We start from the raw sequence: 72,089 nt of genomic DNA, 5'->3' as shown, positions 1-72,089 counted from the left end.
GCTAAAAGAGGAGCCAGGAGTTCTCTCTGAGTTATAACTACAAGCTGTGTGGCTTTGGACAAATTGCTTACCTATTCTGAACGTATTTCCTCATCTGAAAATGGGGATAATCTCTGCTTTTTTCAGAATTGTTCTGAGGAAAAAATTCAATAAGGACGCTAAAAATGCCCTGTAATGCCCGACGTGCAGAGTGATCCTACCACTCTATTACATATAGAATCTAGAACCATGTCCCTTAACATGGAACACCTGTGACTCAGGCAGTGTCTTCTAATCTATGGCACGTCACAGTTTGATTGGCAGCACTTTTTTTCTTTCCTATTGGTACTGAAAATAATAGTGGCACCTTAGATTTGATGAAATATTGTGGCTAAGTGGTCTTGGTCAATGACTTAAACCCTTGAAACCCCATCTTTTTCCTCTGTTTTGGGGATAAAAGTATTTTCAATGGTTGTTACGATTAAATAAGATTATGCAAAGCACTTAGTTGGTGTTTAATAAATGGCAGTGAAGGGGCGCCTGGGTGGCTCAGTCACTTGAGTGGCCAACTTCGGCTCAGGTCATGATCTCACAGTTTTGTGAGTTCGAGCCCCACATCGGGCACTGTGCTGACAGCTCAGAGCCTGGAGTCTGCTTCAGATTCTGTGTCTCCCTCTCTCTCTGCCCCTCTGCCACTCTCACACTGTCTTTCTCTCTCTCTCAAAAATAAACATTAAAAAATATTTTAAAAAATAAAATAAAAAGCAGTACAAAATAGTATTATTGTACAAATATGTTATTATTACTTACTATAGAACTTACACAATCTCTGAAGATCCTGCCCATAGATTCTGTCTTTGCCATTCCACTCTTAAAGGAGAAAATAAATACAATCTCATCAAGTTTACTTTGGAAAAAGTGACCCTGAACTAAATCAAGGCGATTGCTTTAAGCGTTGGAGCTGAAGAAATAGATCTGAATGCCGAGTGTCAGGGCAGTGAACTCTTTTTGTACTTTTGGTTCCTACTGTCTGGATGCCGGAGCTATGTTCACAGGCACACTTCTGGGGACTGTCTTAGACTCTCTTCGGCAGGGGCCTGGGGTAGCGCAGTCTCTGTGCACGCAGGTGTGAGAATATTGAGGCCAGCCCTACCTGGGGCGAGCTGTGCCACCGGCTTCGTTCAGTAAACCTCCTGGGGGCTTCTGCGCACTGCTGTAGCCGAGCTCTGAGGCCTCTGGGGTCCAGGAACCCCAGGCTAGTAAACACATTACCTGCAGTCGAGGCTTTTATTTTTGTTGACCTCCAGGGACAGGATTTAATTTGCATGATCCCTCCTGCGGTGGGAAGTGTGTGAACCCTGCCAGGCCGTGTTAAGTGCTCGCAACCAGAAGGCCCAAATCAAATCCTGCCGCAAACACTCCAGCCTTACCTTCTCAGCCAGCGCCCCTGCACACCATGTGGGGGGCAGAGAGACAGAGGAAGAGCCTCTGGCAGGAAAGCAAAGCTTGTAGAGGGTTGTCTCGGGCAGCTGTCAAGAACCATTCACCTGTCGGAGTGGTGTCTTCCTTTCTTTGTGAACATCCAGGAAGATGGCCATGGAACCCTTGGAAAGGAATCTAGGGCAACAGATTTTCTTCTTAATTAGTCCTTCCCTGGCCCTGTCTGCCACTTGACTTTCTACTACCCTCTTCTTCCTATTTCCTCTCTCAGCAGCTACTTGTTTCCGATTCATGCTAGTTTTTAGGTCTTTCTATTTGTTACCCTTCTAGCACTCTCTCTAAGATTGTAAAACTCTTCCTTTTGAAATAATTTGACTTACAAAAAAGTTGCAAAAAAAATACAAAAAGATTCTCATATGGCCTTTGCGTAGATCCTCCAAAATCTTTTTATTTATTTTTAAATTTTTTAATGTTTATTATTTTTGAGAGAGAAAGAGAGAGACAGACAGACAGAATGTGAGTGGGGGAGGGACAGAGAGAGAGGGAGACACAGGATCTGAAGCAGGCTCCAGGCTCTGAACGGTCAGCACAGAGCCTGATGCGGGGCTCAAACTCAGGGACCACGAGATCATGACCTGAGCCGAAGTCAGACGCCTAATCAATTGAGCCACCCAAACACCCCAGTAACGTCTTTAAAAGAATTTTTTAAAATGTTTATTTATGTTTGAGAGAGACAAATGGAATGCAAATGTGGGAGGGGCAGAGAGGGAGACACAGAATCTGAAGGAGACTCCAGGCTTTGAGCTGTCAGCACAGAGCCTGATGTGGCGCTTGAACTCGTGAACCAGGAGGTCATGACCTGAGCCGAAGTCAGACACTTAACCAACTGAGCCACCCAGGGGCCCCAAAGAGTAATATGTTAATAACCGAATGTTTTAAAAGATAAAAGAAAAAAAAAAGAAAAAAAAACCTGATAGGCAAGCATTCATCAGGACGAAAATGAAAATAATCTAAGATCACACATTTCCACTCTGTCGTTATCCATACTGTGTTCATCATCACTTCTTTGGCAGGCAGCTATAAATGCTGCTTTGGTAGTCATTCAGTGTTTGTAAGGCAAATATTAGCAAATGTGTACCTTTCCCCTTGCTTCCACAAACGGCAACACTGTGTACAGCTGGCTTCTCTTACCTAACATTATGTCCCAGAGATGTTTCCCTCTCGGCATTTAGCACCCTCATTCTGCAATTTTCCAGTATGTGGATGTCTTGGTTTGTTCAGGCTGCTATAACAAAATATCACAGACTGAATAGCTTATAAACAACAGACATTTATTTCTCACAGCTCTGGAAGCTGAGGGCCTGAGATCAGGGTGCTGGTACCATCAGGTGAGGGCCTACATCCAGGTTATAGGCTTCTGTTTGTATCCCACAGGGTGACAGGGGAAGGGAGGTCTGTGAAGATCTGTGAGATCATGACCTGAGCTGACGTCAGATGCTCAACCGACTGAACCCCAATTAAACTGACTAAACCCAATTAAATTTCTGGGTTTAATTGCTGTGGGTGGATGTGAGCTGAAGCAAGGCACCAGAAGCAGGAGAGGAAACCAGGCTTCATTGTTGATCCTTATTGTTAGAATCTGATTACAGAGGAATGAGCTAACATGTTGCTCTCTAACAGACACTTGAACATTTTCTCATCAAGAAGAGTTCTAGGGCGCTGAGGTGGCTCAGTGGATTAATCTTCTGACCTCTGCTCAGGTCATGATCTCACCGTTCATGAGTTTGAGTCCCAAATCTGGTGAGTCCCATCTCTGTCTCTCTCTCTGCCCTTCATGGGATTCTGTCTCTCTCTCTGTCTCTCTCTCTGCCTCTTGCTCACTTGTGCCTTCTCTCTCTCTCTCAAAAAAAGGAAAAAAAGAGTTCTAAATTCCTATAAAGGACACCCAGTTATAGAATGAGGGGAGTGGGATCTGATGAGGGGAGTGTGATCTAACTCTGTAGAGCCACAGATTACTCAGAGAAAAGTGCTGTGGCCCTCTCCTGTTTCAGGATCAGACCCCCGAAGTTACAAGATACTGAGTGGGGCTCTTCCTTGGCCTGGGAATTGGTGGCCAAGGCCAAAGCTGAAGACGAAAGAGCCTCTTTTTCTCTTCTGCAGAGAAAGATGCCAAGGAACCTCGAAAAACCAGCTAACCCCAGCCGTCACTCCCGTGCTCCTGCCCATTGGCCATAGACAGATGGCGCCATGGGAAGGGGACGAGGGGAGGGAGCAGTGGAGAGAGCCAAGTGTTGGCATTGTGAGCCATCAGTGTGTGGGGGCGGAAGGGTGACGTAGCTGTTCCTGCTAAATTGTACTGTCACGTGAGTGACCTTGGGGTCACTTGTAAAGATGGAGATCCTGAAGGAAGGGCGGATGGTCGTTGTATTAGTTTTTTATTACTGCCGTAACAAATTACGACACACTTAGTAGCTTACAACAACACAAGCATCTTGTTACAGCTTTGAAGGTCTGAAGTCATATCAAAGCTAAGCTCCAGGTGTTGGCACGGGTACATTTCTTCTCACCTTGGTTCCTCTGGTTCCATCATCACATGGCCTTCTCCTCACTTTGACCTTTTCACTGGGACCAGTGATCACGTTGGGTTTACCTGGCTAATCTAGGATCATCCATCTCAAGATGCTTAGTTTAACGACATCTGCAAAGTCTCCTTCACTGTGTAAAGTAACATATTCACAGCTTCCATAGGTGAGGACACGGACATCTGCGAAGTCACTATTCAGCCAGTCACTGTCCGAGGTCCTTGATTAGACATCGGCTTTGGCAGTGGACTTGAGGAGCTGCCCTCTGCCTGCCTGATCAGAGCAAGAAAATTGGAGAGGGTTGGTGGCACTGTGGGGGTGGGGCGGGGGATGGGCAGATGTCACTGACTGATTAGAGGAGGATGTGAGAGTCCCCAGGGTGTCCAGAGAGCTGCCCACAGGATGAGGGGGACACCAGAAGCAAAGAGGCTCTGGGCAGGGCTGCCAGGGGCAGAAGCTGAGGGATCGGATGAAGTGAGTCAGGAGCCAGATCTCCCACCAGGGGAAACCTGTGTGGGTGCAGGAGCCAGGGCAGGCCACCAGCTCTCCCCATGCCAGACCCTGCAGTCACAGCCTGGTTAGCTGGGAAGGGAAAGGGTTAGTTCTTTGGAAGGGAACAACTTTGCCTCAAACACAAGATGGGGAGGTATATGCCACATGGGCTTTTTAATAACCTCAGATAACTAGAAAGCCAGCTCCGCCCATTGGTGGAAACGTCACAACGATTTCATGTTTGTGTCACTAGCAACGGCGGGCTCCTCAGTACGCTGGTTAGGTTTCTTCATGGTGGGGCCGGGACTCCACTGAGGGAACAAAGGATGGTAAAAATACTAACTCACGGCAACTATTGTTGCTTGACTGCCACCTGCAGCACCCCCCAGAGGTTCTGCTGTCCATCTAGGCCCACATTCCCCACAGTTCAGTGTGGTTTTCCACGTGGTTCAAGAGTGTGGGGCTCAGTTCTGGCACCAGTGGAGAAAAGGGTTTCCAATCTAATGGTGATCAGTTAACACTTCTTAAATAGCTGTCTTTCTGGAGGGAACCCCAACTGAGCCTCAAACTTGCCTGGAAGGAGGCATTTGATTATTGCCCAGCTTACTCCCTCACCCCCTATTCCATTGCTGCAACTCTGATTCTTGCCCTCCCTGAATTCCCCAGGAGGCCGTGGAGCAGCACAGTGGGGGGCGGGCGGGGGGGGGGAGACATTCAACCCCAGGTTCCAATCCTAGTGTGTCACTACCAGGTGTGTGAGTTTGAACAGGTTTCTTAACCTTTTATGCCAATATTCCAAATCCAGGTGGGCAAAGCACAAACTTCTCCTGGTAAATGTGGGGTCCTCTTTTTTTTTTTTTTTTAAATATTTTTATTTATTTCTAGGAGAGAGAGAGAGAGAGAGACAGCGTGAGCAGGGGAGGGTCAGAGAGAGAGGGAGTCACAGACTGAAACAGGCTCCAGGCTCTGAGCTGGCAGTCAGCACAGAGCCCGATGCGGGGCTCGAACCCACGAACCGCGAGATCATGACCTAAGCGAAAGTCGGACGCTCAACCTACTAAGCCACCCAGGCGCCCCATGTGGGGTCCTCTTTGATATTTGGAGGGATGGAGACCACATTACATGAACCGCTGCCACCTCACTGCTGAGTGGCAGGGAAGGAAAAGAGATGCCAGGCTGACTTCTGCTACAGGTGGACGTCCACCAGCAGGTAGGTAAGGAGCACGCACACTCCCTGCCCAGTGAGCTTGATGGAATCCTGGTGCCTGATTCCTTCTAATGGGCTCCTTGGGTGAAAAGTTACCTCAGAGACAAATGCAGCTATGTTCTAGTGGCAGGATTCTGTGAACCATTTTGTGGGAATCAGGTAGCCAGGACTTTTCTGGAATCAGCAGGTGGACATAGGACCTTTCACAAGGCTTTATTAACCTTAGGGGTCATTGATATGGCCTCAGTTTCTCATGTGCCATTCAGGCAACTGGATTCTTTTAGTTGTCCATATATGTTGAGCAAACTGTTAAATTTACTAATGGAAACTCATTTTTAATGTCCATTATGCTAATGAAAAAACTTCAAGTGCTGGTTAGAGATAAAAATAGCTGAGTTTACAGTACCCCCGCCCCACTGGAGTGGGGCCTCTTGATTAAATGCCAGCAAACCACCCCTGGAGTGTATATTCCTGATTAGGGCATGACTGTCACAAAGGTATAGCTTAAACTAATACACACATTTATACCACACTTCATGTTGACCTATTTTAGAGCACACTGCAGAAGACACAATACCTCTCACACCTTAGTTTCCTCTTCTACAAACTGAGAATAATAATACTTACTTCACAAGGTTGTCACCAAGCTGTACAATTATACTGAATTATACTGAAAGCTTAGTATAATGTCTAGTAAGTAGTAATGGCTCAGAAGGTGTTAACCGATATTATCATTGTCATATTTTGCTTGAATATGCCCAAGCAAACTTCTTTAAAAAAACTTTCTACCCATTGAACACTTTGAAGTTGCCTTCTAAATTTTTTTCGTTAGAGATCTGAGTAATAGCAAAGGAGATCATTTGTGGCATGTAGTAATTATTCCTTGTAGTTAAAACTGATGTATTGATCTTTTAAATCTATCCAATGGAATCTAAATAACACAATGATTTGATGCACTGTCCTTATTTTTAAAACACACAAGCAAGCTTCTCTTTCTTATAGAAGCTCTTCTGTGACATTTAAAACAGGGCATTTTATTTCTTTACTTTTTCTCCTTGACCTTGTATTTCCATTCCACTCACCTTACAAAATTTTATTCTAACATAATTTTATGCTTAAAAGACTTTTATTGATTGCTCTGTTGTATTTTCTACAAAAATTTATGTATGTAAATAAAAGTTTCATCTTTCATTTTATTTCCTGTTACCTTAAGGCTCTGAATGTTAAAATCATTATTTAGATTGGGTTACCTTTACACTCATTTTTTTAGTGTAGAGTTGATCAAGATAATATAAATGTATTACAGATTTTGACAAATACACACTAAAGAAAAATTAAACTTATCTCGGAAATCAGCAATATGACTTTACAAATTAATCCACTGTCTGGATAAATATTGTTTATATCTAGAATGAGACCAGGTTTATCATCAGTTATTTCCCAATTTTATCTTTATTGATATAAGAAACGAACACATTTATTCACGTGTATAGGTAAATGGGAGAGGAAGGAGTCTTTCTATAGCAAGAGCATTCAATTCTTTGAACTCTGCACATTTCAAGAGGTATTAATGACAACCTTTGAGCAAGAAGTTGTAAGCTAGATAATGAAAGCAGAGAGGTTATTGTCTGTATCACGTGGACCTGACAGAAGTGGCTTATCCACCCCACTTGGCAAGGAACCATGATTGGCTGAGGTGTTAGCTGAAGGCAATGGGAACACAACACGAAAGGTAGGAAGGATAAGCTGATGCCCCGTTGCAAAAATGTAATACTTATTTGGATACCTCATCAACCAGATATTTTTGTTTTTCTTCCCTTATCCCTTTATCATCTAACATAAAGTGTGTCAATAGTATTTAACCTTATAGCTCAGTATGTCAGTTACAGGATGGCAAAAGGGGAGTGAGAGTCAGCTGGGAGGAGAGCAAACATCACCCAAGGACAAGGAGAGGGGCTGGAATTGAACGAAAAGGTGCAGGAAGGGCAAACTCTCACTTCCTTCCAGCTGGAGCGTTCATCTTCTGCCCTTGGAATTTAGTGCTCCTGGTTCTCAGGCTTTTGGACCTAGATGAGGACTTAGTCCATTAGCCCCGGATCCTCAGGGCTTCAGACTCAGACTGAATCATACCGCTAAGCTTTCCTGGTTCGCCAGCTTGCCGATGGTAGTCATGGACTAATTTCTTGGCATCTGTAACTGTAGAAGTCAACCTATAATGCCCCCCACCACTTCCTGCCTCTCTCTCTCTGTATGTGTTTGTGTGTTTATATCTATGGGTGCTATATACATGTATATATATACACATATACATATATAACTCCTATTAGTTCTGATCCTTTAGGCACCTCTAATACACTTACAAAGACGACTTAACCAGCTCCCACAATTCCATGAGGTACAATTACTATAAAAAAAAAACCCATCTTAGTGATTCTGCTTCTTTGAGAGAACGCTGACTGGTATGGTATGTTACAAACATAAATTAAAACCAGTATGCTATGTTTAAAAGTTTGTAATAACGCAATGGGATTTGTGGTGTACGTTATAAGTTATTTTACTGCTGAAGGCAATTGTTTGATGAAGTCTTGGTACTCCTGAAATTGAATGTGGGACCCTGGTGTTCTGCATGGGAATCCTGGTGTTCTGTCTTGGAGGATAATTATATAGAATTTAGCATAATAATCAAATAATTTTAATAAGTTTTGGACACTGTGGTCAAACTTTTCCAGTTCACTTTATAAGACAAAGTTAAATATCACTAAAAACTAATTGGCCTAATGGCTAGCATACCATTTTATTATTTAACAGGAAATTAAAAATATTAAACCTTTTTAAAAAATGAAATAAGTGAAACTTTATTATATCACTTCATGATATAATAAAATGTTTTAACTTAGACTATTAACAATATACACTGAATCTAGGAAAATGTTATCTAAAGGTTAACTCCAAAGTATCTTAAAAACCTGACTAACCTAGAAAATATTCTTGTTACATATAAAAGAAGCACCATCACTAACTCTCACCCTTTCGGCTGCTCAAAGTTGCTTCTCTTTCCAGATAATGACACGTTCTAAGGATGGGTATTAAGAATAGCAGAAAATATTTGCTTGTGTTTAACTACATGAAGAAAAGTTATTTTTGATGATCTCTTTGCTTTGCTTTCATGAAATTCTCTCTTAGATGATTCATCCTTTGAAAATAGGCTCATGCAAAGGGGGAGATGAGGGAAGGACAAGAGATATGAACAAAGAGTCCACAGGAAAAAAATTGAAAATTGCTTATAACCTTAAGAAAAAAAATATTTCACTTCATTCACAATAAGGGAGATGCAAATAAAACTGCCCCAAGGGACATGAAAGTCCCAGAGAAGTGACAGGCTGGGGCCCAGGGTGTGTGATGGGTCAACAGGTGATGAAAATGGGTAATGGGACTCAGAGCTGGGGAGTCAGGGAAGAGAGAGGGACCCTGGCTTCGCAGTGGCAGTGATGAATGAAGCGGGCGCACACTCCAACCGTTAGTGATATGGGAGAGCAGCTGAAAACAAAAGTCAAGACCAGGAAAGAATGGTAATAGCCACCCTCATGAGGTGTAAAACTGGCCAAAAATCAGATGTTGGACAACTCTGTTGCAGGTGTCTGGAGAAACATACTCTTTTTCATTGCTGGAGGGAATGTAAAATGGTACAACCCCAACGGAAGGGATTTGACGACATCTAGTAATATTACATATATGTTTACATACTCTCTAGAAATCCATTTTTAAAGATTCACTGGCAAATTAAGAAATTATACACACACACACCCACACACACACACACAGGTTCTTCATTGTGGTACTAAACTATACGTGTGAATAGAAAGAAAGCACATGCCGATGACTGAAGGCCTTGTGGAGTAACTCTGGTGCACACCCACAACAGAATACCATGTAGTTATAAAAATGAAAGAAATCCCGTAGGACAAATGATGAATTTCCTTCAATAAAGGGCAGGAATAAAAAACAGGAAAGGGAGGGGCGCCTGGGTGGCTTAGTCGGTTAAGCGTCTGACTTTCGCTTGGGTCATGATCTCGCAGTTCGTGGGTTCGAGCCCCGCGTCGGGCTCTGTGCTGACTGCCCGCTCAGAGCCTGGAGCCTATTTCAGAGTCTGTATCTCCCTCTCTCTCTCTGGCCCTCCCCTGCTCACGCTGTCTCTCTCTTTCCTAGAAATAAAAATTTAAAAAAAGAAATAAATAAAAATATTAAAAAAAAAAACAGGAAAGGGAAATTGTTATTAATGCAGTCAGATACAGTGCATGGACTTTGTTTGGATCCTAATTCCAACAAACCAACTAGAAAAAAAGAGATTTGGGGGACAATTGGGAAAATTTAAATATGACCTAGGTATGTGATGATATTAGGAATCATCATTTTTTTTAAGTGCCATAATGACATTGTGACTAGATTTATAGAAAGTTATAGAAAGATCTATCTGTTGAGCTGTGTACAGAAATAGTTATAGGTAAGATGATATAGAAGGTATGGTATTTGCTTCAAAATACTTCTCCCACATTAACAAAGTGTGTGTGCATGTCTATGTGTGTGCGTGCACAAGGAAATAGGTGAAACAAGGTTGGCAAAATGGTGATTTGTTTTAATTTTATTGACTTATTTTGAGAGAGAGAGAGAGAGAGAGAGAGCAAGCAAGAGCAGGGGAGGGGCAGAGAGAGAGTTAGAGAGAGAATCCCAAGCAGACTCTGTGCAGTCAGCATGGAGTCTGCCATGGGGCTCGGTCCCACAAACTGTGAGATTAATGACCTGAGGTAAAAATCAAGAGTTGGATGTTTAACTGACTGAGCCGCCTAGGCTCCCAAACATGCTAATTACTGTTGAAGCTGCATGATGGGTGCCTGAGGGCTTATGCCACTGTGCTATTTTTGTATGTGTTTGTATGAGAAATGAAATGTTTTAAAACGAAAACAAAAGAGGTAGAGGCTGGCTAAGCAAAAAGTACTATTTCCCCCTCTACCGTATATAGATCTCCCCCTACTCACATCTGAAAGCAGATCATTCCTGAAATGAAGCTGAAATGGCATGCATTGAAGAAGCAATTACCATTAATTTATATGGAAAAACTTTTGAGTCTTCCCCAACCCCCCTCCCCCAAAATAATCACTTTTAGGCTTTTCTGATACCTCAGGACACACTCTGTTAAGGGATGCACAAAATCAATGCTGATTCAGTACACATGCTCACAGGCAGTTCAGAGCTATGGCGGCTCGATGCTGAGATGCTGAGTGTAGGTCCCAGGGAAGGAACTCGATGGGGTCGCTCTCGCTGCTTGGGTGTGCACTGTCTCTAGGACAGCTTCTACGGAACAAACCCTGAATGCTATTTTTGCTTTTTGCCTCTTTTTTGTAAAACTGAAAACCTTCTTCGAATTTCTTTTGGCTAGCCAACACAGGTGCTAAGGTGGGCCTTTCATAAAAGCAAAATGGTGTGACTCAAGCTTTTGAAAAGTGTAGGATGCCTGTATTTGAATTCCTAACATCTCCACGGGAGCCAAAATAGCCAGTTACAGTTATATTGAACAGACTCCTCAAACTGTTGGCTTTCTCTGCTCTGAATTTAGAGCACCAATGGCAGCTGGCCCGTTATAAGGCAGAACATCACCTTTAGTAGAAGGAAGAACAAGACAGAGAAAGATGGGATGGGTTATAGGCTCCTAATGGATACATTAAACAGACATCCCTTTTATATCTTCAGAGGTGTTTGCACCTTGGGGCAACGCAACCATTACATTTGGGATGAGTGAGGGGCAGTGTGGGAGAAAGCTACTGTGAGTACAGCCCCCTTTCCTAGATGGAGAGATTTTAGCAGAGCACGTAAGCCAGCATAGGGTCTGGAAATCAGGTGTCTTAAAACAATCCACACCTGCTCTAGTGCTTCCGGGGAGGTCTTTGTCCATCTGCAAAGGCTCACACAGCAGTAAAGACTGCTAATCTACGGCTTGGTGTAGGTTCTCAGCGTTGCTGAGTGTCTTGCTCCTTTGGCCACTGCCAGGGCGATCTCTGGCCAGGTCTCAGCATCAGGTGGCCATTTGTGCCCTGTACAGAGGTGCCAGCGTGCAACAGTGGGCATTAAGTCCAGCCCCCAGTCTCACCAAGCCTGTAGCCTGGCAAGGAAGGTGTCTTCAGGCAACTCATCTGCTGGGGAGTTTTCTATCATTTACAGGGGCTCTAGAAGAGCTTGTGCAGGCTTTGGCCCTGGGTGTCCTTAGCTTACATTCTTCTTCCAGTCTCATCACCTGACTAGTAGCATCTGCTGGTAGGAACCTAGACTCATCTGCAGTTTGAGGTTTTTGTAGCTTTGTGCTGATTGTGGGAGTAGGGTCTTCTTCATATAGTCTATCCAGTCATAGTAAGAGGGCAGCAACATTCGGAGTCTCAGGGAAACAGAACGTAATATATCTTCATCTTCATCTCCTTTCTCCTTTAAACTCCTTTTCTTAAGTTTATTTATTTATTTTTGAGAGAGAGAGAGAGGGAGGGAGGGAGGGAAGGCTGGCGAGCGTGGACAAGCAGGGGAGGGGTGGAGAGACATGGAGACACAGAATCTGAAGCAGGCTCCATACTCTGAGCTGTCAGCACAGAGCCCCATGCGGGGCACAAACCCATGAACCTCAAGATCATGACCTGAGCTGAAGTCAGATGCTTAACTAACTGAATCACCCGGGCTCTCCTCTCCTTTAAACTCTTATGCCCTTGTTGCAAACCTAGATGCTTTAACACTTTAGATATACAATGCTAGTTACAGAAATATTTTTAGAATGAGATTTTTTCTGATTATAAATATAATACATATTTTTCAAACACACAAAAAAAACCCACAACACCTTGGACATTTTGTGAATAAGGACAAAAAATTCTTCCACTCAGTATTGTTAACACTTTGGTGCTTTCTAACTATCTCCTTTTTATGCATAGATCTTTACAAAGCCATATTTGATAATAGGAATAACCTGTACTGACAATTTTATATCTTATTTTTGTCAAGTCTTTGAGCTCATTTTTTAAAATTTGTTTTTAATTTTTTTATGTTTACTTATTTTTGAGAGAGAGAGAGAGACAGAGCATGAGTGGGAGAGGGACAGAAAGAGAGGGAGACACAGAATCTGAAACAGGCTCCAGGCTCTGAGCTGTCAGCACAGAGCCTGATGTGGGGCTCGAACCTGGAAGAGCGAGATCATGACCTAGGCCGAAGTTGGACACCCAACTGACTGAGCCACCCAGGCGCCCCTCATTTTGTTTTTGGTTTTTAATAGTTAAAGAGTGTAATAGGAAAGACACTGTGCTAGGCTGTGAGGTACATAGTGTACATGTGCTTGTGCATTTGTGTATGTGTGTGTGTGAATTTGTGTATGCATAATTATATATTTCAGCTTGTTTCCAAAAGAAAAGGAACAATAGATGTTATCTCTGCCTTCCCAGACTTTGCTGCAATCTAGTAGAAGAAATAATACATGTACATAATTAACTTCAATACGGTGGCAGCATATAATAAATCATGAATTCCTCAGAGATAACGTGGAGATGGGATGAATCTACATATGCATATTCTGGGCATTTTCCTGTTCTAGTAGCTGACTTTGAAGAACTATAACAATAATCTTGAAGCTTACCCCAGTCTATGAATGAACAATTTCTGCTTTCAGATGCAGAAATCATTGAAAGGTTTGGTAAGCTCATGACAAAGGGATGGTGGGATCAACCGAATTTGTGGCATTTTCATTGTCCGCCACCTCGGAAAGGTCATGCTGCCAATGCTTTGTTTTGTCAAAGGCAATTAGAGGCCTGGGTAGCTATGCCACCTGTGTCTGGAGTGTTTTGAAGGTGAGGGGTAGGGGAGACATTCAAAGAGCGAGAAGAGTTTTTGCCCCTCCTTTCTTGGTGTGCCCTGGGAAAACACTAATTTAGAATAATTAAAGCTAAGTAATGGAGCAGCCATAATGGGACATTAGCCATGCATGTGACACAACAGGAGATTGCCCCTGCTAATGAGGAGACAAGACCCAGTCTCCAGTAACTCAGAGACAAACTGTGAATTCTTGTATAAAAAGTTAGAATTTCAGATAAGAGAGGGCTGGGAAATCAGAAGAGAATCAATTCCACGTGCATGTTTTGCATGCATCTCTGCATCCAGAGGCAGAGACTTCCCGGGTTGTATGTGTTTCCTGGTGAATTTCATGTCATTTTCCTCTTCTTTAGTGCCTAATCACCATTATTTATAAAACGTATATATTGCAAAGACCAAAGGGATGCTTTGAGAGCTGAGGCTCTGCAGACCTGAATGGTTCCCCTTCCAGAAAATGGAAGTGGTATCCTAGTGCTTTTCACTGTCTTTCCTGGGAAGCTTTCAGGACTTTGGTGAATTTGCCTGTACTCACTACCCAAGGGGAAATCCCATTAAATCTTGGCTCCTGGGGATTTTATCTGGGGAAGAAATCACTTCCCCCACCTTCCAGCAAGGAGTTGCATGTGCTATTTGTTCTCCCTTAGTGCAGATACACAGATATGTTACAGGAAAGTGTGCAGATCCTTATTTGGCATCCTTGACGTAGGGAATTGAGTCAGTTTTATTGGTATTCGCCCTTTCTCAGGGAAGGAAAATCATTACATGATAGGGCATGGGTGATCCAACACCAGGTAGGCAGAGATACTTCAGAGAATCCCCCAACAGGAGCACTCAGCTCCCGGGGCTCCGCTCAGTACCCTTGGGTCTTCTGAAGGATGTAAACAAATGGGCAAAGTCCTGAGTATTTTTCTCATGTGCTTTCGTGGAAAAATCTGACTAATGAGAAAGTCAGGTTTCATCTTGAGAAGAGCTTCAGTGAATTTACACCTGCCTGTGAAGGAGCCTTGGAAAACGACATTCCTGGACATCTGACCGTGGATATGTTTCTTAGTGAGACAGGAAGTGGGAATTTAGGCTGTTGTAGAATAATCATGGCAAAAGCAATAATAAGCTTTCCTTTTAAGCAGATACAAGGCAGTGAGCCCCCCGTCAGAGTTATGAATTGTCATTACTGGGTAAGTAATCTGTTTCTACAACTCAGGCCACCCACTTTCAACCATCTACATTTCACAAAAAAAATATTTGTCTAGGGGGTGCAATGTGTAGAATAACGCTTTCCTTTGTGCAAAGCTGAGATTCACTTAGAAAAAAGGACTGACCCCTTCGGACCCATGTACCACTCTACTGTCAGACTGAGCCCTCAAAATCTATCTGACCATGTCAGCTTCCAGCTTAAAATCCCCTAGGCTTCAGAATGAAATCCAAATTCTTTGATGATCTGGTCACATACTACACCTCTACACTCATCTCTGATCATTCTTCATTTTGCTTTCTGGATTCCAGTCATATCCAAATACATTTTTCTTTTCTTTTCTTTTTAATGTTTATTCATTGTCACGAGAGAGACAGAACATGAGTGGGGGAGGGGCAGAGACCAAGAGGGAGACACAGAATCTGAAACAGGCTCCAGGCTCTGAGCTGTCCGAACAGAGCCTGACACGGGGCTCGAACTCGGGAATGGTGAGATCATGACCTGAGCTGAAGTCGGACACTTAACGGACTGAACCACCCAGGTGCCCCTACATTTTTCTTTGTTTAAGCAAATATTTACTGAGCCCCTGTTCTGTACCCATGAGTCAAGTACTGTGCTAAGGATTTTTACATGCGTTATCTCATTTAGTCCTGATGGCAACTCCAGGAGGTAGACACACAGAGGTTAAGGAATTCACCTAAGGTCTTAGAGCTAATGAGGGCTAAACTAGGACTTGAACCCATGTAGTCTGACCACAGACCCCATGGCCTTAACTGCTTGGTTCCAGTGTCTTCTTACCTGACGGCCTTGGTGACTTTGTTTATGCCGTTTCTTTCATCCTTCATACTGTATTAATCCCGTTACATTGTTTAGAGGTCCATATAGACATCACCTCCTTCAGGAAGCCCTGCGCATATATTCCCATAGCACCTTCAGTTAATTCTCTCTTAGCGCTTGTCACACGTGTGTGTGTAATTTATTTTTAATAGTATCACTCTTCACTAGACTAACAGCTTCCTTTAGATTGGAACTACATCTTTTATCTCCATATCCCTACTCAAGTTTTTAGAACTTAGGAAATCCTCAATATATAGTAAGATACTCAATACAGCTTTTCCTTTAGGCAATGAATGCATGATGTTTACTGTAACTTCTTCTAACCTAACAGTCTGGATATAAGCATTCAGGGCTGGGCTAACAGACCCAGGGTAAAGTGCCCCAGGCTCCTTTTATCTCTTTGTTCTACCATCCCAAAGGTGCTCCTCTCGTCCACATGGGCCTGCATGAACCATCACCACAATGTCCACCCATGTTCAAACCAGTGCAAAGAAATAAGGGGATCACTTGCTCTTTTGCTTTAAAGACCCAACTTGGCATTTGTACTATTCTGCTTACATTCCACTGGTCAGAATAGAGTTACGTGCCTACACCTTGCTGCAAGGGAGCCTGGGAAATGCATGCAGGGAGGCCATGAGCTCACACAAAAAACTATCAGTATTACTATATTACTGTAGAAGAAAGGGCATGCATATTTGGGAATAACTACCGATTTCTGCCACAGTGAACAAGAATTTTAAAATCGCTGTATCTTAGTTATACATTTATGCTGTGTTGAGTTAAAGCAACATGTGGACTGTTGAACTTTTAGTTTGCTGAACGGTAATTTATTTTATAGACTCTAAAGCCTTTAAATGAAGCATTTCCTGGCTGGAATATTTGTCCGTGTATATATTATTAAGTGAATCAGTTTAGTGGAGTGATGGAGGAGAGGCTTGTCGGAAGAGTTTCCTGGAAGAGGAGTTTCTTATCTGATTCTTAGAACAGGGGCAGGGGTTCGCCAGGAGATGAGCCCATGCCTCCATGTCCAGCAGCTGCCCTGGTGACCAGCTACATGTGGGTCGCTATCAACTTCATGCCATTGCTGTATGACAGCACCTCAGACTCCTTGCCTTCTGTGTTGGGGCTTCCCTGTTAACGTTGAGGCATGGAAAGTTGTGGGCTCCAATTGGTGCCCACACGTACACAGCCAAAAGGGTAGGGCAGATAATATCCCAGGAAATGGACCTTCACCCTGAGATGAGAAGCAATGGGTAGTTGGTTTTTTTTGTTTGTATTTTTTTTACCCCTTTCTTTCCCATATGAATGGTCCTGAGGCGCATTTTATTTTATTTATTTTTTAAATATTTACTTACTTTTCAGAGACAGAGAATGCGTGCGGGGGAGGGGCAAAGAGAGGGAGACAGAGGATCCAAAGTAGACTCTGTAAGCAGAGCCCAACTCAGGGCTCAAACTCACGTGAGATCATGACCTGAACCGAAGTCAGATACTCAACTGACTGAGCCACCCAGGTGCCCCCTGAGGAGCATCTTAAATGGCTTCTGAGAAGGGTGGCTTGAGATGGAGCAGTCAGGTGCACTCCACATCTTACATGCTCACATGGCGCTCCCGCCTTCCTTGCTTCACCCCCACTCATCCCTCACCTCTGCTCCACGGAGTTGCCATCCTTAGTAAAGGAGGAATACAGACGCCTTTGCTTCTCCTGACTCTGCTTTCTGGAGAACACCTTGGTTCCCTAAGTTCCATTTCCCGTTCTATCAGCAACAAAAATCCATTCTTCTCTCTGTTATCTCTGAAAAGGGTGAGGCACTGATAGCCATCCACACGAGTACTTTCTTTCCTCCTTTCCCTGGAGGAGATTTAAACTTCTGCAAAGACGCGGAGGCACAGGACATTTTCAGAAAGCCATTCAACCACACATTTCAATTTAGATCTCATTGATCCCACGTTAGCATGTAGAGAGAAGGTTATTGAAGTCTGTGGTGGAGTGGTTCCTGCCCTCGCCTCTGTCACAGAGCAGCTTGTCGTGGGCAGAGGGGAGCCAGACAGGGGGGCGGAGCCGCAGGCATCACGCATTTCTGATGCCTTTCAGGAGGTGGAGGCACATCTCAGTCAAGTTAATGTTAGGAGAACAGTCCCCTTTCCCCACCTCATACCCACGAAAAAGTCTCCCTCAGAGATCCAACAAGGAAAAACAGCGCAGGAGACTCATCTTGACTGTAGAGTCACTACTTTAAATGATACTCCGAGGAAATCTTATCTGTTACTTATTGACCACACTTGCTTTTGCCTTTTGTTGTTGGTTTTTTTAAATTACAAGAACATGACATGAAAGAAATTTAAGAAAAAGATGAAACTTTAGCTACAGTCTCCCCTCACATAATCTAGTGCCAGGGACTTGCTGGGAGCAGCTTGGGTAGGTGACCTTCACGGCGTTGCCTGTGTGTAGGAGTCTGGATCTTGGCTGTGATTGTACTTCTCTCCTCTGTCCTGTTGGGACTGGTGACAGCCCATTGCCTTCCCAAGCCCCACGGCCAGTCCCCAGCTGAGTCCCAGTGCAGCCACTCTCCCTCTGTGTTTTGAGTGGAGTGGATCCCGGAATGGCCTCAGCTGGAGGGTGCCATCCAGGTGATTCCTTCATTAGCTCGAAAAAGGCAACCTTCTGGGTGTGGGACCAACTTCCTGCCATTAGGGGGAGCATGAATGTTTTTGATACAGTAGCAAAACACAAGAGCTTAGGCTTTACTTTTCTTAAATAACTGTAGAAAATCAAGTGTAAAGAAGAAAATCATCTGCGACACACCATGTTGTGATATTCATTCTTACTACTGAATTCTGTTTCCTCTATGTATACATATGAAATGTTCTCTGCCTACCGTGTGATTGCTTGAGCACCCAAACTGCATTCGTTAGCACGGAGCCCGGTATCTTCCTCTTGAATTCTGTTCTAGAGGATACCCGCCCTCCCACCACCACTTTTTGTTGAAAAGCTTCAATAGCTTCCTTGGACAGAGTGGTTTAGTCCCACCTGCAGATATCAGGCATCAGGAAGCACCAAAAGCTGTTATTAGCATTCCTCTGCCGCTCAATGCACCACAGTCTTGCACCAACCGATTCTGTGCTATTGGACAGATGACTTCGGTGCTCTTGAAAGCATTACAGAGGTGATTCACATGGTAGCTTCAAGTTCACAGTCATGGAGTCTCGAAGCATGAAACAGCTGAGGAATGACACAGCTGGGGAATCTAGAGTTCTCTTCCACCATCCTGCCCAAATCCTCAAGGCCTTTGTGTTGAGTCCAGACCAGATCTAAGCTCGCCCTTTCCCCAGGGTAATTTTAGATCATGACCTTGTTGGCTTTTGCCAGTACTGGGTGTTGCTTGGAATCACACCATGATTCTCCTAACAAATGTCCCTAACTTGAATTTCGGTGAGCAAGGGTGGGGCATCGCAGTACCTTCTCACCCAGAGGAGTTTGGGGGCTTCATGCTTACAGATCTGTGTGTCCCTCAAATCTTCCAGTCTTACCAGGAGGAGGGGGAGCTTTTGCCAAGCTCCACAAAAGATAAGAACAGTTACACTCTTTCTTCAGGACCATGGATGGCCACCACCCTACATTTCTATTATTAAAAGGACTTCTCAAGCGGAGACACACCGATAAATGTTTAAATACCAGATCGTTGAAAAAATATAAACCGTTACTTCTTTGTTTGCCAATTTGTGTGATGTAAATACTCTCACTATGGCCAATTTCATTCTACCAAGGTGATGCCAGTGGACTCAGAGCTGGAAATCGATGCGTACAGTCAGCACACTCTGCTCGTGGGAGTCTGGCCAGCTGTAGGACACCACTGCCTCAAGTGACCAGCATAACAGACATCTGCTCTGAGGGCACCTGTCGCCTTTGCTACCAGAGAACTGCAGGAAGCATCTTCTAAGTGAGTAAATAAAGTACACTCCATTATATACTTACAAACTGAGAATATACCAAACAATATATTCTCCAAACATTATCAAAATAAAGCTTCTGCTATCCAGTTTTTCTGTACTTACCAAATACCTTAGGGAACCAGGTTTATTTTGTTCATGTTTAATTATTAGGTTAAAACAAACTATGACTATCACTTAAGGCACTCCTTGATAACCACCTCCGTTGCCTCTGTCCTTTCTTCGTCCCTTTGTCCTTCTTTCCCTCCTCTGTCTTGCTTTGTAATTTCTGGGGAAAATGAAAGCCAAGACCACTGTACAGGCAGGCTGCACTCCATTCCTAGACCCCCAAGACTTGGGTTTTATATGTGGTTTAAAGCTATGTGTTATTTCTTTTGTTTTTTTAACTTTATTTATTTTGAGAGAGAGCGCCTGTGCGCAAGTGAAGGAGGGGCAGAGAGAAGGGGAGAGTAAGAGAATCCCAACCAGGCTCTGTGCTGTCAGTTCAGAGCCCAACGAGGGGCTCCATCCCATGACCATGAGATCATGGCTTGAGCCAAAATCAAGAGTCGGATGTTTAACTGACTGAGCCACCCAGACGCCCCTGAAGCTGTGTGATATTTCAGCGAGGAACCCCTTGTTAAACATTTAGGCCAGAGGTTGTAATCAGTACCTGGTGACATCAGCTCCCTTTAGAGATTTCAATTTCTAAATTATAATATACATGTGCTTTAATAACAAAATTGCCTCAAAAGAATATCTTCAGGGGCGCCTGGGTGGCTCAGTCGGTTAAGTGTCCGACTTCGGCTCAGGTCAGGATCTCATGGTTCACAAGTTCAAGCCCCACGTTGGGCTCTGTGCTGACAGCTGAGAGCCTGGAGCCTGTTTCAGATCCTGTGTCTCCCTCTCTCCCTGCCCCTCCTCTCTCTCTCTCTCTCTCAAAAATAAAATAAACACTAAGAAAAAGAGTATCTCAGGATTAAAAATTTAAAAAAAGAAATACAAAGTTATACTATAATCATCTCTTCCTCTCTTTTCAGTGGCTATTTTGAAAGATGACTGGTAGTGCTAAGCTAGTCTGTCCCCAAGCCCCACCCCCTGGCAGAGAGAAGTACCCCTTCTGGGGCAGCTTCCTCCCACAATTTTCCTTGTCTTCTGGGGATTTTGCCCATGGCCTTCAACACATGTGGTGGTGTGATAAAATTTAGTCAAAATAGGGGAAGCTTATAAGATCTGTGTTTTTATTCAACACATTTTTATCCCAAGCTTACAATGTGCCAGGCAGTGTACTCAGTGCTGACATTTATCTGTGAACAAAACAGACAAAATTCCTATCCTCATGGAGCTTACATCGTAATGAGGAGGGGCAGACAATGAATGAATGCATGCATGAATGAATAACTTAATGAATCAGCGCTGTGCAAACAAGAACTGATACACTGCTCAGGCAGCAGTCACTGTTTGCTAGAGGAAGCGGAAGAATTCTGGAGTCTTCCAAAAGGCTCCAAAACTTGGTTATCCCACCCTAGACTCTTAAAGGTCAGTGTTTGGGTTCTGTGAGATGGGGGAACAGTTCTCTGGATCTGAGAACCCCTAACTTCATGTCCTGGCCTTTCAACGTGCTGCATATAAGATTTCAAGCAGTCTGCTTACCTTCCCTTAATCTATATCCTCACCTGGAAAACTGCTACTAAATCCAACTTCAAGATCATTGAGATGCTTCCAATAGCTAATACGAGGGAAAGCATGTTGTAAACCTAACGTGCTATTTAAATGCAATCTTTTAAATATTATTTTGATCATGAGCTAAAACATATAGCGACAGAGGTGAGTCGGTCTGGAAATTTGTCATTTCTTTCTCTTGCTATGTAAATGACCTTGCCAGTACAGTATTAGATACTGAAGCTATGTTCAAGTGGGACGTTTTTAGAAAATATTTGTTTATTTTTGAGAGACTGCAAGTGGGGGTGGTGCAGAGAGAGGGGGGTGACAGAGGATTCCAAGTGGGCTTCACGCTGACAGCAGTGAGCCGGATGCAGGGCTCAAACTCACGAACTGCAAGATCACCACCTGATCCGAAGTTGCCCCTCAAGTGGAGATTTAAATCAAGTTGCCTGGGTGCCCCTCAAGTGGAGATTTAAATCAAATATTAAAGAAGCATCTAAAGTAGTCGGCAGTGGTAGTGTGAGACTTGTTTGAGTGTGAATCTCCTCTGTTAGAACAGAGGATGGGATTTGACCTAATAAAAGGTCACAGTGGGTACCTGGTTGCTGGAAGTTAGAGGCTCCCCAGATGCTGTGGGGCTCAGGTGGAGGTGGCCTGGGTAGGTGACAGAATATTCAGGTGTAGGAGTGTCTGCGGAAAGGCTGCCTTAGTCAATGTGGACAGTGGCTTTGTACAAGTCTGAACCTCCCTGCCGTCATGCATTAAATTCTGTTGTATGGCATTTAGGGGGAAAATCGTTTCTTATAGTTGTGAATTGCACATACAAGGTGCTCCTGGATGTAACCAAATAACAAACTTAATTTTTGGTCATTGTTTGATGCCACAATGTTACTATCATTTTATAGGCAGCCTTCCTGGGTCACGCTCGGAATGTTTATTGATGCTCTAAAAACATCCAGTTTATGTCAAGGTATTTGCATGAATAAAATGGGCACTTTTAAAAGTTGGTAATTAAGAAATCTGTACAGCTGAAGAGGCAGGGTGCAGAGGAGAGAGACAGCAATTAGCAAAGCACGGACCTAAAACATTGTTGGGAAACATTATCTATGTTCTTTAGTACTGTATCTTTAAAGTGTTACTGACACATTGTACTTAAAGAATATATGTCAGGGGGGCAGCGGGCTGGCTCAGTCAGTGGAGCATCTGACTCTTGATCCCAGCGTCATGAGTTCAAACCCCACTTTGAACGTGGAGCCACTTAAAAAAAATTTTTTTAAATAAGCTAAATTCTTAACTATTAAACTTCACTAAAGTTTGAGTCATTTTTTTCTCTCCTTGATGATTGTTTCACTACTGTCTGAAGGAGCTTAAAGTAGTTCATGGAATTCCTATCTTAAATAGTTTTGGAAATAGATTATGGGTTATAGTTATTTAAAAATGAGAAAACGGAAGCTGAGGAAGGGAATACTGGTTTCTTCTGAAACAAAATGACAAGTCAGACTTATTACAAGGAGTCTGCTTTCCTTTTCTTTTCTTTAAATATAATTTATTGTCAAATTGGCTTCCATACACACCCAGTGCTCATCCCAACAAGTGCCCTCCTCCATGCCCATCACCCACTTTCCCCTCTCTCCCCCCATCAGCCCTCAGTTGTTCTCTGTATTCAAGAGTCTCTTATGATTTGCCTCCCTCCCTCTGTGGAGAAACGGGAGCGCTTTTCTGACTAAGCAGGTATGTTGTGGTTTTCTAGAAAACATACACAGTTACTAGGCTCTACTGTTTTCTGTCTTCTCTGGGAAGCCTGCCCCTTATCTGCCTGTCTTGAGACATTCTAGAGGGTCTGTCTGTCCTCCCTCTTATCTCCCTCCTTCTCGTCTTCTCCCTCCCCTCCCCCCACATACTCATCAACCGTCACTCCTGCTTCATTCTCCATTCTTTTCATCAAAAGAGGGAACTGTTTGATTAGATCACCCAAAGCTACCTTTCTATCAACACCAAAGGACTGATAACATCTATTTCTCGGGCCAAAAGATGATTCACGAGGAAGTTTGCGAAAAGAGGGAGCAGAGAAAAAATGGAAGGGACTGTATTTTATGGTTCTAAGAGCTGTTTGCTTCGTAGCAGATTCCATGTAAACAAAACTCTCAAAAAGCTCTCTGCCGATTTCCAGGGAGAAGCAGCTGGGGGATGAAACCGCTCAGGTGTGGCCTGCTGGTTGGAATGTAAATTTCCTTGGGGGCTCCTGGAAGGGGGTGCCTCACTGAGGGCAGAACGAGGAGATCCATTGTGCCTTACATCCCCGGAGCTATTAAATTCTTGTCCAACAATTTCATCCTTTCCCTTAATGCTAGCAGCCTCAACCCGAGTATGCAGGGCATAGTGACCCAGACCCAGAGCAAAGTATTTTCTGTGCTGGACCATTTCTGTTTCGAAATGGGAAATCTCATTCCATGGAAGAAATTCCAAATTGGCTTTTCATTTTTACATACCCATAGCTTCAGGCAGCTATAACTAACGTTAAGTAGTGATTACAGCCGGGTACAGAGCTTTCTGCATTTTTATTAAATTTATTCAATTCAGGCTCTGGAGTATACTATTGATGATGTTATTCTGAGCTGGATTCGGTTAGGAAATGACTCAGCGTGCCCTGGCGCACACACCTCATCCGCGTGCATTCTGACGGTGCCCTGTGACCACCTAGTAGCAGTTGGGTTCAGTGACAGTGACAGTTGCTTCACTCAGCCAGCTCATTTGCACACTTCTTCCCTCCCCTGTGGTTTTAAATTGCTTAGTTAGTGAATCTTTTAAGTAGCAGCCAAGCGGGTTGCTCACCTGCCACTTTTGTTTTGCCCATCAGAGCTTGCCTGTGTTTCTGCCTGGTCAAGTCTGATTAGTTCTTGCACAACATGGCTCCAAGGAGCGGCTGCCCAGAGGCAACCTGTGTGTTCCCTGCAGCACATCTCATGTGGGCGGTGGCCATTTAAGCACTAAGGGGAGGAGGCAAGAGTGTGGCAAACTTGGGTGTCACAGGGTGCCCCCCAAGGGACAGGAAGGGGCCAGTTGCATCCTTCCTGTGGGGTTATAATCTCATGCAAAGCAAAAGCGAATTAGAGGTGAAAGGACTTGATCAGATTGAAGAGGGTCTGAGTTCAGGGTATGGAACAGGCCAAAATGCCAGGCTCTTTGTGGGAGCTGTGTTGCTAATGTTGGGGAAGGGGGATGGAGATGAAATCTGACCACCTCCATCCCGCACAAGCCATGAATGCCTTTCAAAAGGTGTTGATTAGAGGCAGAGCTGTTTTGTCTCTGCCAATCTATTAGTCCTTATTATTTTACTATGGTCCCTTTCACCAGAATGGTTTTGGTACCCCTTATAAATAAACAGCTATTTTTTTTAAGTGTTTTTATTTATTTATGAGAGAGAGAGAGAGAGCGTGACCAGGGGAGGGTCAGAGAGAGAGAGAGAGGGAGACACAGAATCTGAAGCAGGCTCCAGACTCTGAGCTGGCTGTTAGCACAGAGCCCGACGCGGGGCTCGAACCCACAAACGGTGAGATCCTGACCTGAGCCAAAGTTGGACGCTGAACCGACTGAGCCACTCAGGTGCCCCAACAGCTATTTTTTATAAATAGCTTTATTGACCTATAACTTACATTCCTTAAAGTTCACCTGTTTAAATGTTCTCCAGTATATGCACAGTGTGTAACCATCACCATAATCTAATTTTAGAACATATCATCATCCCCCAAAAGGAAACTTGTACCCATTAGCAGCCACTTGCCATCCCCCTCCCCACCCACTCTCTCTTCCTTCCCCTCCGCCACCTCCCCCTTCCCTCCCCTAGGCAACCACTAATCTACTTTATGCCTCTAGAGATTTGACTACTCTAGTCATTCTATATAAATGGAAATATACAATATGTGGTCTTTTATGACTAAGTTCTTTCACTGAGCATATTTTTTGTAATTCCCCTATATTATAGCCAATTATGATACAGTTATTTATGTATGCCATTCCTTTTTATGGCTGATTAATCTTCCATTATGGAGATATATGATTTTTTTGTTTATTCATTTATCAGGTGATAGACCTTTAAGTTGTTTCTGGTTTTTTGACTATTATAAATCATGTTGATATAAATATTTGTGTGCAAGTATTTTGTGTGGACATGTTTTTGTGTCTCTGAGGTATATACCTAGGAGTAGAACTACTAAGTAATATGGTAACTCTATGTTTAACATTTTGAAAAACGGCCAAACTGTTTTTGCAAAGTGTGCCATTTTATATTTCCACCAGTAACGATTGAGTGTTCCAATTTCTTAGCATCCTCAGCTACTTGTCTTTTTGATTATAGCCATCCTAGCGAGTGTAAAGTAGTATGTCATAACTCTAATACCTAATAATGTTGAAAAGCATTTTCTGTGCTTATTTAGCCATTTGTAGCTCTTCTTTGGAGAAATGTCTATTCAAGTGACTTTGCATGTTTGAAATTGGATTATCTTCTTATTATTGAATTATGCAAGTTCTTTGTATATTTTTGGATACAAAATATCAGATATGTGATTTCAAATATTTTCTCCCGGTTCATGGGTTATCCTTCCTTGATGGTGTCCTTTGAAGCACAAAAGTTTTAAATTTTGAGAAAGTCCAACTTATTAATCTTGTCTTTCATTGCCTGTGTTTTTGGCATTGCATCTAAGATACCACTGCCTAATACAAAATCACAAAGATTTATTTCTGTGCCTTCTTCCAAAAGCATTATAGTTTTAGCTTTTACATTTAAATCTATGACCTACTTTGAGTTAAATTTCTGTATATGGTGTGAGGTAGGCATCCCAAATCATCTTTGCATGTGGATAGCCAGTTGTCCCAGCATTCATTGGAAAGGCCATTCTCTCCCCCCATTGAACTATCTTGGCTTATTTGTCAAAACTCAATTGACCATAAATTTTAGGGTTCATTTCAGCATAAATTTTAAGGTTCATTTCTGGGCTCATAATTCCATTCCATTGATCCATGTGTCTGTCCTAAACATTATCTTTGGAAAAATCTTTTCATTAACTACAATATACATATACAAAAGAGCCCAAATTTAAGCACATAATTTTGAAAAAATTTTTCAAGTGAATGCAGCTGTGTAACCAGCACTCAGACTTTGAAATATAACATTACTACTAACCCGCTAACCCCCGTGAACTCCTAGTCCCTGCCCCTAAAGGTACCTACTCTCCTGACCTTTATCACTATAGATTAGTGTTGTTTGTTTCTGAACCTGTATAGAAATGGAACCATGTAACATGTACTATTTCCTGTTTGGTTTTCTTTCCTTCAAAGTTATGTTTGTGAACTCTCCATCCATGTTGCTTCGTATAGCAATAGTTCATTAGTAACTAATGTGATTTTTAAATATTGTATTATAAAATATGCCATTTAAGGATCTTCATAATTCAACAAACCAATATTTCCCGAATGACAAGTGCATGGGAAAGATCCACTTAAAGTGCAGTAGACATGAATGGATTTTTATACAACAGATTTTGAAGAATTCGGTGATATAATTTTAGTTTCTACACTGCAACCAACCTTTCAAAAATGACCACTTGTAGAGTTTTGGTGTAGCATCAAAGGAGAATAGCCACAAAGTTGTTAAATGTCTCCTTCCTTTTCCAGCTAAATATCTATAGGAGGACAGGTTTTCTTCATGCATTTTAACCTAAAAACATCATAGGAGATTAAAAGCAGAGGCAGATAGGAGGATATAGCCATCTTTTATGAAGTTGGCTATTAAACAGATTTACAGAAATGTAAAATAATGACACTCTTTTGACTATTTTTTACTTTGGAAAAGATAGTTGTCATTACATACTCTCTTAGGTTAATATGTAATAAGTTTTATTATTGCTTTTTTAAATGGATTGATATTTAAATAATGTCTTAGTTTTAATTTCTAATAGGACAAATATTAATAGCTACAACTCAGATAAACAAAAGCTCTTTGGTGTTATGGATAAATTTTTAAAGCATAGAAGGGTGCTGAGACCAAAAAGCTTGAGATCCACTTGTCCAGTGGGTAGCTAGACATTTAACATATAAGCTTATAAATAAGTACATCACTGTCAATCATGGCTCATGATATAGAGAAGAAGAACAAGGTGCTAAGAGAAACGGGCCAGGGAGACCTATTAGCAGGGGGATGGCATCAAACCACCTCTGAAGCAGTGGCTTTCAGCAGAGATCTGAAGAACAAGAGTGAAGAACATTGTGGGCAGAGGGAACAGTATATCCAAAGCCCCTGAAGTGGGGATGAGCTTGGCTTGGGTTGATTACGATGATGAGAAGGAGAGGCACGAGATGAATCAGGAGCTAAATCCCACAAGCTCTTGTAGATCATGTTAAGATTCTGGCATTTTGTCCTAAGTACATAAAAATGACTATAATATGAGTTACTACCATATGATCAGATTCAAATTTTAAAAAGAGAACTGATTACTGTGTTGAAAAAAAACTAGGGGAACCTGGGTGGCTCCATCCGTTGAGCCACTGATTCTTGATTTGAGCTCAGGGCATGATTTCACGGTGTGTGGAATCAAGCCCCACGTCAGGCTCCACACTGACAGCACAGAGCCTGCATGGAATTTTCTCTCTCTCTCCCTCTGCCCCACCCACACTCACGCACATCTGTGTGCACTTTCTCTCTCTCACTCTCTAATAAATAAACTTTAAAAGGAAGAAAGAAAAAGAACCAGAAGGGGATAGGAGAGAGCTTGGATGGCTATTTTTTTAATGGTTATTTTTTTTTATTGTTGAGAGAGAGACTGAATAAACAGGGTAGAGGCAGAGGCAGAGAGAGAATGACAAGCAGGCTCCATGCTTGGTGCAGAGCTAGATGCAGGCCCCAATCCCACAACTGCTAGATCACAACCTGAGCCAAGATCAAGAGTCTCACACTTAACCAACTGAGCCACCCTGGTGCCCCTCAGATGGCTATTTAAAAGTCCAGGGGAGAGCAAGTGGTACCTGCACCGGGATGGTGGTGGTGCATGTGGAGCTATTTTGAAGTTAACAGTTAGTGTTTTTTTTTTTTTTTTAAGTTTATTTATATATTTTGAGAGAGAGAGAGAAAGCAGGAGTGGGGCTGGGCAGGCAGAGAGAGGGGAGAGAAATAATCCCAAATAGGCTCTACACTGTCAGTGTGGAGCGCCATACAGGGCTCGAACTCACAAACTGTGAGATTATGACTTGGGCCAAAATCAAGAGTTGGACGCCAGCTGAGCCACCCAGGTGTCCCTGAAGTTAACATTTATAGTTCTTGCTGCCCCTATTGGTGGGGAAGAAGAAGAAGACTCTTAGGTTAGAGCACTTCTACCCATCATGCTTAGAGACAACAGTTCCAAGTATCCATGAAAGACGAAATACCCCTTATATCCATTTTATAATTAATTACAGCACTTTGATGTGTGTGACTGAATTGCCAACGTTCACTTGATAATTAGAGTTGATAATGAGATTGAAAAAAATCACTTTCATAGCACCACCTTGTGGGCAGTAGTGAGAAGTTTTCTCATTGGGTTCAGTAACCTAGAGAAGACCCAAAGTTCTCTAAAGAGGCTTACCAGTTATCAGCCACCCCAAGTCCTTCCTGGAAAGCGATGGGATATAAGTACATTCCAGAGTCAGTCAGGCAGAGGAAGAGAGATACCTTATGTTTTCACTCATATGTGGATCAGGAGACCATGGGGGAGGGGAAGAGGGAAAAATAGGTACAGAGAGGGAGGGAGGCAAACCATAAGAGACTCTTAAATACTGAGAACAAACTGAGGGTTGAGGGAAGGTGGGGGAGAGGGGAAAATGGGTGATGAGAATTGAGGAGGACACTTGTTGGGATGAGCACTGGATGTTATATGGAAACCAACTTGATGATAAACTATATTTAAAAAAAATAAGTACATTCCATAGAATTAAAGCTAAACTGGCTATCCTGAAAATAACTGTCCAGATTTATTCAACCTTGACCCCCTCTGGTTAACTTTAATGTCAAGAGTCATTGACTGAAATACCTTTTATTTAGATATCACCTGACGGCCACCTCTTATACGTGTCTGCTCCTTCCCTGGCTCCTTCCCAGGCTCATCATACGTTACTTGACTACTGACCCTGGAATCTGCTCAGTTTTAGGGCCAGCCAGCTTCCGGGTTCATATTCTCCTTAGGTGTGTTTATTCCAGACCCTCATGCTACTTCCCATCAGTGACTCACAGATATGTTTCTCTGGCTCAAGCCTCTGCTCCTAAATTCCAGGTCCTTATTTCTAACCCACTGTTCTACCTCTCCATGTGAATGTTCCATCCAAGACTGAATTTGGGACTTCCTCTTCTCCAAACCTGCCATTCTTTTAGTGTTTCTATGTGCAGTGGAGGCAAAACCTTCCAGTCTTCAAATCAGAAACTTGAAGTCATTCCTGAGTCCTCCCTGTCCCTCCTCCTCCTCCTGCCTCTACAGTTAATCTCTTAGCCTTGTCTGTGATACTGGTAGTATCTCCCCAGTGACCCACTTTGGTCTCCTTTGATTGCCACTGGTCTTCCTGGTCATCTCCTGCCAATAGCATGGCTGTAGCTTCCTAACTGGTCTCTGCATCCACTCCAGGCTCTTTCCTGCCCATTCTCCACACTGTGGCATTTTTTTTCAAAATGCAAATCTTAACCAGGCCATTAAAAAAATTTTTTTAACATTTATTTATTTTTGAGAGACAGAGTAAGAACAGGGGAGAGGCAGAGAGAGAGGGAGACACAGAATCCTAAGCAGACTCCAGGCTCTGAGCTGTCTGCACAGAGTCCGACACAGGACTCAAACCCATGAACTGTGAGATCATGACCTGAGATGAAGTCAGACGCTCAACTGACTGAGTCACCCAGGTGCCCCTTAACCAAGTCATTTAAAACCTGCCAAGGTTTCCCCTGCCTCAGTCTGCAACGCCCTGTGGCAGGACCTTCCACTCCTCTCCTCCGCCACCACTCCCGCCTCCCCCCCCCCCCCCCCCCCCCCGGCTTCTTCCCAGCCACTCAACACCTTGCTCCCTATGCCAAAGCCCCATTGGCTTCTCTGTTCCTCAAGCACATTCACCACAGGGATCTGCCCCTGCTCATCCCTCTACACTTCTCCTTAGCTTTCTAACTCAGCTTAACCATCTGCTCTCAGAGAAGCCTTTCCCTGAACTTCCAGGCCTTCATTCTAAGATATTAGAATCCCTTTCCTCTGAACATCAGAAATCCCTTCCCTCTGAACAGTTATCTCAGTTTTCACTATGACATTCATGAAAGTGGCGTTCTGATTAATGCCACCTCCTCAGAAGAGCCTGAGTACCGTGAGAGAAGAGGGCCGCAGGCTGATGGTGCTCACTGTATTTCTCTAGCCCCCAGCAGAGTGCCTGGGACCTAGGAGACGCAGTTCCCTGGATGAATGAACAAACGGCTGTGGCTCTAAGGCCCTGAAAAGGCAATGACAGCAGTCAACAGTATGTATCTGTAGTTTGTGTCACTTGTAAATAAGATCAGGTCCAGGCGTGGCTGAAGGCTGCACAGAGCTGGCGACAGCAGTGGCACGTGCAGCCGGTGTGAGTGAAGGGATCCTTCCTGCCTGCCCTCCGGCCGGTTCCCACCTGGTCTTGTGATACTGGTGAACAGGTACTTGAAAAAAATCGTACAAACATCTTCTCTCAGAACGAACACTAATTTTGAGGGACATACCAGTCCAGGTCAATATTGAGGGTAAAAAAAAGTTATTTGTCATCTCAAGGTCATGGTTCCACTATAGGTACAGTCAATTTAGGTAACTACTCAGAAAAATTATGATCTCTGTCCTCAAGCAAATAGCCTTTTTCCTGTTTGTTTAAGAAGCTTCTAGTACAATTAAAGTCACTTATCTCAAGACACAGAAAGTTCAAAGGTTAACTGATTATCCCAGAACATTTCCAGCTCCTTCTAAATAACATTTTTTTCCCCACCTTAAAAAAAAACTTCCGGGTGCCCTGTTCATGAGACAAAGTAAAAACTCATTTTCCAACATCGACATGCAAAGTGATTAATACCTTTTTTGTACATCAAAATTATTATACCTTTGTATACAAAACATAGGTTCTTAATCTTTCCTCTCTTATTTTACTTATTTATAGATTTGTTCCAGGAATAATTTAAGACAGATCACAACACATCAAAATAACACAAATTAGAAATACATTAAAAATGCAAAGGAAAAATAGGATGGGGACCTAAAATAGACTCAGAAATGAGGTCAATTAAAAAATGCCTTTTGTAAGGACTGATACACCACCAGGGAGGGCTACCGGCTGTCTACACAACCATCCTCTCGCCCTTCTTCCTTCTACAGAGACCGGACTGTTCTGGTAACAAGGGTCCCGTTCTCAGTCCTAGAAGATGGAGTCATAGATCCCTGGCTGGACCGTTCTTGTTAGGAAAGAATGTCCTTATTGTTAGAGACACTTCTAGTGAAATCTCTTACGTGTGGCTAGGAGCTTTCTCACGGAGGAACTCAGTGTTGTGTCCCATTTGTCTCTAAGCTTTCTAGCAGTCCACTCCAAGAGGGACACTTGGTTAGAAATAACTCAGAATCCATAAAGCAAAAAAAACCAAAAACCAAAAACAAACCAGGCCTGTACCTCAGGAAAGGTGCAATATTGCTAAGGCTAAGACCAAATAAAACAGGGGTCTAAAACACATGTATTTATCCAATGTGTTTAAAATTCCACACGAACACAACAATGTAATAGAGATACCATAATCGGCAATCCAAGTCAAATTGGCTTTCTTTTTTGACATAATTTATTATTCAAATTGAAGTTTCATTTTCTACATGTTCCTTGAGTTAAAACATTATTTGTAGAGCCAAATGAAAGTGCATTTCACAAATTAACTTGGACAATGGGTGGAGAAAACTTGTTCTTAGCAATCTAAACCTTTGGCTTGTGAATACAGAGCCCTAAGTCTGAGTTGGCAGGCCAGTGGGGTGGGTAGGAAAAAAGTCTAGATGGTTCCCATGTATTTTTTTCTTTAGAAAGTATATGTATCTTCTTCTGTGTAATTCTTCCGAAAAAGTGCAGGCATTCAACAGGACAGAGAAAGATCATATTCTAAAAAGGATTGTTTTCCCCTTCTAACGATGACATAAGAAAAGATTCTATTTTTATATATAATTATATTTTATCTAGGAATAAGGCTCCTTTCTCAGTTTATCTATTTGTCTGTCTATGTATTTATATTTAGCTTTTAAAGAAAAGAAACAAGCATAGCATTGGTAAAAAAGAATGTCTCCTTCTGTGTGTTTGACTTGACTGCTTGAACCAGTAAGTCAACTGCTGTAGCTGTCAGACTACCAGGAATAGGCCTCACTTCAAGCCCGAAAAATCCCATTTACTATTTTAATGACCAGGACTTGCTAATGTGGGCATGTGAAATATAACCTTGGAAAGGAATGCTCTCCATACCAGGAAGTCTTTGGTAAGGCTTGAGTTCTTGCCATAACTAAAAACCTGATGATGCACTACTGATGACTTCATCCACAAATGAAAGCTAGCTGCCTGCTTCCATAGCCCTCAGGGAGAATCACACCAAGAAAAGGCTGGTTTGAAAATAACATGGAGGAAAGACACTTCATTTGGTCTATTGAAGAAAATGAAGGAGCTCGTCTATGCAAGTGTGGAGAAGACACCTCACAGACCCTGTGGCTCTATAGCACTGACAACACCCGCAGAGGATTTATTTAATAGAGACACAAAACAAGAAAAAAAGAGAGAAAAAGTTGCTGATGGGCTTCTTCCGTGGGGTTCCATGAACGAGGACCATAGAAGGCAATGGTCTTCCCCCGTATGCTGTATGCCACAGCTCTGACACCTCAGACATCATTGCACATACTGGCTTTCTCTTGAGAAAAAGGAATTGGTTCCATTCCAGTTGATGGTGGCTTCTCTCCACTTGGTTCTGATTACCATCTCCACTGGAGAAAACCATCTTCCTGCTACGTGTCCATCTTCGTGTTGGTTTCTTTCCCAGTGATGGGAATGAGTATCTGGGTGAGGAACAGCCGGCATTTAGGCCGTAGCCTCTCCACACCATTCCAGAGGAAGCCAGGAAGGAAGGAAAATGGGATGGGAGGACAGGAATGGGGCTTATTAGGAAGCTGTGTTCCTACAACTGGTTGAACCAAGGGGGAGCCCAGTAGATGGCATGTAAAAATGCCCCATAGCAAACAACATGCCTGGTAACATGGGTGGTTGTGTTATTTTGGAACATGAATATTGATAAGTCATGTGATGTACATTCCAGCACCATGAGGTGACCCATAGAGCCAGATGGAGGTCACAGCATGTTGTCAGGAAAACCACGAAAAGGAGGGCCCCTCACTTCTCAGTGCTTCTAAGAATACGTTTACATTTTTAGGTGAAGGGTGGGGTAGTATAGTGAGGTAGTCAAGAAGTGGGTTCAAGGGCCAGCTTTGTCTATATGACATTTGAGAAGGTACTGGACATCTCGCAGCCTCATTTATTCACTGAGTATTTATTGGCTGCCTCGGTTTCTTCTATGTGAAAATAGATATCCTAGTATCTACCTCATATGACATTTGGGGGAACAAAATGGGATTACCTGTAAAGCTTCCAAAACAGTGCCCAGATGAGAATGCTTGTGATGCATGTGAGTTGATACAAAAATAATGCTTTCCTCAAAGTAGAGAGTAAAGTAGAAACAATAGTATACAGTAAAATCTTGGATTGGGAGTAACTTATCCTGCGATTGTTGTGCAAGATGAGCAAACATTTCTAATAAATTTTAACTTGATAAGCGAGTGATATTTTGCAATAGGAGTAGTACGTGATGCCGAACGTCATATGGTCACAACTGAGCCAGTGGTTCCTGAAATTCTCTTTGATGTGCAGGTGGTTTGGATTACAAGCCTGTTTCCAGAATGAATTATGCTCACAAACCAAGGTTTCATGATATATATATTAAATATATATTTAAATATAAATATATATTTAAAAATATTTTTTGAGGGCCACCTGGGTGGCTCAGTCAGTTAAATGTCTGACTCTTGATTTTGGCTCAGATCATGATCTCATGGTCCACAAGTTTAAGCCCCATGTCAAGCTCTGCACTAACAGTAGCCTGTTAGGGATTCTCTCTCTCCCTTTCTCCCTTTCTCTCTGCCCCTTCCCTGCTCTCTCTCTCTCTCTCTCTCTCAAAAATAAATAAATACGTATATATTTTTTTAATAAACATTTTTTTTAGTAGGCTCCATACCCAGCGTGGAGCCCAATGTGGAGCTTGAACTTATGACCCTGAGATCAAGACCTGAGCTGAGATAAAGACTTGGGTGCCTAATAGAATGAGCCACCCAGGCACCCCAAAATGATAATATATTTTAAGGAATGTATTGTCAGTGTCTCCCTAAATTAAGTGGGCTAGTATATATTTCTCATAATTACATAATTAGGAGCTGTACAGATAAAACATTCACTAAGATACCTTTCCAGATTTCACCATAATGAAAAGTTGCTTAATGCCATGCCTATGATGCTAAATGCCAAGAGTCCAACATCAAACCAACAAGCCGCCACCAGTAAAACCAAGGTGCCCAGTGCAGACTCCCAGTCTTATCCTGTTTATTTCTTTGTCCAAAGGGCCAATGCTTAAAGACATTAAATTTCGTCTTTTTCCTTAGGAGTTAAAAAAATTTTTTAATGTTTATTTTTGAGAGAGAGATATAGAATGTGAGCAGGGGAGGGAAGAGAGAGAGAGAGAAAGAGACACAGAATCTGAAGCAGGCTCCAGGCTCTGAGCCATCAGCACAGAGCCCAACTCGGGGCTCAAACTCATGAACCGTGAGATTATGACCTGAGCTGAAGTCAGATGCTTAACTGACTGAGCCACCCAGGCGCCCCTCCTTAAAAGTTTAAAGGAATGGCTGTAATTGGAATGAAATGACCCGTGTGGTTGTCTGCTTCTTTCTTCCATTGGCGTGGAACCTCAAGTTCTACAGGGGCTGTGCCTTAGTTACTGTTGCTCTCCTAGTGTCTGTCACATGCCTGGCACTTCGTAGAGCCCCATATATGCTTTCTGAACTAACCTCAGCAGAAACTTACTTCGGACACTGGATATCATCCGATCCGTTGTAGGACAGAATTGACCAAATGGAACACACCCTCTGCCCTAATCCCTCTGGTTTTCCAGTTCTTTCCTCAGGTATTAAATGCCTTAGGCTCACAGACAAAAAGTTCCTAGAAAGGGCCTTTTGGAAATTTGGTTCTTCCCTTTTTGTTTTTTCTCTCACCTAAAACTGATTTGTTCCTCTGTGCTTTGTCTAACCCCCGGCTCTTCTACAGCAGCTTTAGAATTCCCAGGTTGCAGAGCTTGGGTTGAGGCCTGTGGGACTCATGCATAGGTTTCACTTCGGAAATCAAGCCTAAACGTTTTTGTGCAAAGCCATTGTGAGTATCTGCACAGCCGGGAAGCATTGGCGGCCGCGTCTTTCTGAGCGCACTAAGCACTCGGCACTTGGAGTCTGACAGGCTCACCTACTGTAAGATGCACAGGGGTGTTCTGTGGGGGCTGGCCGCTGTAAAAATACAGATCAAAGCGACGCTCCACTTTCCAGTCTGATAAGAGCTGCCTGTTGGTGCTAAAAAGGACACTGGAATTTCCATTGATGTTGCATAGCCAAATAGGTAATTTGGGAGTCTTTAGTCTGCTGCCCACCTGCAAGGGAAGAGGGGAATGCGGATGAATATATAGATTTTGTCACATCGCGGCAGATGCTGATCCATCATCATGATCAAGAAAGCTCCGAGGCTTTGCGCAGGGCACTCTGCGTGCAGTAAGGCTTGAAGTGAAGGCTTCCTCAGGAACGAATTTACATGTATGAATGGTGTGGTGGGGCGGTCACCTCGCAGTTTTGGGTGGCCTCCTGGAGGACACAGAACTGCCTCAGTTTGATTTTGAAGTTAAATCGGGAACACATACACTGAATTATAAGTGTCTGGGTGGGATAAGGGGCCTTCAATCTGTCTTTGTCATTGACTGGTGTATCTGCTCCAATGCCCCAGATAGGACGATATTTCATTTAGCAGGTGGTCAGACTTTTGGAAACACTAATCATTTAGAATATAGGAAAAAGAAAATATTTAGCATACAGAAAAATAGAATATTTTGAATATAGGAAGGAGCTTCAGGGAAATGAGGGGAATACACACACACACACTCATGCATATATACAAATATCTACATGTTAACACGTAGATCAAATGTGAAGATATACTTAGAGCTGATTATGCTAGTTTAGCATCACAATAATAATATTAAATGTACTCTTTTAACTAGTTTATCTAGTTTTTCCAGGCAACTGTCAATTCGGCAGCTAGTGAATTAAATGGACAAAAGTACTACTCTGACAGGCATAACCCCCCACCCCCCGAGGGTAGCGTGATGTTATAGTGCATCTCTATTGACGATATCAACCATTTTATATAAAGAGGCAAGAAAGCACATATTTTTTTAAAGATTGCCATTAAAGTTCATTAACGTTAAAAGCTTTTTTTTTCTACTTAGAGAAATAAGCCTGAGCTACATGGAAAAAAAAAAAAAAAACATCATTTTCATGTGATGCCAGGGAAAGCTATGGACCTTCAGCCTTGTGTGTCTTCCCATAATGGAAGGATCCAATTCTGTTTCTTTCCTTCTCAGTCCTTTGAGTGTGTGTTCAGGAACAGAATCTGTTTTATGGAAAACCCAGCTTTGGAAAATTATCACGTTTCGTAAACCCAAGTATTAAAGGCTAATAACTTGACATTTTGATTTCTCAATAGTTCTATTCAGATCTCTTCATTTTGCTTTAGTTTAAATTCTTCAGTTGTGGGTGAGTGGGTGAATCAGAGATGCTTTGTCTTTAAGATTTTCCCTTTTAGCTACCATAGAAAAATTATGTTACTGTGTTTCAAAGACATGAGCTCAGTTTTAGTTAATGATGTTAAAAAGGGTTGCAAACCTAGCACCCCATTTTGGACATGGTCATTGTAGGTGCCGGATTTGCTTATCTCCTCTCATAGAATTAGCCCCTCTGGGCTGAGTATAATATGAGGATCTCACATATCAAATGGGCAAGTCGCTCACTGGCTACATTGGAAATAAAACACAGAGGATGTGCCATTGAAGCAGCCGAATGTGTTTATGTTCCAAGAATCCACCCACAAGTTGCAAATAACATTGTAACCATTCATTAGTTGTGAAAGAAGCAGTTTCTTTCTTAGGGCTTCTTGCCTGGTCCTTTAGGTACTCAGGCTGTATGGAATCAAAGTATGATCTGCAGGACATGGAAGTATTAAGCTTCGAAAACTTGAATAAACTAATTGGGAAATTGAGACCTATTTAGAATAAAATGTCACTTATTTTGAAAGTCAAAAGAATTGGATTGTGGCTGATTTTCACCCAGTGAAAGTTCCTGTAAATTGTATCTAGGTGGAGGTAATAGAATATAGACATGCATGATAGATATTAGAGTTTTTGTAACTCCAGTATTGTAAGTTTTGTAGGCAAAAGTCACCGGGCACTCAGGTGACACTCAGCAAATGCTGACAGCACACTACTGTTACTTTATGCAACAGTGCAACCGTTTTCTTTTCTGAACTCAAAGCTACTCAAGATTTTATTAGAGTAGGAGGAAAATGAGGTAGTTATAAATATAACAGTCTCCAGCCCCCAAAGTAACCATACAGAGACTCCACACTGAGCAAGCAGAGGCCTCACTTGCCTTGAGAGATTCTGGTGAAAAGGAAAATGTCATGCATGACTGTCGAGGCAGTGTGGGCATTAACCCTAAGAGGCAAGCCTTAAGATTACAGCTGAGAACACACCTGGTTTAAAATGAGTCCTGTAGGGGCGCCTGGGTGGCTCAGTCAGTTAAGTGTCTAACTCTTGATGTGATCCTAGGTCATGATCTCACGTTCTGTGAGTTTGAGGCCTGCACTGGGCTCTGCGCTGACCGTGCAGAGCCTGCTTGGTATTCTCCTTTTCCCTCTCTCTCTGCTACCCCCTTCCCCTCAAAATGAATATATAAACTTTAAAAAAAAAGGTGAGTCCTGCAAAAACAAAACAAAGCACCTCCTGATTGAATCCAGCCAAATATTATATCACCTTCTTTTCTTTTTTTAAAGCTTATTTATTTTTGAGAGAAAGAAAGAGCATGAGCTGAAAAGGGGCAGAGAGAAAGGGAGACACAGAATCCAAAGCAGGCTCCAGGCTCCGAGCTATCAGCACAGAGCCCCATGTCAGAGCTCGAACCCACCAACTGTGAGATCATGACCTGAGCCGAAGTCAGACGCTCAACCGATTGAGCCACCCAGGTGCCCCTATGCCCTTCTTTTCCTAGCACACCACATCATGTGTTTGACTGGAACTTTCAGTTAAGAATTTGTATTGCTTTTGGTTAGACAGTTTATCAGCTAATCCCTACCCTCCAAAGCAGCATTCTAAATCTGTTTTATTGGTGAGATTCCCCAAATGCAGAATTTGTGCACGTTGCCTCATGTTGCTATGGTAAAAAGGAAATTAACTTGTGATACAGTAGTGCTATAAATAAAATACCTTACTCCTTAAGTTCACTCATTGTATAATAAGCCCAGTGAGTTTAGCATTACCTGCAGCAATGAAGCCTTTCCTAACATGTATCATTTAAGCCAGTGTAAAATTACAAGGACAGGACGAAGGATGGACACATTCCAAACACTACAGCGCAAGGATTGAATCCATGTAATTCTTTTTTTATGCCATCTAGAACAATAGTGCTTACAGTGTGCCTTTGCATAATGAGCTTGGTATTGGGAGTCCCAAGGGTCCAGTCTGGTAATTGGAATGGGAGGAGGGTGTTGGAAATTTGTGCTTTCTGCCCTGATACGTGGTGAAGATTCGTGTGTATAACTGTGAGTGGTCTGGTGCTCGTCTCTGCACCTGGAACACAAAGTTGATGTAACTTCCCTCAGCGAGCTCGCAGGGATGTTGTCGTGTTTGCAGGGTGCCCCTCAGCAAATTTGTGCCAGAGGGCCATGGGTGGAGCTTCGTATGGTGGGCGGAACTTTACGTGGTGGGCGGAGCTTCACGTGGTACTTTCGCAGTTAGATTTCTTCCTACCAGTCCCTTTAAAGGGAAATTTCAAGAGGAAAGAGGCGACGGCTGGGATGGTGGTGCGCTCTGCCAGGGCTGCCAGGGGGAGTAATTCCAGCAAGACCTGAATGGCTTCAGTCCCTTCTAAAAATCAGAGTTGATTTTTCTTCTCCGTGGCAGGTGCGAAGTTAATGCGAGCGTCCTAAGGCTTTCCAGATGGTGTTAGACTCAAACTGCTTTATGTTCTCACTTAGGTATTGGAACCTCACACTCAAACCTGTACCTTCAAATAGAAAAGTGACGGGAGGCTTCAAAATAGTGCCTCATCTTGTAGGTAGCTGGCTGCGTTCCGCGGGAACTGTCAGTCTGGTGGACTCTGGGAGGGCCTTGCCATGTCATCTAATGAGAACTCCGTTTTTTTGTTTTTTGCTTTTTTTTTTTTAATCTCACCCACTGGGCTGTGACATTGGGACTGAAAGACGTGTGTTTTTGCAGTCTCTGCAATTTCCCAGAGTAAGAAGAGATTTACTTTAGGAAGATAGACACAGCATTTACAGGATGGGCTTCACCCGGACAGCACAATCTGTTAGCATGCTGGTTTTCTTTTGAACTCGGAAACCTTTCTTACAGTAGATTTTCATGATGAGTAAATACATACAATCTGCTGATAGGCAGCACACAGCCTAGGCAGGAGCCCCTAAATGCCCATAAAGTGCTGATGTACCCAGTTGGCATGTTCATGAATCCTCTGTGGAAGAGTGACCCTACTCAGAGCAGAAAGAAGGCGAGTGGCTATGGGGGTCATCAAGCCAGTGATACAGAGAGCACTGTTCTAGAACCACAGCTAGTTCTTTCTTGAGCAGACTTTTGTTCAGGTCTATGACAGAAGACTCTGAACTATTAGACTCCTGGTTACACGGCAGTTACGTGGGGTCCTTTGGTTAGCACGTCTCTGAGTTCCGCCGAGCTTGTCCTTTGGGATGTATGCTTGACAGCCTTGGTCCTCCAAACCAGCAGGTGAAAGGGAGCAGATACTTTTCAGACTGTGCCCTATGTACATGTAGCGCACAATCAACCTAAATAAGTGCTTGAACCTAGAAGTCAATGTAAAAAGCTCTAGCTTGTTGAGTCCTGCCTTCTAAACCCTATCTGTGGTTTTGCCACCATCTAAATGTTAGAGGCTGACATCAGTGTACCCATGATAGACATTACAGGTGATATCGTACACCTAAATCTACTGCCTGTGTAGATACAATAGATTACAAAAGCACTTGTGATAGAATATAATTCTAATAACTGGCATTTTGTACTTATCACTCTATCAGAAGACGAGAGAAGATGATAACGAGAGGTAGCATGACCCAGCACGCAGAGTGTGGGCTTTGAGGAAGATAGCTCTGGCATCCTGACACCGGCCCTGACACCCAGCAAGTGGCCGTGGGCAAGTTCCTATGCCTTTCTCAGCCCAGATTTTCTATTTAAAATGAATGGTCAAACTACAGACGCTGGACTAAAACTAACACTTATACCTTTGAGGAGTAGTGAGGATTAAATGAAAAAAGTATCATTGCAGTGGCTCAGAAAGAGCCTAGTGCCTAGTGTGTGCTCTATACAAGAGGCTGTAGACATGTGTATATATATATAATTGTTTTAATAATATGATGAGTTATGGATTGCTTTTATCCCCAAATAATGAGCTGGTATAGAAAGAATTTTTAAAAAGCGCCTTCTGATTCAAAAAACTTTGTATACATATGTGTATATATCTAATAAAGTCATATATCTCAGCAGTTCAAGTAAGAAAAGTAACTACCAGGCAGGATTTGCTCTTTCATACATTTGTTCTGAACCCAAACTCCAAGTGCATGACAGAGACAACATAATAAACATCCTCAGGGTTTCAAGCCATTAGGGCACATTTGCAGGCAATTTTCACGGAGGGCAGGATCATAGGAGTCTCCCTGGAGAGAGAACACTGAGTCCAAGAAGGAAGGATGAAAAGTCACATGAGTCACTTTCAAAAAGATAGAAGCACTGTCGATTTGATTCCTATGTAGATTTTAAAGCTAACCTGCGCAGTTCCTCTGCTTTGCCCTGATTTCTAGTTTGTGAGCAAAGATTTGGATGGTGGTCCTGTGTTGTTGGTACATTTTGCCCTCTTCTCAGCAGGAAAACTCTTTATTTTTTACCTTCAGCCTTGGCCTTTTGACTTACTTTAGGCCTCTGCAAACATCCACTTTATTATTGGAGGATATTTTAGGCTCTGCAGGTAATTTTCTTTAGAGCATGATTTAGCAGCTGAGCCAACTTGTATAGAAAGAAATAGGATCCAGAGAAAATGGTAGGCAGTGCTGGATCTTTGTAAATTCTTCACTCTGAGGCACACACTCTCTTTCTCTCGTTCTCTCTGTCTTTTTGTGGCATACTTTTTGATATAGTCCTTTTTCTCAGAGCAACTGAGCAGCTATTTAGCAAACATCCATTTAATTTTAATTTAAGATAAGGTCTGAGATGTGTCCCCGAAGCCTTGCAGATGTTTAAAGGAGCAGAAACCTGTCAACCTTTCTGATACCAATTGAAAGAAGACACTCTTTGCAAGAGCTAGTTTTCCAAGTCTATACACATGGATTTAATCAGTCATGTCTAATGAGATCCCCCCCCACCCGCCCCCTCTGCTTCCTTTAAAGCATCAGTTCAACCAGGGCAATTTCTTCCCCCAGAGAATATTGGGCAATGTCTGGAGACCTTTTTGGTTGTCACATTGAAAGGCAGAGCTACTGGCATCCAGTGGGCACAGGCCAGGGACGCTGCTAGACAGCCCATAATGCACAGGCCAGCCCCCGCCACAAAGAAATTATCCGGTCTAAAATGTCAGTGTGGAGGCTTTGCCACCCTGCTCTAGAACAGAGGTCTCTAAACCCGGCTGCACATCAGAATCACTTGTGGGCTTTAAAAATTCCAGTGCTCAGATCCTCTCTCAACCAAACAGAGCAAGGTCATTGGCTAGGACTGGTTATGCGATTGTGGCCCTGTACAAAATGAAAACACAGGGACCCTTCTTCAAAAATTAGTGATTTTAAGGTGGCGACAGCAAAGCATTCAACCAAGGGCAAGGCCTTCTGAATGTGGGCCCTGTGTGTCTACACGGCTCCTATACACAGGACCCTGATACTGTTTTGGGGGATGACCTGGGCAGTGGTAGTTTGAAAAGCCCTCCAAGTGGGCCAAAGAGTTTAACAGACACTTTGCCAAACAAAATATACAGACGGCAATGACAGGGAAATGAAAATGGAAACAACAGTGAAATATGACTACACATCTATGAGAATGGCCTAAACCCAGAACACTGGCAGCACCAAAGGCTGGAGAGGATGTGGGGCAGCAAGGACTCACTCACTGCTGGTGGGAACACAAGAATGTCTAGTTACTTTGGAAGACAGTTTGCCAGTTTCTTACAAAGCTAAACGCTCTTTTACTTTTTTAAGTTTATTCATTTTGAGAGAGAAAGCATGCACGTGCATGCACACACAAGTGTGAGCAGGGGAGGGACAGAGAGGGTGGAGGAGAGAATTCCAAGCAGGCTCCATGCTGTCAGCACAGAGCCTGGTATGGGGCCGGAACCCATGAACCGTGGGATCATGACCTGAGCCAAAATCAAGAATCAGATGCTTAACTGACTGAGCCACCCAGGTGCCCCCCAAACTAAACACTCGTATCCTATATCCAGCAATTAAGCTCCCTAGTATCTATCTAAAGATGTTGAAAACTTAGGTCCACATAAAAACCTGCACATGGATGTTTACAGCAGCTTTATCCATAATTGCCAAAACTTGGAAGCAACCAACATGTCTTTTGTAGGTGAATGGATAAATAAACTGTGGCACATCAATGGAATATTATCAGTCAATGAAATATTATTTAGTCTTCCAGCGGAATACTATCCAGCACTATGAAGAAATGAGCAATTGAGGCGTGAAAAGACATGGAAGAACCTTAAACTTATATATTGTTACATGAAAGAAGCCAATCTGAAAAGGCTACATACTGTATGATTCCAACCATATGACTTTCTGGAAAAGGTACAACTATAGACACAGTAAAAAGATCAGTTATTGTTAGGGGCCGGGGGAAGGAGGGATGACTAGTTGGAGCACGAAGAATTTTTAAGGGCAGGAAACTGCTCTGTATCATGCTATAATGGTGGACACATGTCATTATACACTTGTCCAAATCCATACATTGGACAACACCAAGATTGTAACGTAATGTAACCTGTGGATTTTGGATAATTATGATGTGTCAGTGTAGGCTCACCCGTTGTAACAAATATGCCGTTCTGGTGAGGGATGTTGACACTGGGGGAGGCTATCCATGTGTGGGGGCGGGGAGCATATGGGAAATTTCTGTACCTTCCATTTAATTCTGTTGAGAAAAAAAATTGCTCAAAAAAATAAAGTCGGTTAAAAAACCAAACTCTCTAGGTGATTTCAATGTGCAGCCAGTGTTGAGATCACTGTTCTCTAGCATTTATTGCCTATATCCTTCCCCAAGTAATCAGTGTATGTATAGGTACTGGCATGCATAGGACTCATCACTGTATTTGGACACAGAGCTTCACAATAAGGAGATGATGAGTGAATGCGGCCAAATAAAGCACTATAGGTATCATTTATCGCCTATTATTAATTTCTATGCGTGTATGCCATTTTGCCTTTCCAACAGGCTTTGGCATTCGTGATTTTGTTTGCTCTCCATGTCAGCCTGTGGTTGCAGAGCAGGTGTCGGGACTCTAGTGTGATATGAGGAAACGGGCTTAGAGAGGTTAAGTGACTGGTCCAAGCAACACCCCTGTGAGTAGCAGAGCAGAGCCTCCAAGACAGTCTCCTGGTTTTCCAGTCGGGACTGTTTCCTACATGCTACAGAAACTCCTTCACTTTTATACTAGGTTTGCAAAGTGTGGCACAAAGTGCCGATTGGTGGCCTGTGGCAGGAGAGTTAGTGGCACAGGGATGAGCTTTAAAACAAAACATCTTGGGGTGCTGGGTGGCTCAGTAGGTTAAGCGTCCAATCGGCTCAGGTTATGATCTCACAGTTCATGGGTTCAAGCCCCTCATCGGCTCCCTGCTGTCAAAGCAGAGCCTGCTTGGGCTCCTGTATCCTGTATCCTCCTCTCTCTCTGCCCCTCCCCGCTCATGCTTTCTCTCTCTCTCTCTGTCTCTCTCTCTTTCTCTCTCTTTCTCTCTGTGTGTGTTTCTCTCTCTCTCTCTCTCTCTCTCTCTCTTTCTCTCTCTCTCTCTCTCACACACACACACACACACACACACACACACACACACACACACACAAATACACATTTATTTATTGGGGCTCCTGGGTGGCTCAATTGATTAAGCGGCTGACTTCAGCTCAGGTCATGATCTCACAGTTTGTGAGTTTGGGCCCCACATCGGTCTCTGTGCTGACAGCTCTGAGCCTGGAGCCTCCTTCAGATTCTGTGTTTCCATCTCTTTCTGCCCTTCCTCTGCTCACATTCTGTCTCTCTCTTTCAAAATTAAATTTTAAAAGTATTTAAAAACAAATAAATAAATGTTAAAAAATATTTTTTAAAAATATTTATTTAAATATATGTTGAAAAAAAATCATATGTCAAGTCCGTGCTTGTATAACCTTGCTGCAGAAAAGGTAACATTTAAATTTTTTACATGAGTTGATTTAAAGAAAAATATTAATCAAGTAATAGCAGAGTGTGGAGCAGGTGTGGAAATATGACAAAGCTGTGAATTACCTACTCAAAGGACTGTAATGTGAGAAACACTGTTTTAAATCTTGTAGTTTATCAGGAGAATATAGTGAAATAGCAGGAAAAGCTTTGTAATAGTAGACAAAGCAGTAAAATTACTGTTGTGGTGTTTGTGCCCCCATTCCTTAAAACGTGCCCCCATATACCCCTCCATTTTCCTCCAAACTAAGTCTTGGCATCTTCTCAGGCTAGGACGGGTACAGAGTGCTTGACCATGGACATCAAGGGACCATGTGTGGTTGAAAAAGAAGAAATATACATAAAATGAAATCTGCAAGTCCCTTATTTGTGGCTTAGTTTTTCTATTTATTATATGCATCAAATTCTAAGAGGAACTTCTAGATTATCTGGGACTGAGTGATTAGGGTTTTATAACAATAACAAATCCCATCTCTGTCCAGGGTATATTCAAAGTATGGCCTCTCACATTCATATGGTAGAACTCTCTCTGCATCCATTAAATATAATGAAGGGCATACATTCATTGACTGTACAGATATCTGTGTTAAATGAGAAAAGCAGATTTCAGAAGAGTAGGATAGAACATATTTATATAAGAAAGAAAAAGAGAAGGAAGCGTTTCTGAAAGGACTGACCCCTGGGTGATGGGATTGGGTTCATTTCTTTTACTTTTAGCTTATCTGTCACTTCTCCTTTTTCTATGCTGGGCCTAGATTTCAAGCTCAAGGAATAATAAGCAAACTTTTAAGCACGCCTGTATACAAAATGTACTTAATTCTGCTATGGTCAAACTCTACTTTTTCTGATGCCATCAGACACATGATTTTGTAGGTGTAACGAGATGTGGATTTCATGAATAAGGCATTGCAGCTGGAGCCAACAGTAGCAGGAAAGACGAGTGAAGCTTGGATATAAAAGGATCTTATAAAGCGTGGAGTCCTGTGCACACAAAAGAGATTTTGAGTTGACCTGGGAGAGTGCAGGACAGACAGGCACTGAGCAGCAGGGCCCTCGTTCAGTGCTGGTGATTGGGAGAGGTTGGGGGACGTTTGTCACTGTCGTATTGGATTACATCCTAGTTAATTTCATGGCCGCTCCAGAGAAGTGGTGCTTTTCACAGCACCTGCGTTGCCTTCTCTGGGCTTTAGGATGAAGATCTTTGCGAAAATATCACAGAAGCATCTCTGATTTGTGGTTTGGGGTGAGTATATTTGCTTTCTCCCCCTCTCTCCTGTTTGTTTTTACAGAATCACATCTTAATTCTCTGACTATGTTTTTCAACAGCACATTCTACTTTCTGATTGTTAGAGATTGTCAATCCCCTGAGTTGGCAATCTTTTTTTGAGAAGTTTCCTGAGGGGGAGCCCCTTTTTTTACCCCAGTGTTTTTTTTTTTTAAAGCTTTAAGCAATATATAGAAAATATGCATTCATTTGCATAAATGCAGGATTAGGAAGATACCCACCAGCTACTGACAGTATTGATTTCTGAGAAGGAGGCCTGAAGCTGGGTGGGGATAAAGGGGACTTTCCCTTTCTCCCTTTTTATTTCAAGTACTGTTTTTCAAAAAATTATTTGCATATTACTTATATGATCTGACCTGTCCTCTATATGCATAAAATATATAAAATAAAATATGATGCAAGTACAGCAAACTTAGATATTTACATTTAGACTCTGAAAGTCATTCTGTGTACATGTATATGGTGGGTGGGCAAAGTTAGCTCAGATTTTCATTGCCTTAAAATCGACCCTAAAAATATTGACAAAATATTGACACTCTGGTTGTGTGGTTGAGAATCAAAACACACTCACCTGTGAAAGCCTGTCACCCTCTGAGGTATCCTTACCCCATCGCAAATATCCGACATCGCTGCGGGTCAGGACCCCATGTATTATTTCTTGACTCTTTCCTTTCTGACAGCCATTAAAGACGTTTGGACTTGCTCTTCCAGTTAAAATCATGTTCAAAACTGCCTAGACAACACATTTTTACAAATTTTACAAATTTTACAAATTTACAAATTTTACAAATACTTATATTTTAGGGTAGCAATGACAAAAGGACTTAATTTCTTTTTTTCTTTTAATTATTCACTGAAAAATCACCGGTTTTACTTAAAAGAATGAAATCACATAATACGTAATTCACGAAAAACATGTTGTCAACGTTTGGTAGGGTTGAAACAGAGTGTATTGACTTTGTTTCTGGAGCCGTGCAACGTAACTCCCCATGTGCCCCACTTAGATCTGACTGCCCTCCCTCCCTTTACATTTCTTATAAACTCTGGTTTCCATCATTGTGATTTAAGAAGCAATAAGCTAAGATGTTTTTATAGTACTTTTCTTTCCATGATTAGGGATTCCTGGTGGGTCCTGTCAAGATATTTCCTGACAGGTCTGTAGAACATCAGGAATGTGGGGCTCAGAGGGAAACTGGAAAGACTGTAATGGAAATGGAAACATAGACTCTGTTAACAAACTCATGTTAGCATCTTCTCAGCCTTTCATATAACTCAACCACTCTCCACTACAGGAGAGAACATGCTTAATTGAAAAAAAAAAAAAGTCTCATTCGGATCCTATAATAGAAAGACAAAGTTTCTCAACCTACCTGCCTGCACCGGAAGCCCCCAGCACTTGGTTGAAGCAGATGAGTGGTAGAGGCATCTAGGTCCTTCTGAAGCCTGCAGAATGCAAGGTGCCATCAGCCTCCGGTCAGAGACAATGACCGCACCAGGAACCCGCAGCCTTTCCTCCCTCCACCTCCCCACACTGGATTTGCCTCTTCCCTGTCCCTCCCATGTGCCTTGCACCTTTCCATCACCAGAAAGGCTTCTAGGACCTAGGCTGCAGAGATGATGGGAAAAGCTGTGGATACTGTGGGGGAAGCCGCTGACAGGTGGTGAGGGGGAAGGGCGAAGTGACAGATCTCACACATTAGGATCCCGGTGTGTGTGCTCTGGGTTGGTGCTGGGCTCAGTGGAGAAATTGTTTGCTCTGAGTGACAAGGGACACTTGGCTTAGGGTAGTGACACATGACCGCTTTAGAGAGCGCTAGCTCAAGACAGAGTTGAACGGACTGCTCAAGTGGAAAATACTAGTTTGGGGGTTAAGCCCATTTCTTGACTGCAGAAAGGCTGCCTCTACTATTTCACCAGGGACCAGGGCTTGGGGTCCCACCTCAGACAATAGAAAGTCCAGGCAGAATGTGGCTCTTGGTCTTGCCCAGGGACAGGTGCTGAGTACTGGTAGATGAGCTGTAATGTGTTCTTGAACGAACCTCTTCAGAGGACTGAAGCCATGCCCTTCTTTTATTTAAAAAAATTTTTAAGCTTTTTAAGCTTATTTATTTATTTTGAGAGACAGAGACGGAGAGAGAGAGAGAGAGCATGCAGGAGGGGCTGAGAGAAAGGGAGAAAGAGAGAATCCCAAGTGGCATCCACATTGTCAGTGCAGAGCCTGATGTAGAGCTCAGACTTACAAACTGTGACATCATGACCTGAGCTGAAACCAAGAGTCATAGGCTTAACCAACTGAGCCACCCCTTGAGTCATGCCCTTCTTGAATAAGAACTAAAAGCTTGGGTCAAGCATGGTGAGTGCCTTGGTGGCATCAGCTACAATTCAAGGGAGCATTGTCCTAAATGTGGCATCACTTTAGGTGGTATAGATATAAGCATGTAAAACACCATATAGTGGATGTGCTTAACACATTCTTCTTGAGCACAGAAAATACATGATTAAACAGATATTAATGTTTAGGAAGAAGTTAATATTTAAATTTGTGTTGATTTAAAGAAAACTGTTAAGCAAATAATAATGCAGACCACAAAAATGGGATGATGTTATGCAAAAGACAAGTGTTAGGAGATTTTTGCTTCAGGGCTTTTAACTCCTCCTTTCTAGAGACTCTCTATCTCTCTCTCTGATTCTCTGAAAGGTCATCTTCCTTTCAGAGCCCAGAAGAAAGTACACTTCTTCTGAGAAGCCTTCCTTGATTAGTCTATCTACTGGTGACCCTTCCTCCTCTGGAATCTCCTAGACTCCTTGTCTTTGCACCTCATTTGGTACATTATATACCATCTGTGACATGTCCAGTATCTCTTTATATATCTCCTGTCTTTCCCAGACCGGACCCTGATGGAAGTCAGGCCATCTTTTCTTTCGTTTGTGTTTTTCACTGTGCCAAGAACGGAGCTTTGCATATCACAGAAACAAGATATATACCTGTGGGTATATTTTATTGTGCATGTAAATAATAAAATACTTTTATTATGAAAACTATACAAATACGTTTGGGTGTTTTATCTGTCAGTATTTATAATCACAAGTAGAAAGAAGCCACCCCTGTACTAGAAAAGCAGATTCAAACCTTTCCGATCACATCCACTCACCCGTTAATATGGCCAAACTGACACTACAGAAAAGGAAGAATCAAGAGAAGAGCATCCACTAGGAGAAAACTGTGCTCAGGTTTCCAATAGGGCATGAAGATATTTTCTGATGCAAGAGTATACTGCTTTTGGGATCGCTGAGCTATAGGAAATACCGGTGCAAATATTTGCTGAATTTACCTTTCAAATGTTCTGGAGCAGATCATGCTGTAAAGAAACAGGATGACCCCGTGGCTTCCTTCCTCTTGGAACTATTTGGGGGACAAAACAAACGCATGTTTACCTAAAAGCAGTGCGTATGTATATCTCCAGGCATGAATTCAAGGATTTATAGCCTAAGAAGATTGTTGTCTAGCTGCTGATAGGACAGCGTCCCGAGGCCGTCTTCACTCTTGGATGCATTTGTCTTCCTCGTTCAAGGTCTGCCCTTGGCACTGTCATTCTCTTGCTTTTCGACCTATTTTTCTTTCCTCCACTTCTATCACATGATTGTCTTCAAATCATGGCCAAGATGTAGTGTATCTTTCCTCTCCATTTTTCCAGCATCCATCCTAGCTCAGGCCCTTGATGTGCTCTTGGCTGGCCCCCTTCCCAGCCTCTCCTTGGTCGGGGCATCCGTCCCTCCTCATTGCTTTCTAGAAATACCTTTGGAGTTACCCAGATCTAGGTTCAAAACGAATTCTGCCATGACTCCTAGGTACTAACATGTTTGAGTTTCAATCACCTCTTCTGCAATTTCAGATAAATTGCAGCTTTGTGGCAAAAGTTAAATGAAATAATGCACAGTACCTACCTTAGTTCTTGGAACATGCTAGAACCACAGCAAAATTATTATCTGTCCCTTTTTAAGGCACTTCTCCCCTCTCTCTTTTCTTGGCAAGGCTATTTTTTCTGCTCAAGAGTTTCCAGAAATGCCCTGTGATCTCCAGGATCAAATCCAAATTGCCCAACTAGCATTCAGGCAGTAGGTCTTAGCTTTGTGTGAATATTCCTGCCTGCTGAAGAGAAACTCCTTGGCTGGCTTTCAAGGTTCCCAGGGTTAAAGCATCTCCTTTAAAGGCATTGTATCAGGAAGGCTTCTGCTAACTTGCAGGTGCTTTCCCTTTTATGGATTAATCTGTCCCCGTCGCTCTCTGTGACCTGGCGGGGGCAGGACCCTCAGGCAGGAGCAAATTCCAATGCAATGGGCATCAGACAGGAACCCAAATGGGTATGCCACAGAGTGCGAGAAATGAGGAGAGGTGGGTTCTGAGGCAAACCGGGGTCACCGGTATATTTGTTTCTGGTTGCTGCCGTAACAAATTACCACAAACTTGGTGGCATAGAACAACACGAATTCATTGTCTTACACATCTGGAGCTTTGAAGTCCCAACATGGGTGTCACTTCATGAATCTGATTCAAACTGCTGGCAAGCCCCTGTTTCTTCTGCAGGCTCTGTGGGTGAGGCTCTTCATTTCCTCTTCCAGTTTCTAGAAGCCATCCTTATCCTTGGTTCATGACCCCGAACTGTGACCCTACCTGGCAACCCCTCTTCTCCCTCTGCTTCCCCTTGTCACACCGCTTTCTCTCTCCTGTCATCCACCTTTTCCTTATAAGACTCTTATTATTAATTTACCCCCCCCCCCAGGAAGATTCAAGATAATCTCCCTGTTTCAAGGCCTTTAACTTAATCACACCTTCAAAGTCCCTTTTCCAGATAGAAAGCATCATTCAGCCTATCACAACTTGTCCAATGGAAGTCGCTGCCCCCATGTCAGCTAACTGAGGACATGACAGCATATAGGTCTAGTGGAGCCAGGGTTTCTTATTTTGGGGGGAAAAAGCTAAAAGTCCAGGTTTTTATGTGGACTTTCCTGATTGTTTTTGAAGAGTGGCTGAGTCAAATGTGTAAAAATACGGCCCTGTGTGAACCCATGCTGCAGATCCCATATGATAGGCGTATCGGTTTCCTAGGGCTGCCGTAACAAGGTACCACTGAGGTGAATTGCTTGAAACAGTAGAAATGTATGCTGTCACAGTTCTGGAGGCTAGATGTCTGAAGTCAAGGTGTCAGAGCATGGCCGTACTTTCCCTGAAGGCAGAAGGGAAGGAGCCTTCCTTGTATCTTCTAGCTTTGGGGGGTCCTGGCAATCCGTGGAGTGCTTTGGCTTGTAGGACACATCACATCATGGAGTCCTCTCCACATGACTGTGTCTGTGTCCAAATTTCCTTCCTCTTGTAAAGGGGCCAGTCACTGCATTAGGGCCGACCCTAATCCAGCATGGCTTCTTCTTGACTTGATAACATTTGCAAAGACCTCTTTTCCAACTAAGATCCCATTCACAGGCACTGGGGGTTAGGACTTGAACATATCTTTTGGGGGGATGAAATTCAACCCATAACAATAGCTCTACTATTATCCACATGTAGCTCTCAGACCTCTGTCTTGGAATTTCTGTCTTAAGATGGGACACAGGATTGGGACATAGTTCTGGTGCATTTTGATAGTGAGTGGGTGTGGTAAAGGTTTGGCAAAGCACATCATAACGTGCAGTCCCTGCTCAGAGGTGCCCTTGAGAAGAGTATCAAGTGCCTTTGTTGGAACATGCCATCAAGTTCCCCCAACGCTAAGGAAATGGTGCCAGCACTCTCCCATAGAGGCTATGGCAATAGTCAGCATGGGTCTGTTTGACACGGTAGTTCTTGCATCAGGCTCACCCACGCCACACAGTCAGCCTCTGCTTAGGGCCTTTATGACTTCTTCCAGCTTGACTCTTCTTAGCCTTTGATAGAAAAAGCCTGTGTAGTTTCAGCTCTGATCCTCTGATTCTTAACTCTGGCTACACTTAGGAATCCCTTGCAGATGTGGGGGCCTTCCTTTTGAAGCAGACTTGCCCCAGGTTTGAGTTGAGGAGACAGAAGACAGAAAGGAAAGAGTTTGCCTCCTTTTGCTGGAAGGCTTATTTCTTACTTGGTCCTCTCTATCTGCGTAACCCCATTAAACATCTTCTGCCCACAACAAAGTCCCTGAGAAGGGCTTCTAATTTAATATTTCATGTCAGGTATTTAAAATCCATTATACGGGTTTTATTATAAATTTATATTCTATGTAATTTATATTATGTTTATTATGCATTTATATTAAAATATAAATATATATTATAAAATAGCCATAAATTTAGTACCTTAAGTAATATAAATTTTGAATCTAATATAACACTGTATGTTAACTATACTGGAATTAAAATTTAGAACTTCATAAAATTTAAAAACAAAACAAAAAAGAATACAAACTTATTATCTTACAATTCTGGAGATCAAAAGTCCAAAATGGATCTTACTGAGCCATAAGGGAGCTGTCACCTGGCCTGCTAGAGGCTCTGTCTCCTTGACTGTTAGAGCTTCCAGTGGCCTGTCCCCCTTACTTCCGTCTTCAAAGCCAGCAACAGCAGGCGACACTTTTCTCACATCATACACTCTGACTTCCGCTTCTGTCTTCCTCTTCCACACTTAAGGACCCTTGTGACTACTTGGGGCCCTTCTGAGTAACACTGAACACATGCCCTGTTTTAAAGCATTGGGTAATGTACAGAGTTGCTGAAACATTATCTTGTGCACCTGAAATTAATATAACATTGTATGTCACCTATACTTAAATAACACGAATTTAAATTTAAAAAATGAAGTAAAGTCAACTGATTTAGCAACCTTAATTCTCATTTGCTATGAAGCATAAAATTCATAGGGCAGGGTATGGACATCCTCGTGGGGCAGTGGCGGGGAGGGGGCTTTCTTCTGCCTACCACACAGACCTGTGAGATGGTGGGGGAGGTAGACCTGGGGTAACTCGTTTAATCAAGATCGTATGGCCAATGTGTGGCTGAGAACTTGTGCCCAAGTCTCCTACCTCTATAGCCTTTGGGAGGAACGGAGCAGTGAGTTTCATGGATCATATTTCTACCTTCTATATAATCCACCATTGTATGGCTTCATACACTAATTGTCCTCTTCTTTTACCTTGTAGGGTTCTGATTCTTTAGAAATCAGCTTTCATTCCTTTCTCTGCAAAGGAATCTTTAAAAAGCACCTTAGATATTCCACCAACATTGTCCTCAGAGGGTGGGAAGAATTATTGCCAGGAGGACATTGTGTGGAAGGTGCTGATAGAAGAGGTGAAACAGGGCCACTTTTTTCAGACTAGAAGTCATTTCCTTGGAGCCAGTGCGAACGGTCATTTTGGCAATTTAGACGAAGGCCTTAGTTGTCTAGCATTTTTGTGTTTTATCCATTAGATGAGGCAAGACTGCTTTGACATATTCTTTTCCCATAAAAGAAATCTTGGCATATGCCCTCTATAGTATTATTCTCTGGGTTTGATTAGCCAAGGATAAAGAGGCAATTGTGAGTGGCCTGTGTGTGATCTGGCCTCTTTTTAGGTTGTGGGGACGGAGAGGCGGGCTTCTCTTTCTCTCATTCGGCCCTTTCTTAGCTCTCAAAATGACCTGGTTTTCTTAATAAGCATCATTAGAAATACACTTTGTAAAAGAAAGAAGATTTCCTGTAAGATCAGTTCAACATAAAGGGATTATCTCAACACTTAAACACTTACACATTGTAAATGATCATAGATGAATTTCTCAGTGGCTTCTTTCTCTAGAAGTTCAAACAGCTGGAGCTATAAATCAGGAATAGAAGATAAAAATGAAAAGGAAGATGAAAGCGACATCTATAAGATGTCAACTTACTGTTATTTCCTCAAGGGAGCTTTTTGTTTCATTGCAAAGTCACTTTGCTGAAACCTGACAGATAATCTTACACAAGGCCATGTAAAACATACATGGTAAAAGTGGATGGCTATCGGCCTCACTTTCACAGTCCTTAGTTTTAAACCAATATGATATCTTGAGCAGTAAAACCATAAACATATTTTTTCCTAATAGGTAAAATTCAGCGATGTTTAAGATAGTGGATATAGAAATGCATTTTGTAATGATTTCAGGTCTGGGATACTCTTGATCGTGGTAAATTCTGGAAGGAAAAATTCACAGCAGGATTCTTCATTTAGGCTGCTTGGATCACTTCCAACCCTCGGTGCTTACCTCTTTGGAAGATGCCTTTGGCCACCTCAGATCCTCCTGGGAGCATCGATGGGACTCCACCTTCATTTCCATGTTGGGTCTAGAATACTCTCGGGTTTCACTGGCCCTTTATCTGGCAGGGGTGCACTCACCCTCTCGGTGAAATCGTCTCCCCAGTAGTCAGGATTGGAGGTGACATAAGTGTCCTCAGTGACAAGACAGACGGTGGCCTTCTCAGCTTCTCCCAAAGCCCACAGGATGCCAGCCAGTGCCGCAGCCAGGGCTTGCGCTTGCTCCCGCTTGCTGATTGTACACAAGCTGCAATGCAGGAGGTCGGGTAGGAAAACACTGGCAGGGACAGTCACCTAGCTGATTGTGAGGTGCCTCCAATTTTAAGACCCCTTCTGAATACCAGATGGGTCTCTTTGGTTCCTTCATCACCCTACACCATGAGAAGGTCGCAGAGGGCCTTGCCTACATTCTGTCACTGGCAGTGGCGTCCTCACAGCAGCGTATTATTTCTCTTGGTGATCTTAGCCAGCCCCAGTGAGTTATCACTCCTCTGGTGCCCCCACCGCCGTCCCCTTGCCTGCACTCCAGCAGAGACTGACCCAAATAACACAGGCCCTTTGCAAGTGCAGCCCCAGACGGTCCTTCTGGTGTTATCTCCCAGGTTTCCATTGTGCAGACGGACCAGTCCCCCGAACGTACTTTCTATATTGCACCTCCGTGCCTTCCTTTTCTCATGCCCTTGTCTGCCTTTAATGTGCTTGCTGCGTCCGTGCTGCCCTGTCATGTCTGTCCCACGCAGCACTGGGGGCCCGCTTCATGTTGCCCGGCCTCACTTGCAGCTGACGCTCACCCGGCATTGCTCTAAACACTTCATACACGTCACCTCATCTAATCCTCACAACAACCCTGTGAGTTAGATACTTCCGTTACTGCCGTTTTGAAGACGAAGAAAGAAAGAGGGGCTGAGGAGTTGCCCCCCCGCCCCCCCCCGCCCGTCATTCCCCCCCCCCCCCCCCCCCAACAACCCTGTGAGTTAGATACTTCCGTTACTGCCGTTTTGAAGACGAAGAAAGAAAGAGGGGCTGAGGAGTTGCCCCCCCCTCCCCCCCCGCCCGTCATTCACCTTGAAAGTGGTAGAGCGGTGATTTAAAATCAGGCAGGCTGGATCCTGACTCCTTGCTCTCAAGCATTCTACTCTCTGGAGGCATCCTAGTCTTTCAGGATCTCCCAGGAAACGGGAGCCAATCTTTACGTGTAGACCTTTACTCTGCTCGTTTCCTAAATATTAAATACTGACAACTGTTGTCCCAGTGGAGAAACACGTGATAGGGGTGAATGAAATCATTCCGCAATGATTTCTCTGGTCCCGCTAGCTCTGTGGCAATGCGGGAATGAGCAACAAGGGGCCCCATACTCCAAAACCCTCGTATGAGGAGGTGGAGGAGAATAAAACAAAGTGCTAGAAAGAGTACAGAAGGAGGCGGAACTTGGGACTGGGAAGGCTGGGAAAGGCCTCATGGAGTAGGTCAAAGCCCATGTCTGACTGAGGCGGGAAGTACAAAGGCCCCGCTTTGTTCTTTGAAGACGGGACAACTGAGGCTTCAGAGCTCTCATGGGGTCAGGCTGAGGCTGGGCATCACTGGAAAGCACATTCTTCTTCAGTTTCTACTTCCCTCCTTTTCCTTCACTCTTACAGGTTTCTTCTGAGGCCTGAAGGGGAGCAAATCTTGACAGCCTAAGAGATGCCACATTGGCATGTGGATTATTTTAAGCCGGTTATTTTTTAAAAACTACAGACTCAAGAGAAGGCCCAAAAACTCAATAGGAGTTACCCTTTTGTAAAAGACATTAAAAGGGAAATTTCCATTTGTAAGGGTATGTCCCTCGGGAGAAGAAGGGGATGGCTCTAAATCTCTAGAAATTCCCATCAGTGGAGAAGGCACAGGCTTAATCTGCATAATAATCTTACCCTGTTCACTGTGCTTTTCCTGGTAACCTCCCAAAACTCACTCTCCACCCCCAGCATCTTCTTTTGTCTTTAGCTAAAGATGGTAGTTAACATGACGCCTTTGGCTATTTAGGGGAATTAACAGTTTTCCTGGGTCTCTCCCATGTATACAAGACGTGTACGTGTTATTAAGCTTGTGTCTGTTATTCTCCTGTTAATCTATCTTATGTAAAGTTAGTTATTAGACTAACCAAAGAAGCTAGAAGGGTAAAAAAAAATTTTTTTTCTCTCCAACAGGGCATTCCCTTAATAAATCACTTACATAAAGAATTCCCATCTCTGACTCTGCTTTTCAGGAAACTGGCAATTCATGATCTTAGAACAAATTATACATTTAGTTCCTGTTTTGAATGATAATTTACCCTGCTGAGGATAGATATGTACCTTTACTTATTTATATTTTTCTAATATCAAGCATAGAGCTTTGCATATGAGAGGGACTTGTTGACTCCTAAGTAAATACTTTGAACTGATTTTCTTAAATAGGCAACTGCCAAGCACTGTACTTTGTTAGCGTTTGTTAGGAGAATTAATCCTTCGTTTATCAGGGTTTTTAAAAATCACTCCTTTTTGGGGCGCCTGGGTGGCTCAGTCGGATAAGCGTCCGACTTCGGCTCAGGTCATGATCTCATGGATCGTGGGTTCAAGCCCCGCATCGGGCTCTGTGCTGACAGCTAGCTCAGAGCCTGGAGCCTGTTTCAGATTCTGTCTCCCTCTCTCTGACCCTCCCCTGCTCATGCTGTCTTTCTCTCTCTCTCTCTCAGAAATAAATAAAAAGCATTAAAATTAAAAAAAAAATCACCCCTTTTGTTCTTCCTTGAAATTCTTAGTTTGGGGCTTCCCATCAGATATTTTCAAGTAAGCCCATCTGAAACCTGGTGCATCATTTTAGCTGACTGGAAGTTTCTGCAATGGATTATAAAAACTGTCAACATTATTCCTGCAACCAAACATTGAGAGTGACTCCAGGAAAGTCCCCCCAGTCATAAAATCGAGTCCCTCTGGGAGAAGCAGAGCCATTTTCGTCTCGTGAGGCAAGTCCCCCTCCTGAGGTCACCCAGGGGATTTTCTATAATGACTGTTGGGCACATAAAGGTTCTTGTGAAATGAAGAATGTGTCTAAGAAGTACTTCTAGGCCTCTTACCTGTGAAAGTTACAGTCCTTTCCCTTCCTTGTGAACAACAAGTCTTTGATGATGAATCCTTGTACTGCCATCTGAATGCTTCGGGCACCTCCCTGAAATGGGGAAGATGAATAATGAGGTGTGTGAGGCTGGGAGCCGGGCTGTACAACCATAATGGAACCTCTTGGGACCAATATGACAGAGGAGAACTCTTGGAGATGGATGTGACCTGTTCTCTGCAGCTCTTTCCCTCCTGGTATATGCAGCATCGCCTTGGCTTAGGGAAGGGACACTGTACTGTATACATTGGTTTAGTCAGATGCCATGGCTAGGCAGCAGTCTACACTGACCAGCTCCAGTAGACCGGTACCTGGGGATGTGTGTCCTCCTCCACCCTACCTCCGCTGTGCTCCTGCTTCATGGCAAAGTTGGGTTTGCAGGATGTAAAGAACTTGTTGGCTAGTCCTTGAAATTCTGTGTGACTGGTAATTGATGACCTGAATTACTGAGATTGTAAGCAAGCCAGAAAGAAGCCTCTGGATCTCCTCCTGACTTCTAACTCCTCCTGCCTTAGGACTTGGAGGGAAGAGACAGAAAACTAGAATTTGGGAGGAGGGCAGGGTGTGTGGTGGCAGGGAAGGAGTGAGACTTTCCTCTAACCCTGACAGTAAGCTGTAGTTTTAAACAGTCTCGTATCATTTAAGGCTAAATGTTAAATGACATTAAACATACTTTGACAAATGATTGTAATGAAAACATACATTCATATGGATGAAGATGGAAGGAAACTTGGATAGGGCGTATGGGATTAGGATTTTTTTTTTTTAAATGTTTGCCTACTATTACCTTTCCCACTTCCAAAGTGAAAGCCAGGTCAGAAAAAGGCTCATGGAACCTGAAATGGGCCTTTTTCCAGTCGTAGCTGAAGACATGGATGGTATTCCCAAAGAGGCTCTGCCGTAACTTCTGAGAAAAGAAGAAAGAAATGATTCAACCAAGATAATTCTTCTTAGACACATTCTTCATGTTCACCATCTTACAGAAGGTGGTGGAATTGTGGAGGCGGGCCTGTCCCCTCCGTACATCCTGGTTTACATGTTCCCTATTCCTTTCTCATAATTGTAAAGTCTTGGGCAAAAGGTTCACACCAGGTTCCCTTAGACTTTTTTTTTTTTTTTTTTTTTTTATTTATTTCTAGGAGGGAGAGAGACAGCGTGAGCAGGGGAGGGTCAGAGAGAGAGGGAGACACAGACTGAAACAGGCTCCAGGCTCTGAGCTGGCAGTCAGCACAGAGCCCGACGCGGGGCTCGAACCCACGAACCGCGAGATCATGACCTGAGCGAAAGTCGGACGCTTAACCGACTAAGCCACCCAGGCGCCCCAACCCTTAGACTGTTTTATCCTGAAGGCTTAGTGTGTTAACCTTGCAGTCTGTTATCCCCATCCAATTTTTGCCCCTTGTGTCTGTCTCCTTTTCCATTGCCAGCCATCTCTCCTTTATGCCTTGCAGTCTAGCACGGGCTGCTGCTCTGCCCCTGTGCCTCTTGTCCCTGATGATCCATGGCATGGGTATCCGGGGATATCCATCTGCATCCATGACTCTGCAGCACCTGCCCCGCCCCCATCTTTGAGTCTTTCTCTCTTGCTCTAGGAAAGAGAAACAGACAGGACTCTGGGTTTCTAGCTTGAGTACAATATTGATTTAAATGATACTAAACAAGCATTCTCTGTCCTGTTGCCCCTGAATCTTTAAGGTTTTCCTGGGTACTGTATAGCATGTTGAGACTGGAGAGGGTCTTCTAGAGCTTCCCAGAAAAAAACAAACCAAGTACATGAATAAAAAGGGAATCCATCCATAATCAGGGGCATATTAATTGCCTAGCATGTGCTTGGTCACATGTGGGATATAGACATGTAAAAAGTTTAATACCCCACAACTGTGTACGAGATAGAATGTGTGACGTTCCAAAGTACAAAGTACCTTGAGAGAACAGAGGAAGGAGAATTTCTGACTAAAGAGCTCAGGGCTTCATGGAAGAGGTGCATTTGAACTAGGCTGGGCAACGGCATCTAGCATTTATTGTGTTTTCTATGCACCAGGCACTGGTTTAAGTGCTTTACATTCATTATGTTAATTTAATTCTTTGAGATGGTACTCTTAACCTCCTTCCAAAAAGAAGTATTTGTTTTGTTTTTTTTGTTTTTTTGTTTTTTTTTTATTTATTTCTAGGAGAGAGAGAGAGAGACAGCGTGAGCAGGGGAGGGACAGAGAGAGAGGGAGTCACAGACTGAAACAGGCTCCAGGCTCTGAGCTGGCAGTCAGCACAGAGCCTGACGCGGGGCTCGAACCCACGAACCGCGAGATCATGACCTAAGTGAAAGTCGGACGCTTAACCGACTAAGCCACCCAGGTGCCCCCAAAAAGAAGTATTTGACTCAGTCACCCAGTGGTAGAAACTGCTGGAATTTGCGTCCATTCCAACACTATGGCTCTGCTTCCCCAGTTTTAAGTATGTGTCATCCTTGGGATGCATGGGTGGCTCAGTCTGTTAAGTATCTGACTTTGGCTCAAGTCATGATCTCACAGTTTGTGAGTTCAAGCCCTGAGTCAGGCTCTCTGCTGTCAGCACAGAGCACACTTCAGATCCTCTGTCTCCCTTCCCTCTCTGCCCCTCGCCTGCTCCCACACACCCTCTGTCTGTCTCTTTTTTCTCTTTCTCTTAAAAATAAATACATTTAAAAACAAGTATGTGTCATCCTACAATTGCTGTTCTTTTTGTGTCCCAATCACTGTTTAATATTTTTCATTAGCTTGAGCTACTCTTTTATAATTTAAAAAATATTTATTTAATAGGGACACTTCATGTTACATCTTTAGGTGGGAATCAAAATCACCTGCCATATTTAAAAAAAATAATGGAACTAAAAAATGTTATTGACTTATGCTAGAAACTGTCGCCTATGAAAGCTTTGCCTGAGCTCGCATTCTTTTTAATTAAGAAAGAAGTAGGAAGTGTTAAAGAGGTGTGAACATGTGCACCCCTTACAGAGTCTTTCTTCAGGGCCTGCCAGCATGAAGAAGGCCTCAGTGGAGAAGGTAACTCAGTCTATTTAATGACACTTAATAACATGTCCCTTAGAGCAGCCATCTAGCAGAGGCGCACATCCCTTACTCTGGGACAGACGATGCAATGACCTATTGCCTATAATGGAGGGGAGGCTGGACAGAGAAGACCTGCAAACACACACACACACACACACACACACACACACACTACCCAGAGCATCCAAAGACAGGGAGTGGTTCAGAGGAATGAGGAGACTCTGGCGTGTGTGTGTGTGTGTGTGTGTGTGTGTGTGTGTGTGTGTGTGTGAATGTTCTAGGAACACGGGGCAGGAAGTCTGTGGACATGGAGACTGGAAAGTACCTTGAGGCTGATCCTGGAGGCCTTTGAATATCATATTCAGGCGCTCAAAGCTAGCTGAAGAGTGTGGACAAAAGAAACAATCAGTCCAATTGATCCAGAGCCTAGTGGTTTCTAACAAGGACAGATGCAGGAGAAGTGTTCATCTGGAATGGTCTCCCTTGTCAGATCAGGGTCAGGTTCTGTGGCTGGAGCTTATTTCCTGGCCACCTCTGCTCCCCGCTCAAAAGAAAAGATTGTCTCTACGAAGAAAGAGAGGCAGGTGCATTTCAGTGTGAGCAAGGGCCCAGAAGAAAGGGTGCTTGAAGAAAACTGATTTGTCTGGTGTCTCAGGGCAACAGCAAGTGAAGGAGGGGGAGCAGAAGGGCGTAGAGACTGTTCTCGGAAGACACAGACTCGGTGTGTATCATGGCCAATGAGCCGCCAACCCAGGACATCCCCAGCAGGGGACTGAAAATGACATCAAGGCAGCACAGCACAGAAGAAAGACGGAGCACTCCCCACTCCAGTGTGGAGAAGCCCAGTTCTGCTCCTCACTGACCACATGAACTTGGACAGATTGCCCGTCCTCTCTAAGACTTCATTTGCTCATTCTGAAGTGGAGGTTAACCCTTGCTCCATCCACATCATGGCGATTATCGAATGAGAAGACGTGGAAAGGGGCTTTGGAACCGTTAAGTGCTGAGTGCAGGCAGGCTGTTCTACCTTTAGGAACACAGCCTTTCTGCACTGGAATGCTGTAGGGAACAAAGTCCCACCGCAGAGGAAAAAAGACCAGAGCCAGGCAGGAGGAGGGGAGGGAAAGCCGTGAACAAATGTGAGAGATTAAGAATGTTGAGACTAAGAAGGCTTAGAATTCAAATTCAATGAAAAAACTCTGTCAGCCAAACCAAGCTCCTGCTTCGGTTGCTGGATGTCACTTCCAGCTTAGGGAGTGTCACCGTCCAGATGCACTGCTGGCAGGCTTAGAACAGAGAGGCTGCGGGCTCTCAGGCCAGACCCAGTGGCCAGTGTGACAGGAGCGGTGACTCATCTCGCCTATGTAACATTTACTTTCATATCAAATATAATTTGTAAGATTAGCCTGGCATATATTCAATGATATGCATGTGTCATTGTGCTGCCTGGTAACTGGATACAAATGGTAAACAGTCCTAATAAATGACGATAATGATCATTATTATTTCACACAAGCACCGGTTTTAGTTGTTCTCTTTTCACTTTGTTAGTTTCCCAGGACTTATAATGAGTAGCTCTTTCGTTATTGCTGTGATGATGATAATACACACACTTATGCACTCACACTCACATGCACACATGCACATGCTCACACACGTGCACACACACATGCACACTCACACAAACATACACCCCCAAAGACAGAGGTCCTGGGTCATTCGTCCTGATGTGTTTCATTTCCTTACCTTGACTGCCTTGTTTCTGGCCCCTGGGCTTAGAGTTTCCCTGTGACAGCCTTGCCCGTCCTGTCTTCTCCCACCCGTGCACCTGTGCCCACCCCGAACCTGAGGCAGAATAATTCTTTCTGAAGCTTCTTCTCGAAATCATTTCTTGCCTCAGAAATTACCGGCTCATCATGGAATCCGAGACTTTAGAGTTAGCAAAACCTAAGAAACGTTTCTCTCCTAGCCTGTCAAATGGAGTGGCAGACTCTTGGCTTGATCATGTTCACCGTGGATTCCTCAGCATCTGGTGCAGTGCCTGATACGTGACAGGCTCGCCGCCATAAGTAGTTGCTGAATTTTTAAAAATCTAATTGGGCCCTTTCATTCTGCAGTGAAGGGATTTGGGGCACAGAGCAGTTACGTGCCTGAGCTCAGGTATCTTGTAAATGGCAGCTCCAGCACCCGTGTGCAAGCCTTTGAACTTGTACGGTAAGAGGCCCAGCAGGAAACAGACGGCATGCTCAAGTCAGGATTATTAGCTTGAGGAAAGTTTAAAACAGGGACTATTTACAAAGATGTGGGCTGCAGGTGGGGAGACCTCAGTGGCCAGCGCAGGGTGCCCCAGCTAGCAACAGTATCTCCCTAAGACCTGGAGGGGCTAAGCAGGGAGGAGTGGGGACCTGAAGCAGGAAGGACAGAGTCCTCGGGAGAGAACTTTCAGGAGAGGAGAGGGACTTAGCCAGCTGTGCACAGCCTGACTTCTTTCCCTTTTCTCCCTCCAGGCCCGCCCCCCCCCCCCCAGGGCTCCCATTGGTCACACTCAATAGGAAACCAGAGGAGGAGGGAGCCCTGTGGATGGAGTCCCTACAGGCCAGTGTTGGCAGAAAGTAGGGTGGAGAAGGGTAGAGTGCATGTGAAGGGCCACACTGATGATACCCAGTGCCCGCTACTGAGATGCATCCCTAGGGGATTGTCCTAGAGCAGTGAATTGATTCAGAACATTGAATTGATTAAGCAAACATGGACTGAGGTCCAACCCTTGGCCAGGCCTTATGCCTGGGCACCAAGCTGTGCTTGCCGCTTCCAAAAAGCCACCCCATTGCCTACTATTCTCCACTGGAGTGTCATTCCTCTGGATCTCCGCCAGAATATTTTGATCTCCCACCGTTACATTTTTCTAATACGATCCTGCTGGGTGGTATTGCAAATACACCGGGGGTTTGTTTATTGATGGCCGATACAAGAGGCTACAGGATTGTGTTCCAGGCTGGGTTCTGGAGAAGGGCCTGGGTGTGCAGGACGTTGGGAAACTGCCCTGTCCGTCATTCGCACACAGTAAGATGTTAAGTCGGGAGAAGGCAGAAGGCTGCAGTGTAGGAAACGGGGCAATAAAAAGTGAGAAATAAGAGGTGAACAGAGAGAAGGTTCGTAGGGTGTCTCACCCACCCCCTCCTTTCTCAGCAGATTCCCTGCTCACGTCAGGAAATCCCATGCTTCCCTACCCCAGACATGGGAGGGAGAAGAGAGCGGCAGACTGACAGCAAAAGGCATTCTCAAGTGAGTATTAGGATTCAATAGCTCCGGTCATTTGCCAGGCAGCTGCACTGCTAAAACGTCAATGAGAATTGGTCAAGCTTCCAAACTGCCTCCCTGGAACCCACGGATTCAGAATCCCAAGGCTCAGCAACTCAAAATCCCAGGATGTGTTTAATTACTGCTACTGGTATTTAAAGGACACTCTATCATCTGGCCCACATAATGGGAATAAATCCAAAGTCTTTTTTTTTTTTTTAAAGAAAAAAATCAATTATCTCCGCTTCTGGGACTTCCTTAACATTCCATCGACTCCAGTTCAGGCTACAGTGGTCTGATTCTCTTGTGCCCCAGCCTCTTCCAGAGGGAGAGAATTACCTTGGAAAGGTTATGGGGGAGGTCAGCAATCACACCACGTTTGTTTTTGTAGAGAAGTAGGGAAATTCAGACCAAGAATCTTGCTTCCTCAATATAAAGTGAGACCAGAAGATTTTGGAAACATCTGCGAATGCTTTTTTTTTTTTTTCCTGTTTTTAAAATTTCTGTGTGTGTTTTTAAAAATAGATTGCACAGTCACATGGTTCAAAAGCCAGAGAGGTACAAAAAGGTATGTTGAGGGAAGACTCTGGCCCACAGTGTCCCCTCCCCTACTCTCTCCCTGAACTGTCACATTGTATGAAGCCTTCTAGAACTTCTGTAAGCCTGTATGGGCAAATGGCAATATGCCATCATAGTTTTGTCATTTTTTCATAGAAAAAGTGGTCTCATGTCCAGCCATGTATAAGTTCTAAAATGACCCTCTCCATAGAAATTCATTACAGAGTCACTAATATTTATTAATGATTGTTAAAAACATTATCTTGTCCAGTAAAATGCAGGTAGTTGCTCTTACTTTTGGTGCTATAGCCCAGTGTAGGCAGAATCACCACCAAGGCTGGCGACTCTAACAGGATTACATATTCATGCCCTGTGTTCATTCCCTGAAATGTGAGCCATTCACTAGATACAGGTTAAGGCACCGTCCAGGGGCTGTGAGGCCAATGAGCTAGTGCAGCATCTCATGAGAGCCCTGCTGACCTATCTTCCTGTGACATCTGGCATTTGAGCAAAAGAGGTGGACTGAGGCAGAAAGATTTGTGATAATGAGAAAGAACAGTGGGCCGCCAAGTACATTTGTACTGTAAATATGACAGGAAGGAGAGTGGCTCTATGAAGCCTGTGAGGAAATGCATGATAAAAAAGAATGTGGGGGCTTGGTCCCAATATTTGGTGATGTCCTATCTAAGGACCTTAATGGAAGGCTATATTCAGGGTTGGAAATACTACAGTCAGAGCCACCTCAAAAAGCAGATGGAGACTGTGTGGTTTCCCCAGAAGAGGTTCCGATCCCCACTCATCCCTCTCAGCAGGGACCCTGTGTGCAGTGCACAGACTGTGGAACTGTTTGTACAGGACGGCCCTGCCTGTGGGACCAGTGTTCTTCGTCCTCACCCACGTGGCCAAGCCAGTCTTGCGTGGTTTCGGCAAGCTTGCCCCGGTGTGGGGCGGCGTTTCCTCAGGAAGGACGGGCTTCTTGCAGTTCTTGTGCGGAGGGTCCCCAGGAAAAGTGTCTGCCTGAGGTTCCAGAATGCGGTGTGGAGTGTGAAGGGACAGGGTAAATGTGGGAAGGTGGTCCCAAGAAGCCATGAGTTTCACCATGATTGAAAGAATGATCTTGGAGGCAATCTAGCTGAAGGGATCTCTCCCCCTAGCTGGTACTTTTCCCCTGGCTTGATGCGTGCCTGAACCTCCCCAGGGCCCAATCATGCCTCTTTGACCTTGACAGCTGGGCCTTAGGACATTTGCCAAGGCATTGCCTCCAGCCCTGTCCTGTTTGACCCAACGAGATGCTGCTAGTTTGCCTCCTAGCTGGGTCTGTGCATCAGCTAGTGGGGGGTCTTTGCCCCGACTCATCAGGTTTGGAATTGAGTGAGTGGTCCCTGGGATCTTTTCAAATCTGGATGTTATCTGGCAGCCGCAGAAAACATTTCTTTCCTGAGATCAGCTCCTTGCCCCTTGCCCCAGGCCGAGCACAGGACCCCCCCTCCTACCCTCCTGCCTGTGCACAGACAGGGTCCCTTACATGGCTGCTTACACCACTCCTCACCTGCCCTATCCCATCCTATAGAGTGATTTATTTGAATTTAGTTCCCTCACTCCCTCAAGTTTAACTGTCAGACCAAAGAAGTGAAGAGAGAGGCTCTCAGTGTCTGGGAGGAAGAGACTGTAACATCACCGATGTCCTTGAAAAATACCATAAATAAGTCATTTTAATTATATTCTCCCTTTACCAATAACAACCGTGTGTAGTCTTATCTTCAATAATACTCTCACATGACAGCAGATAAGATTCCCCAGCCTTGTTGTTGGGGGAAGATTACGTTTCCTTTCATGTTTAATTGACAAGCTGTACTTACCGTGGCCATTGCCAGGGAGATTGGAAAGCCGCCCGATTTTGAAGAGATGATAGAGGGTTTGGGGATAGAACAAAGGCTACTTGATGGCAAATGTCCTTGGCCCCTGGGCTGAGGTATTCCTGCTGCATCTTCAGTTTCATCAGCAGATGCGTGGTTGCCGTCATGATTCTGTATAAAATGCCACCACCAAAAAATAAAGCAAACAGAGCTGGTGACAACCCGTTTTCCCCCTCTCATCTCTTTCTCTCTGAAAAATCAGTGTTCAGAAAATATTGTCTCCCTTTGAAAGACCTCTGAAAATGGTGCTAAACAGCAATAAAAGAGACAGGAAAATCCCAGTGTCTGTGTCAAAAGGGTTTCTCATAAGTTTTTTGTGGCTGGGAGAGGTTAAATGTAACTATGGAAACATAATTAATGCTATGAAGACCTTGACTTGAAATTATGTTTAGAGAAGAATGTAAATGTCACTGTCTCTTGTTTTGAGACGACAACATTTTATAAACAATGAATCTTCCCAGTCTACACGCGGTATTTCTCATTGTGTTGTTAACTGGCCAATAAAGGAAGACAGGTTACCTCCTGTTACTTCTCTCAGATTCCTGCTCCCTAAGGAGCATAATCTTTTTTTTTCCTTTAAAAAAATCCATCCCCTACCTTTAAGGGAAAAAAAATCTATTTTTCCTTTTCTTGTCTGATTCTTTTGGCATTTAAATATGTTAGAATCAACCCTTCTTCAGGTTTACTTAACTTCTATACTAATGTCGGGAAACAAATCCGCCCCGTTGGTAGCTGAAACATGAAGGAAACTGCCTTCTGAGTTTTCTGGATTCCTGGAGGCTAAGATGCTTTCTTATCTCAGAAATACAGCATCCCGATGGCAGACTACTGTTGGGATATGATGCCTTTTATAAATCAAATGGAAAATCTTTACATGTGTGGTGATGGGTTCCCCTCACCTTGTATAAAGTGTAACTTGACATTTATAAATTTTTTTCCTTTCAAGATTGTTTTATCTTTTGAATATTCTGTTCTCCCAAATGGTAGCTATTTCCATTTAATACTTCCAGGACTAAAATGGAAGCATTATCTCCCTGATTCTAATTTAGACTGTGGTTAAGAAAGTTTTAGCACAAATAAGGCTTTTGATTACAGGTTACTTGTAGGAAGATGCTTTAGCGTTACAGTTAAAATATTAATAATTCAGTTGTTTGATCATATCATATTTTAGTGCCAGGAAAATCACCCTAATATTTTGTGCTGTGTTTGTTCAGAAACTGAATTAATATCTGAAATACCAAGTTCATTACCTTCTAACCTTTTCAGTTACATGAGATAAAAAGATCTTTCATCTTATATTGTATAACAGATTTTAAAATACCTTGTAACACCTGAATTTGGTCACCTTTCCCTTATTTGATAAAGGAAAACCGTTTTTCAGAAGCGGAATAAAGATGATGCTACTTTCAAAATTACTTTTCTTCAGGAATACTGAACTATTTGGCTTTCAGAACCTAGTGTTATTTCACAAGTTTAAGACTCTAGATTCTAATATTACTTTTTCTAAAATAATAACCATATGGTGCTCTTAATGATGAAAAGTACTCTTAAGAGAGGAATGGATTTTCATGAAAAAAGAAAGCATGAGAAAAGAATTCAAAGGGCTTTCTAGTTTTATGTGTTCACACATTAAATACCTGGTGCCTGAGTGACATTCTGTGCATAAAGTAAATGCAGATTATGCTGTTAATGTGATTGTTTGAAGCAGCAACTAGAGGAAAACACACTGGCTTTGAGAAAAGTAATTACCTGAGCAGTTTTATTATTGGTTCCCAACCTATAAATGAAAGAGAAAACATCAAGTAAATTACTCACTCTTATTCAACCCTCAAACCTCCTCAAACTCAACCTTGCTAGGGAAGTCTCTCTCTACAAATGGTTACATACCCAAAACATCTTAAATGTAAACCCATAATGGAGAGTTCTCACGTAGCACACATAAAAGCTGATTACTTAAACACCAGAAATCCCTCTGGTTCTAGAGAAACGAGAAAACGAGAACATATCTTACCCATGATAACTAAAGATCTCCCGCCATTTGTCAAGAAATGAAATTTTCCTAGTTATCTCCTCTAAATCCAGCTCCCGGGAGCTTTGTTCCTGGTCCGAGACTTGCATAGTCCTTTGGGTAATGTGGGGAACTGAAGAAGGGAATTGTTTCCTTGGGAGAGACAGGTCTGGCAGAGAGCAAGCGAGATGCTGGCTCTGAGGACTGCTAGCTGAAAACCGCTGCCTCTTCTTCTGACCAGCGAGGTCACACCATACAGGTGCTGCTCTGCACTCTCTGTAAACCCCTGCTATCAGATCACGATTAAACTTTCATTAGGGGTGGAATACTTTGTGTATTGTTGTTCCCTGTATAGATGCTATGAATGTTTAATCCGAGACACAGATTTATAAACAAAAGGATGGCAATTACTTTTTCAGTATCAAAGCAATTGGGATAATTTAAGTCGATGAGGGATACCCTCCTGGTGAAATGTGATAGAACTTTATGCTGTCGTGCTTCTGTGGAAGTGTTTGTGGTACAGAAATACTTAGCCAAGGAGTGGATAAGAGCCATTCTGCTAATATCTAAAAACCACATCAACTACTGTTGGATAACATGTAGGCCAAGGAAGAAACTGTCCAACAGATGTCTGACACAGGGTTTAGTACACAGAAATCTTGCACACAGCTTGAAGAAGGACTGGTTAGATTTGTTTCAGGGAGAAGTCTAAAATTATGTTGTGTGCTATTGGCTGAATGAAATGTAACTGTAATAACCAGCATAATAGAGAATATTCATTGTTGTGTTGGGTAATCTTACATGTCATCTTGTTAGGCTACAGAACCCAATCAAACACCAATCTAGATATTGCTGTGAATTTTTTTTGATGTGATTAACATTTAAATGGTAGATTTTGAGTAAGTAGATTATCCTCCAAAATGTGGTTGAACCTCAGCCAATCAGCTGGAAGGCCTATGAGAAAAGACTATGAGGTCTCTGGAGAAAGAAGGAATTCTGCCTCTAAAAAGCCTTGACTCAAGACTGAAACATCAACTCTTCTCTGGGTCTCTAGCCCGCTGGCCTGGCTGCACATTTCAGACCTGCCAGTCTTCACAATCATGTGAGCCAATTCCTTAAAATGAAGGTCTCTTTCTCTCTCTTTCTCCCTGGAGAACCCTGAGTAACATAATAGTGTTTATCAAAAACAAATGCCGGTAACCAGTAAAAGCCTTCTGATTTGAAGAGCCAAAATTGAGTCCCAGGAGGTCATTTTTCTCTTTGAACATTTCTGACCATGAGCTTTGTAAAATCCTAGAATGTGAAGAGGTCAAGGCAAAGAGGCTATTTGGATTTATTATGATTTGAGTAGTCAGGGCTGAGGGGATTTGTTATATATTTATATAATATTGCAAAGACCTTGAAACACAGAAAGCCACTAAAGAACTAGAGGTGGATTTAGGTGTTCATTGTTTTGCTTTGGCGGTCCCTACCTCTAGTTTCTTAAACTAACTTTTGGTGGTTGTTTAACCGTTTCATATTCCCAAGTCCCATAAACTTCCATCAAGTTTTATATTTTTATTGTAAACATAAGAGGTGCAAATAATTCCTTTCTTATTTCCCTTCCCTAACCATAAATCCTTTTTTTAAACCTTACTGTTCCCTTCTTTATAATTTTATAGTTTTAGTGGTAGCATCATATTTAATATTTTTTAGGCATTCCCAGTATAGAAAAAAAATAAATTATGTGATCCTTGCTCTCATATAATGATGAGAAATGTCTTGGATTTTTCTATTTAGAATGTTTTATAAAAAAAAAAATTCTGGATCTTCCATTTAAATTGTTTAACAACCCCAAACCAAGAAAGGAGAGTAGCTAAGAAAAACTTTTTCTTAGGAATCATTATTGAATCTGTGTATTTTTGTCTGTGGCTATGTCCTACTTTATAGAAAATTTGGTAAAGATAGAAGCATAAATTCCAGTGAATAGACAGCTTACCAAGAAACTGTTGTTGGGTTTCATAAGCATCTATTGAGTATTTCCCACGTGCCAGGCACTTGGAAAGGCCAAGGTAAGATGATGCTTCTGCTCTCTCTAGTGGTGGAAACAGACACACTGAGAGAGGAAAATGCTGTAAGAATGGAGGCTCAGAGGGCAGTGCATTCACAGGAGATGGGCAAGACAGTGGAGTGGTTACAAGCATGGCCTCGGGACCTCAACTGCTTAGTTTGGAGTCATGGTTTCACCTCTTACTATCTGTATGACTTTGGACAAGTTATTTAACTTTGCTGTACCTCAGTTTATTCATCTGTGAAGTGGAGATACTTTCATATCTTTACCGTATTAAGATTTCTAATCTATGAAAATAGTATACCACTCCACTTACTTAGACCTTATTTATTTTCCCATTCTTTAATTCCCAGAAGTGGAATGCCTGAATCCAATGGCATGGTCATTTTATTTTATTTATTTATTTATTTATTTATTTATTTACTTACTTACTTACTTACTTATAAGTTTATTAAATGTTTATTTATTTATTTTTATTTTTTTTTAAATATTTTTTTATTTATTTCTAGGAGAGAGAGAGAGAGAGACAGCGTGAGCAGGGGAGGGTCAGAGAGAGAAGGAGTCACTGACTGAAACAGGCTCCAGGCTCTGAGCTGGCAGTCAGCACACAGCCCGACGTGGGGCTCGAACCCACGAACCGCGAGATCATGACCTAAGCGAAAGTCGGATGCCCAACTGACTAAGCCACCCAGGTGCCCCTTATTTTTGAGAGAAAGAAAGAGCATGCACGCATGAGCAGGGGAGTCACAGAGAGGGAGAGGGAGGGACAGAATCTCAAGCAGGCTCTATGCTACCAGCACAGAGGCTTGACATGAGGTTTGATCCCATAAACCATGAAATCGAGATGTGAGCTGAAATCAAGGTTCAGACACTTAACCAACTGAGCCACCCAGGTGCCCCAAATGGTATGGTCGTTTTAAAGACTTACAATACCTATTCCAACTTCCATTGTTGTTTGTGAGCATCCCTTGCTCAGCCTCTCTTATTCTTTTAATTCTCAAGTTGCAATTCATGGTTCTACTCTTTTTAATAAAGAAAGTACTGCCTTTACTTCCTTCTCATTCTATCTGTTTTCAGTTGATATTCTGGATGGAAAGAACCGGCCTCTGGAATATACCAAGAGTCAAGAATGTGATTCAGTCACACCCAGAGGAAGCCACCACTCTCTGGGGCATTTTGTCCAGGCTTTGAGCAGGAGGCTTGGGTATAAGAAATGAAGCACAAATGGGGCGCCTGGGTGGCTTAGTCGGTTAAGCGTCCAACTTTTGCTTAGGTCATGATCTCGCGGGTTCGTAGGTTCGGGCCCCGCGTCGGGCTCTGTGTTGACTGCCAGCTCAGAGCCTGGAGCCTGTTTCAGAGTCTGTCACTCCCTCTCTGACCCTCCCCTGCTCACGCTGTCTCTCTCTCTCTCTCCTAGAAATAAATTA

At 43.2% G+C, this 72,089-nt stretch overlaps 1 protein-coding gene across 1 annotated transcript; it reads right to left on the bottom strand.

Annotated features, from left to right (window-relative positions):
- Positions 1-33,124: 33,124 nt before the first annotated feature.
- On the bottom strand, positions 33,125-68,722 carry MINDY4B (MINDY family member 4B). Its single transcript, XM_039241035.1, has 12 exons — positions 68,616-68,722; positions 68,354-68,381; positions 66,548-66,715; positions 58,577-58,696; positions 57,752-57,843; positions 54,739-54,904; positions 54,118-54,183; positions 49,708-49,778; positions 47,746-47,818; positions 46,947-47,108; positions 35,795-35,975; positions 33,125-33,291 (listed from the first exon to the last, which is right to left on the bottom strand). Exons 1-12 carry the CDS (start codon positions 68,720-68,722, stop codon positions 33,125-33,127), a joined length of 1,401 nt encoding a protein of 466 aa, XP_039096966.1.
- Between the last annotated feature and the right edge of the window lie 3,367 nt (positions 68,723-72,089).

The sequence above is a fragment of the Hyaena hyaena genome, unplaced genomic scaffold (genome assembly GCF_003009895.1).
Source record: "Hyaena hyaena isolate Hyena2069 unplaced genomic scaffold, ASM300989v1 scaffold_186, whole genome shotgun sequence".
Classification (NCBI taxonomy): domain Eukaryota; kingdom Metazoa; phylum Chordata; class Mammalia; order Carnivora; family Hyaenidae; genus Hyaena; species Hyaena hyaena.
This window is presented reverse-complemented; position numbering and strand designations above follow the sequence as displayed.

Coding starts and splice junctions, on each gene's coding strand:
- MINDY4B (XM_039241035.1), bottom strand. CDS start 68,722: ATGCAAGTCTCGGACCAGGAACAAAGCTCCCGGGAGCTGGATTTAGAG. Junction 68,382..68,615: donor GAGATCTTTAGTTATCATGG/GTAAGATATGTT, acceptor TTTCATTTATAG/GTTGGGAACCAATAATAAAA. Junction 49,779..54,117: donor TCTATGATCATTTACAATGT/GTAAGTGTTTAA, acceptor TCCCCCAAATAG/TTCCAAGAGGAAGGAAGCCA.